At 43.5% G+C, this 72089-nt stretch overlaps 1 protein-coding gene across 7 annotated transcripts; it reads right to left on the bottom strand.

Annotated features, from left to right (window-relative positions):
* Positions 1 to 55574: 55574 nt before the first annotated feature.
* On the bottom strand, positions 55575 to 65438 carry LOC133802617 (uncharacterized). 7 transcript variants are annotated; one of them, XM_062240965.1, is made up of 19 exons: positions 64695 to 65438; positions 63884 to 64570; positions 63521 to 63598; positions 63034 to 63058; positions 62711 to 62832; positions 62465 to 62595; positions 61969 to 62041; positions 61706 to 61804; positions 60707 to 60820; positions 60013 to 60176; positions 59851 to 59932; positions 59642 to 59727; positions 58509 to 58812; positions 57954 to 58057; positions 57460 to 57501; positions 57146 to 57216; positions 56577 to 56720; positions 56161 to 56446; positions 55575 to 55847 (listed from the first exon to the last, which is right to left on the bottom strand). In XM_062240965.1, the coding sequence occupies exons 2-7, from the start codon at positions 63884 to 63886 to the stop codon at positions 62026 to 62028; spliced, it is 375 nt and encodes a 124-aa protein (XP_062096949.1). In that variant the 5' UTR covers positions 63887 to 64570; positions 64695 to 65438; the 3' UTR covers positions 55575 to 55847; positions 56161 to 56446; positions 56577 to 56720; positions 57146 to 57216; positions 57460 to 57501; positions 57954 to 58057; positions 58509 to 58812; positions 59642 to 59727; positions 59851 to 59932; positions 60013 to 60176; positions 60707 to 60820; positions 61706 to 61804; positions 61969 to 62025. The 7 variants fall into 7 exon arrangements, 1 of the variants encoding a protein (XP_062096949.1); XR_009877407.1 differs by lacking the exons at positions 61969 to 62041; positions 63034 to 63058; positions 63521 to 63598; positions 63884 to 64570; positions 64695 to 65438 and adding an exon at positions 59383 to 59524; XR_009877408.1 differs by lacking the exons at positions 61969 to 62041; positions 63034 to 63058; positions 63521 to 63598; positions 63884 to 64570; positions 64695 to 65438 and having other exon boundaries at positions 59618 to 59727.
* Positions 65439 to 72089: the final 6651 nt, after the last annotated feature.

Genomic DNA, 72089 nt, shown 5'->3' with positions numbered 1-72089 from the left:
CATCGACCATTCCCACTCCTGGATAGGACCCATCCTCCGATTTCTCACCACCGGAGAGCTCCCCACTGATAAAGCTGACGCAAGGAAGCTCCAATATCAGGCTCCCCGATACGTGGTTATGGATGGAAAACTTTACCGCAGGGGGTTGTCCATACCCTTCCTTAGGTGTGTTGCCGGAACCGAAGTCAGCACCATCATCCATGAGATTCATGGAGGCTTCTGTGGCGATCATACCTCCGGGCTGAGCCTCTCCAAAAAGATCCTTCGACAAGGATACTTCTGGCCCACCATGAAGAAGGATTGTGTGGATTATGTCAGGAAGTGTGAGAAGTGCCAGAGGTACGCCAAGGTTCCGCGAGCGCCGCCTACGGAAATTACCCTAATGACCAGCCCCTGGCCGTTCGCCGTTTGGGGCATTGACCTAGTAGGTTCCCTCCCCACTGGAAAGGGTGGAGTGAAGTACGCCATAGTCGCGGTAGACTACTTCACCAAATGGGCTGAAGCTGAACCTATGAACACGGTCACATCTAAAAAAGCACTGGATTTTGTCATCAGGAATATAGTGTGTCGTTTTGGGCTTCCACGGAAAATTGTGTCCGACAACGGAAAGCAGTTTGACAGTGAACACTTCACGAACTTCTGTGCTTCGCATGGAATTATCAAAAGCTTTTCCGCAGTCGCCAGACCCCAGGCTAATGGACAAGTGGAAGCTGTAAACAAAATATTAAAGACCACGTTGAAGAAAAAACTCCAAGCCTGCAAGGCTCACTGACCGGAAGAACTTCCGCGAGTACTTTGGGCCTATCGCACAACAGAGAGAACTTCGACGGGGCACACGCCTTATTCCATGACCTTCGGTTGCGAGGCCGTCATCCCAGTAGAAGCTATGATCCCCTCTCACAGGCAAGACACCTACGATCCTACCCGGAACCATGCCCTCCTCCAGGAGTCCTTGGACATGATCGAAGAGCTCCGGGAGCAGTCGCAGGTCCAACTAAAAATGTACCAAGGCAAGATAGCCCGACACTTTAACATGAGAGTCCAGAGCCGTGCATTCGAAGTTGGGGACCTTGTCCTACGGAGAGTATTTCCTGCTACGCAGGATCCGGGAGTAGGAGTCCTCGGACCCAACTGGGAAGGCCCCTACGAAGTCCAAGAAAAAGTGGGCCATGGGACGTATCACTTAAAGAGACTCGACGGATCTAAAGTCCCGCGCGCCTGGAACGCGGAGCACCTCCGCCGTTACTACCAGTAGGCCCCGGACCATCCAGTCGGAAGTCCTTGGTGAAAATAGCAAAAGTAAAAAATGTGGAAATAATCCTCCCTGCTGTAAAACTAACGCCTAGCAGGCTAATTTAATGAAACACGGAGAGATTCACTCCGCTTTTACTGCACTTTTTATCCCTATGTTCAAAGCTGCGCTTTAACAAGTGACCACGCGGTCCGGAGACGTCCGGACCCCACGCTCACTTGGGGGGTATACATGGCTAAGGCATAGCCATACGCCCCTTGAACAAAACGTACACAGAACACCACTTATGTGCTAGCATTGTGTTTGAAATTTTTAAATTGTTTGAAATGTTTAAGTTGTTAAGCTTAGGTTTATTTTGTTGCCATGAACATGCTTGCATTACGTGTCATATGTGCATTATGTGCTTATGTGAAAATTGCCATGGAAATGCCTGCCATTATGAGAATTATCTCCTGTGTAGCCCAGCGATGGACGGGACTGGGGGTTGAGGCACGTTCATAGAGCTACACCAAAACACCCCCAACTCCCTGACAAGTCCTTTGCAGAATTCTCCGCGATCGCTGTAGATCTTTGCTTCGCAAACTCCAGCTCCGGGTCTCGGAAGGCAAAAGATGGCTAGACCCGCGAGCGCTGTAGAGCTTAGCTTCGCAAGCTCCAGCCCCGGGTCCCGCAAGACGAAAGATGGCTAGACCCGTGATCGCTGTAAAGCTCTGCATCGCAAGCTCCAGCTCCGGGTCCAGCGAGGCAAAGGATGGCAAGATCCACGACCGTTGTAAGCCTTGCTTCGCAGGCTCCAACTCCGGATCTCACAAAATAATGCACGGCAAGCTCCATTGCCATTGCAAGTTTCAGCTCCAGAAGCAAACATACTCGATCCCCCCCACTCACAGCCGGCTTTGCCTCGCAAAGCCCCTGCTCCAGGATCACACCTGGTGGGCGTGGCGATTTCCCCGACAACAATGAGCCTTGCCTCGCAGGGCTCCGTGCCAGGTCCCTGAAGTCAGCCACCATGAGGTTCGCAACAACAGTTAGTTTTGCTTCGCAAAGATCTAACCTTAAGTCTAGCGACGCTCACCAAAAGAACTCCCGTTCCAAACAATGGAACGACTCACCTTAGCAATCCCAGCGAACAGTATAAATACAAGTCCCGGGATTGGCTATTTGCCTCAGGAAAGCTAAAGTACGGTGAAAGGAGCCTGGTCGTTGGAACCAGGAAACCTTCGTAACCTAGAAATTATATGGGAAAAAGACATCATCCATTAAAGCTTCAAGTGGGAAGTGCATAGGTTTTGGCCGTTGGAACCAAAACCCCATACGCCCCTACAACAGTTTCTACCGTATAAATGTCTACCCTAAGCGCAAAGATAAATAAAGAACTCGGCAGAAAAGAAAGGAGAATGCTATGATTATGGCAAAAATGTCCGCAATGAAAAACTCAAAATGAAAAACAATTAAAGATAAAACCCCTTCAAGCATTGGGGGTAACTACAGCGTCCACGACCGCAGCTTCGGGAGCATCGGTTTCAGCTGAGGCTGGCGGAGTCGGCTCATTGGAAGGAGGAATTTGATCATGAGAAGGTTCAGAGGTCCCCGCCTCTCCGGGATCTCCCGCCTCAGGAGCTTCAGCACGTTCGTCAATGTTGTAAGTTTGGACGTACGCCTCTGGGCCCTGATCCCACATGAGTAGCTTCTCCCTCATGGCTTCGGCATCATCTCCCAGATAGCCTAACACCTCCGGGTTCACTTTCCAGAGTTGATGCATGAGGACCACATGCGATATATTAATAGTCCTGTTCAGTATCACCTCAGCATCCTCCTTCTCCTTCAACCGCTCCGCCTCGGAGGTTGCCAGCTGTGCTGCCGCGACAGTTAGTTGGGCCCTCAATTTTTCCATTTCGGCCTTGGAGGCATCCCGCTCCCCCTTAAGAGAATCAATCGCCTTGCGCTGCTCCCTATTTTGGTTCAGCACGGATTGCTTCTCGGTCACATGCCCCCTGGCAGTGAATTGCAAAGCCCCGATCTCTTTATCCTTCTCGGCGAGCCCCAACTGAAGCATAGACACGAGATCCCTGCTCCTCTTATGGAGTTGCTCCTCCTCGTGCAGCTTACTCTGAAGAGTGGAATATTCCTCTTGCCGCTTAAGGAGGAGATCGTTCTTTGATTGCAAGCGGGCTTCCAAGGTATCTTTCTCCACCTTGGCTTGGGACAGCTCTTCCCGGAGCTTGGAGTTTTCGGCCTTAATCCCATCCGACCGCTGTCTAAACTCATTCTCTGCCTTTGTAACGACCCAAATTCGCTAATAAGGCTTGAGGGCCTTGATTAGCGTGCCAGGAGGGCACGAAGGGATTCATGTGTGATTTCATGAGTTAAATGCATGGTTATGATTTAAAGCATGTTATTTGGCTATTTGTTTAACTGAGATGCATGGCTATGTTTACTAGTATGCATGTAGGCCCGGATCGTGTTAGAAGGGCATAATTGTAAGTTTGGCCATCTTGGGCATAACTGTGTTGGTATGTGATAATTGTATTCCGTGAATTGTACCACGTGAGTGTGGTTTTATTATTGTGATGCACGTGCCGAGACGGTCCTAGAGAGCTAGTTAACTTCAGAGTCACAACGGGATTTTGTACCCGGCTCGAGAGGAGCCTAGGGGTACCTCGGGAATTTTATGATTTAAGTTGAGATTTAGCGGGTAATGGTTATTGGAGATTTAGTAACCTGGGTAACCATTAGTTACTGCTGTGAGTAACAAGTTTAGTTGGAAAATGGTAAAATTGAAATATTAGTGAAAGGACTAGAGTACCCTTGAGGACTTAGTTGGGAAAGGATCATTTGGAGGGGTAGCATGGTCATTTTGCAAGGGTAATAGGCAATTCTCAGCTGGGTTTTAGTGGGTCACGGTTTGGGTATTTAGGGGCATTTGTTGGTCTTGATAGAGTTGGAAGAGAAGAGAAAAGAGAAGGAAAAGTTAGGGCATGAAGAAGAAGAAGATGAGTGGAGGAGCTGAATTGGAGACTTAGGAGATGAAGGAAGCTTAGGGATGGATTCTCCATTTGAGGTAAGGAATTTTATACACATTTAAGGCTTGTTTCTGTTATGGTTTGATGAATTTAAGCATGGTTTAAGTTTGGTTTTGGGTTTTATATTTTCTGAAGTTGAAAATCAAAGATGTGGATTTTGGGGATTTGATTGCGTGTTTGGTTTCTTTGATTGTGTTTCTGAGTTGTTTAATGGTCTATTTGAAGTTTGGAATTGGGTTTTGGGGGTTTAGGTTTTGTTTGGGCTGTTTTGGAGATGTTTTGGATGATGAAATGCAGGGGAAAACCCCAGTTTTTCTGGGTTCGCGTTGGGGCGCCGCGGCCCTGTTCTTGGGCGCCGCGGCGCAAGGCTGAAGGCAGGAGGGGATGGGGCCTCTGACTTGATTAGCGCCGCGGCCCTGTAGGGCTGAGCCGCGGCGCTAGGCCATTTTCAGGACACCAAAATTTGCATTTTTCAGCTTTCGCTCCGGGGGTTCGGGGGATGTTTCCGATGAACTGTTTTAGGAATTTGGGAGTCCCGGGAGTGTGGGATTGGTCTCGGGAAGTGGTTTTGGGTTGGTTAGTAATGAGGGATGTTTCTTGTGTGTTGTGACTAGGTTCTTTGAGAGGCTCGTGCTAGAGGACCGTGCTCGCGGCTTTGGTGCATCAGGAGGCTCGGGATGCAGGTAAGAAAACTATAACACCCGAGGTTAGGGCATGGCCCCAGATTGTATTATGTGCAAATGTTTAACCTTAAATGAATCATGATGTGTGTGAATGATTATTTCGAATGTACTATATGTGTGATTATGATGAAATGAACGGCAAGGGCCGAGTACGGCGTAAGCCGGGGCGGCCGTGGGCCGAAAGTAACACCTAGCACATGGGATGCTATAGTCAGGGCGGGGCCCGGTGAATTCATGTGTTATGCTATATTCAGGGTGGGACCCAAGGGATACGTGAGTTATCCTCGCGGTGAGAACCGATACCCCAGGGCTTTGGTAAGGGTCCTGGGGCGGCATGGCCGTGTTTGCTTCGTCTATTGGTTGACTTGTTTATTTGTGGATTATCTGTTATGATAAACTGTATACATTGCATATGTTATGTTCTGCATGAGTTTTCTTGCTGGGCTTCGGCTCACGGGTGCTCTGTGTTGCAGGTAAGGGCAATGACTGAATCAACCAACCATGAGTACGGAGAGCGTGAAGCGGCGCGTACATGTTTGGCCTGCCCGACTGCTTTGGTTGGGGGTTTATTTGAAAATGGCTGTAATAATCTATGATTTTATGATTTATCAACTGTAAACTTATTTCAAGATATAAATAGTTTTCAAACCTTATTTTGGGATCCCAAATGTTTAATACTAGCAGTTTTAAATGAAACGATGCATTTTCTAAGATTACAGCCTTAAATCTTAATTAGTCACACTTTTGTCTCAAAACCTCGGTTAGCGAGCTCATTGCACACTGTTTTGTCTTAAAAACTCACTTAGTAACGGCTCTAAGGTAGTAGGGCGTTACAACTTGGTATCAGAGCGAGCCAAGGTTTATTGGTTCTGGAGATCGACCGAACATGTACGCTCGCTGTCAGTGACAAGCTCGACTCAGGGTTGGTTGGTATGATTGATTGATATGCTGAATATATGTTTGAATGCCCTGCTTGCCTGTTTATTTATATGGAGCATGAGGAATGAGATAACATATGCAATGAGGTACTGATAGGGCCTGGCCCTTGATTATTGCATGTTGAGATTGATGCATGCTGAATAACATAATTATGTATGTGGATGAATATTGGCATAATATTGAACTATGTGGTCGATTGTTTAAGTTGAATCTGTATGTTATATCCGTTTATTTGCTTGTGTGAAGCATGTTGAGTGTGGATATACTTAGTGATAATAGTATCTGGTAGCTAAATGTATATCATTGTGGATTTGACCTAGTATAGGCTTATGTGTGCATTATACCTGTGGATATTTGGACCTAGTTGTGGTTTGGTTCAGGGTATGAACCTCAGAGTTCAGGAGTTTGGTTCGTTTAGACAGATGAACTCGAGTTGTTGGTTCCTAGAAGGGTTTGGGGACCTGATATGGTGTTAAAAGGGGATTCTAGATATAAGTTGGAGTTGAGATCTCCAGTTATCCCTGAAGCAGCAGCAGAAAGTCACTAGTGTGTGAGTAGGCTGTGGAGTTTGTTAGTTGAGATGGGATAGAAGAACAGCAGATTTCTCTGGGGAAATATCTGATTTTGATGTTTTAACAGTAAGGTGGCCAGTGTTGGGTTACTGTGAGGAATGGACAGATAAGGGTACTATATGAAAGGCTTAAGGGGTGTTATCCTCTAGTGTCGAGGAAGGTACGAGTTGACAAGGAATTTACCAATAGATGAGCAGAGTTAATTCCACCCTTGATTAAGAGGATGAGATATCCTAATTAGAGGGTTGTGTTCAATGTTGAGGCAGGGAGATGCCTGGAAATGGTACTCGGGCTGAAGTACGGGCTTAATGGGTAGGGAAGAACCTAGATGATGAATGGTTAGAAGAGGTTTTAAAGACATGATTAGAACCGTGGAGACGGGCAAATGTTTAAGTCTGGTTTGGACTGTTAGGGGTAACGACAGCGTAGATCAATGGGTTGGTGAATTGGATAGTTCATTTCAGAAATTTATACAGATGGATGTATCTGGAATTGGTGGCGACCCATTTAAGGACATGAGATCTGGAATAGTCTAAGGCATTTGGGCTGTTTTGAGGAAAGAGTGTTTGTCTGCGTGTGGATGGCGGAGAGGGCCATATTGTTTGAGGAACTGATGGTTGATGTATAGAGCATGAGTGCTAGAGCCGCAAGGGCAGTGCTTCCTTTGACGGAGTTAGTAAAGAGAGAATTGTGATAGTCAAGTTGATAGAACCCCGGATAGTTCTGTGGCTTCTGGTTTTGCCAGAAAGGGGAAAAGGTCTGGCCGATAAGATGGTACTCGTGTTGATAGAATGCGGCGAGGTCGGATTCTCAATTTTGAGGTAGAAGGACCCCAGACAGTGCTTGGGCACCTGATTTGAGATTGGAAAGAAGCCTGATGGAAGAGGTAATTATCAAGTTGGTGACAGGAACTAGGGAGGTTATTGTGTATGCATAAGGGAAAGGATGCCACCTGGGAGGAGGTCAGGTGGGGGCGTGACTTCTGCGTAGAATGACTTGAGATGATAGGATGGATTTCCCATGGTGAGGGAAACAGAGAACTGGAATGCGTCGATACATTACAAGTTCGAGGCTGAGTCCTCAAGGATGAGTATTTAACAGAATGGTTTATGCTTTGGACATGTATCGAACTGGAAGGACTCGGTGTTGTGAGTGCTCCGAGAGGGTGATGGACATAGAGAGGTTGCCTCTAGGGTGCCATTTGAGAGGCTGAGGTCAGCAATACCTATTGAGAAGGAATTAGAAACTTTTGGCAAATGAATTGGGAAGCAGGTGATTATGAAACTCATAGTGAGAAAGTTAATCAGTTAAGGAATAACCATGGGTTGTTGAGGATATCATCTGGAGTACGTAAAGGAGACAGAGCTGACCAGTGGGAAAGCTATGTGGATATGCACAGAAAGATTTAGGTAATACTTCAAGGTCAGACTACAGATAGGATTGGTATAAGGAATGTTGTAAAAGACGGTTTTGGCCGACAGAAAGTCTAATGAAGCAATCGAAGGAATTTGGCCCTGGAGTAGCCAGAGTGTTGTACTGCGGGGACTGTTAGCATCACAGGGTTAGGACGAAAAGTACAAAGGTTGGATACAAGGTGGGACGATGTCCCTAAGAATTGATCTATGGCCTATTTATTACCAGTTGGAAACCAAGGAAACAGACATTTTAGGAATTCTGTTTTGAACTGAGTAAAATGTGAGGAGTTGGTAACAAAGATTCTAGATTTGGTTCAAGCTACGGCAGCACAGGTAAGTTCTTGAAGTAGAGGATACAAGAATGGTTCAGGCAAGTTCCCTTCAAGTTCACGAGCAGTACATATGGATTACTCCCAGACGGAAATGGTGAGTAAGTGACTATGCGAAAGACGTTTGTACCCAGAAGGCGGAGTCTCAGGTAAGGTTCTACGGATGGTTAGTTTGAGCGTCGTCAGGAATACTCAGATTAGAGCTACAAGGAGAAAGGACAGGCATGAGAAGATTTGATTTGAAGTAACAAAGAAGCTAATGAAGAACGTTTAAAGAACAGAAAGCATAGCAAGATTGGTAAGCGCGACATCTATTACACAAGCACCTCCGGAGACAACTACATCAGAGATGAGGAGAACCGTAAAACTTGAGGTTAGACGGACTGAGTGGTGTCAAATCAAAAGGAAATTCAGAAGGCAAGGTAAGAATTGATTAGTATCTAGTAATGCTGGAATGCGTGTGTGTTATGGTTAAGTAAAGAAGTGATGGCATAAGGTACTTGGGTGTCGGGTATTAATAAGAAAGATAGCGTTGAGACACAGAGGTGGTGAAACGTAGCAGACAGATGATCAGTGTTTGAAATCCTCGAGTGGGCGAGGGGAGATATAGTGGGAGGCAGAACTCCTAGCTGGGAGGCGTGTATCAGTCAAGGAATAACGCTATAGGCTGTAATGGAGTGGACAAGGCAACGACTGAGATCGACATAATGTTAGTAGGTAATGGTTAGCTGGTGGGTGTCACTGAGCTATGGAATTCAAAGTGTTGGCTTGAGTTGAACAGGGAAGGACCCTGTCAGGGTGGTACAAGTAGGACACCAGGATCGAGTGGGGGATCCAGTTAGGATTTGGCTTTGAATGAGGGTTCTGAGTGGACATCATTCCACCTCCTAGGGTACGTCGTACCAGGAGGGTCGAGCGGGTGATAGAATCTAGCGATTTCCTTTGGACCCTGAGGGCTTAAGGGATGTGGTATTGTATCATGAGAATAAACCACTGTAGACCTTGAGTGAGGTGTTTGGACATGAAAAGTTTCAACTCAGTTGATGGAGTTAATGTTGTTGGGTCAAGTGAACTGGTTTCAAGATAGAACGTCGATGATACTGAATTGAGGCCCTATAGTATTTTAAATTGTGGGAATGGATTTAGAGAACGAATAGAACAGAGTGGGAATCTGGGACTATCAGTTGATTGCAAGTGGGATGGCAGTCTGAAAGTTCATCAGATATCTTAAAGAATTAAGCGCTGAGTAGGCGAATACTTGAGGTATTAAGGGAAGTGTAATCCCTGGTAAGTTAGTCGTGGTGGCAGTTGCTGGTGTCTTGTTAATGTAACGCGGCAGAGGGCTTGGTAAGAGATGAAAGATAATGAATACTACAGTTTGGCTTTAGTTCAGAGAGAAAGCCAAGATGGTTGTTGAAACTTCTTAAGGCAGGAGTGTTTGCCTATTTGAAAGAATAAAGAGCTGGTAAATTGCTAAGTGATGAGGAAATAAAGTTTCGGGAAGAAAGAGTTGCATCTCTGCGTGGTAACAGACGAGGATCTGTAAGGTGTTCAGAGAAAGAAGGGAGAGTTCTGACTCTTAATTCAGCGTAAACTGAAGTTGTACTAAGGGTTAGGCCAGCGGGGCCTACAAGTTGATCCCACCTAGTAGAGGTGATGACTTTTGAGTATCTCTGGAATCAGGAATAAGACAATGAATGGGTCATTGTAATCTAGGCAGATCCTGGGCTTCGGCAGGGTTGCAGGGTTAACAAGGAGCTATCAAGATATGGCTATTAGACGAGATCTTGCGGGGCAAGATTGTTACTCCTGAAAGAGCGTTGATGGGAACTAAAGTAAGGCGATGGACCTTGGAGATTATGGTCAGGTTGCGGGTTGCTGACTGATGTGTTTGGGTAAATTTCGAGGACGAAATTTTTATGAGGAGGGGATAGTTGTAACGACCCAAATTCGCTAATAAGGCTTGAGGGCCTTGATTAGCGTGCCAGGAGGGCACGAAGGGATTCATGTGTGATTTCATGAGTTAAATGCATGGTTATGATTTAAAGCATGTTATTTGGCTATTTGTTTAACTGAGATGCATGGCTATGTTTACTAGTATGCATGTAGGCCCGGATCGTGTTAGAAGGGCATAATTGTAAGTTTGGCCATCTTGGGCATAACTGTGTTGGTATGTGATAATTGTATTCCGTGAATTGTACCACGTGAGTGTGGTTTTATTATTGTGATGCACGTGCCGAGACGGTCCTAGAGAGCTAGTTAACTTCAGAGTCACAACGGGATTTTGTACCCGGCTCGAGAGGAGCCTAGGGGTACCTCGGGAATTTTATGATTTAAGTTGAGATTTAGCGGGTAATGGTTATTGGAGATTTAGTAACCTGGGTAACCATTAGTTACTGCTGTGAGTAACAAGTTTAGTTGGAAAATGGTAAAATTGAAATATTAGTGAAAGGACTAGAGTACCCTTGAGGACTTAGTTGGGAAAGGATCATTTGGAGGGGTAGCATGGTCATTTTGCAAGGGTAATAGGCAATTCTCAGCTGGGTTTTAGTGGGTCACGGTTTGGGTATTTAGGGGCATTTGTTGGTCTTGATAGAGTTGGAAGAGAAGAGAAAAGAGAAGGAAAAGTTAGGGCATGAAGAAGAAGAAGATGAGTGGAGGAGCTGAATTGGAGACTTAGGAGATGAAGGAAGCTTAGGGATGGATTCTCCATTTGAGGTAAGGAATTTTATACACATTTAAGGCTTGTTTCTGTTATGGTTTGATGAATTTAAGCATGGTTTAAGTTTGGTTTTGGGTTTTATATTTTCTGAAGTTGAAAATCAAAGATGTGGATTTTGGGGATTTGATTGCGTGTTTGGTTTCTTTGATTGTGTTTCTGAGTTGTTTAATGGTCTATTTGAAGTTTGGAATTGGGTTTTGGGGGTTTAGGTTTTGTTTGGGCTGTTTTGGAGATGTTTTGGATGATGAAATGCAGGGGAAAACCCCAGTTTTTCTGGGTTCGCGTTGGGGCGCCGCGGCCCTGTTCTTGGGCGCCGCGGCGCAAGGCTGAAGGCAGGAGGGGATGGGGCCTCTGACTTGATTAGCGCCGCGGCCCTGTAGGGCTGAGCCGCGGCGCTAGGCCATTTTCAGGACACCAAAATTTGCATTTTTCAGCTTTCGCTCCGGGGGTTCGGGGGATGTTTCCGATGAACTGTTTTAGGAATTTGGGAGTCCCGGGAGTGTGGGATTGGTCTCGGGAAGTGGTTTTGGGTTGGTTAGTAATGAGGGATGTTTCTTGTGTGTTGTGACTAGGTTCTTTGAGAGGCTCGTGCTAGAGGACCGTGCTCGCGGCTTTGGTGCATCAGGAGGCTCGGGATGCAGGTAAGAAAACTATAACACCCGAGGTTAGGGCATGGCCCCAGATTGTATTATGTGCAAATGTTTAACCTTAAATGAATCATGATGTGTGTGAATGATTATTTCGAATGTACTATATGTGTGATTATGATGAAATGAACGGCAAGGGCCGAGTACGGCGTAAGCCGGGGCGGCCGTGGGCCGAAATTAACACCTAGCACATGGGATGCTATAGTCAGGGCGGGGCCCGGTGAATTCATGTGTTATGCTATATTCAGGGTGGGACCCAAGGGATACGTGAGTTATCCTCGCGGTGAGAACCGATACCCCAGGGCTTTGGTAAGGGTCCTGGGGCGGCATGGCCGTGTTTGCTTCGTCTATTGGTTGACTTGTTTATTTGTGGATTATCTGTTATGATAAACTGTATACATTGCATATGTTATGTTCTGCATGAGTTTTCTTGCTGGGCTTCGGCTCACGGGTGCTCTGTGTTGCAGGTAAGGGCAATGACTGAATCAACCAACCATGAGTACGGAGAGCGTGAAGCGGCGCGTACATGTTTGGCCTGCCCGACTGCTTTGGTTGGGGGTTTATTTGAAAATGGCTGTAATAATCTATGATTTTATGATTTATCAACTGTAAACTTATTTCAAGATATAAATAGTTTTCAAACCTTATTTTGGGATCCCAAATGTTTAATACTAGCAGTTTTAAATGAAACGATGCATTTTCTAAGATTACAGCCTTAAATCTTAATTAGTCACACTTTTGTCTCAAAACCTCGGTTAGCGAGCTCATTGCACACTGTTTTGTCTTAAAAACTCACTTAGTAACGGCTCTAAGGTAGTAGGGCGTTACAGCCTTGGCCCGGTACTCTTGATATTTGGCAAGATATTTCTTCTCCGCCTCTTCTTCAGCCGTGCGCCGGGCCTGATCAATCTTCTCCGAAGCCCCCAAGGCCTGTTGGGTCAGTTTCTGTTTCTCCGCCTCCAAGGCCTGGCGAGCCAGTTGGCTCTCCTCCAGCTGAACCAGAGCTGCACCAACCTCCCGAAACGAGCGTTCCGCGATCATAGAGGCCTGCAAGGAAAGACAACAGAATGAGCTAAAGCAGGACCAAAAGACAGGTGATCCCAAAAAATAACAACTGACGGCTTACCCCGGACAGTTGCTGCTTCACAGCGTGTGTCAGCAACAGCGGATCCTTGCTGCTGCTGATGGCCCATTTCTCAGAATTGAGCTCGCATAAGCTCAGGGCCATGTCCTCCATCATCTCAGCTCCGAACGGCGCCAATGCACGTCCGAGCCTAGGCACCAGCCTCTTCTCCAAGGCTGGACCATCCAGAACCGCTCCGGCCGGGTGAAGAGATCTCACCCCCTCGGCCAGCTCAGCTCTCTTCACGGCAGACAAGTTATCTGCCCTTCCCTGAGTAACGGCCTTCTCCGCCTCTAACCACCTCTTCAAAAAACTATCGGCCCGTCTTACACCCTCCAGGAGAGCAGCGGGAAAACTGGTTGGCTTCCGCGGAAAGTGGAACTTCAGGCCAGGCAGGGGAAGATTGGTTGTCTGAGAAGACGGAGACCCCGGAAGGGTGGACCCCCTTTGGGCTGGAGGAGGAGGCAGCCGGGGTATTAAGGCCCCGGTCTGTTGCTTTTGCTGCTGCGGCAGCAGAAGTAATTGCCCTTGTTGCTGCTGCTGGTTTGGATGTTGTTGTTGCTGCTGCTGCGGCGTTGGTGATTGTCTCTCTTGTTCCTGTTGCTGCTGTTGTTGTAGTTGTGATTGCTGTCGTTGCTGTTGTTGTTGCCTTCGACCGGGAGAAGAGTGTCTAAGGCGTTTGTTCTTAGCGCCCTCAGCATCTTCTCCGGGACGCTTGCTCACCCCAGTTGTCCTCACGGGGAACACAAGCCCTTCCCCGTCGCTACTGCTACTCGAGACCATCATAGTCTCGGAAGGCCCGTCAGCAGGGGACTTCTCTACCCTCGGAGACGCTTGCGCCTCGCCACTTGTCTTCTTGGGGGAGGCAGCCTTACCTCCCCTACCAGCCTTGGTCTTCCGTCCTTTCCCCGTGGACGGGTCTTGGCTGGTGGCAGCCTTCTTAATAAGCAAAGTAACCCTCCCCAACATCTTGGCTTCGGGATACTCTGCAAGAAACGTACAAAGCAAGGTTAACGAACCAACAAGCAATGAGAAAGAAGATAAGCGGAAGACAAGACAATCAACAACATAAAAGCACAAACAAGCCCGCCAGCAGGGAACAAGAAACAAGAAAAAGAAAAGTTTGAAAGGGACGACCATGCACGAGAAACGTGGATGGCCTTCCCCGAGCAAAACAAAACATCGCTTCCTGCTCCAGGAAGCTCCCGTACTCCTTGAAGTCCGGGAAGGACATGCTGAGAGAAGAAGGGTCAACCATGATGACACCTTCTGGCAGACTACCATCACTCAGACACCAGAGGAGCTCATCTACCCTATCGCAGTACCTGTCGAAAGGTATCCTACGCGGATCTAGCCTAAGGAAACGGGGATCAAACCCCATCTGAGAGGTCCAGGAAACCTCAGACAGGCTGGGGGTGTGGATCAATCGAAAACTAGTCTTACCTCTCCCGGAGGTACTAGCCCCCGGAGCCCCTTCGTTAGGGTAAGCTGCGGCGTGGCGAGCCTCGATCTCCTCTTCCTCCAGCTGGGGGTCGAGGAACCTCTCCGCCCAACTAGGAGATAGAGTATTTTCGTCCCGAGCTGCTTGGGTGATCACCTTAGACAGCTCCAGGGCAATCTGCTCCCGGATATCAGCTGACACCTGAGTTTGCCCCCTGCCACTCACTGGCTCGATGTTTTGGAAGGAGGCAAGTAGCCCATACTCCCTCAACGATTCGGAGGTCACAAGTCCCTCCACTTTCAACTCTTCCTCAGAAAGCCCTTCGTAGAACTTGGACCTCCTTATCATCTCCGCGCAGCGAGGTGTCCGCGGAACGACTTCTGCGAAAATCAAACACAAGCGTTAGAGATCCTCCCAAAAAGCAAATCAAGTGCAAAGGAACAAAGTAGAAAAGGAGAGGAAGGAGCGCTTACCAGGGATTTTGAAGTCCAAAGATAGGGCTGGCACCCTCTTCAGCGGGAAGCCAGTCGTCAGGAACCAGTATTCCCGGAGGTCTGGAACCCTCGCGGTATGACAAGTGGGGCACATCACGTCCGGGTGCCTTTCTAGCCTGTAAAACCCCACCTTGTCTGAATGACCCCTCATAGGCTGAGACTTCAACCCGTAAAAGTACAGCACCTCCTCCGGGGTAGGAGCTTCCAGTCTCCGGGACTTGCAAAAGATGAACCACCCTGCGAAGAGCTTGTAGCTGGGAGGAATTAACTGGAAGGGGGCAATCCCCGCCTTCACACAGAAATTGGCGAAGTAACTCCTTAGGGGCAAGTGCGCCCCACACACTATGTGTGCCCAACTCTAGGCACCAAAGCCCTCGTGACTCTGGCTAGCTGACTCGCCCAGCACCGACAGACGATGCCACATCAGGCCTGGGATGTTCTTCAGGCCTGCCTCAGAGGAATACAGCTCTAGCATGCCATAATTCCTGAAAAGGTTCGGCTTTTGGTCCATCTCCCAGATGGAGCTATTGGAGATTGGTGGGCTAGCCGCGACCACTTTCGCCTTTCCTTTCCCCTTTCCACCAGCGACAGGAGAGCCCTTCTCTTGGGCAGAATCAGCCTCCCCCGCAGCAAGAAGTTGTTCCTTCGAGATGTTCGTCACTGGACAAAAGAAAAGAAAGAAGAAAACACTCTAAGCAGTCAGCACCCTTGTCATACCCTAGTGGTATCAAAGGCGTCGGGGAGACCCTCCCCGAAAACTGCTTGGAGAGGCTCCCACCGAGCTTACCGAGGGATTGGCACCATGCCACCCGAAGGACAGCAAGGAACCAGACTCAGACCCCGAGCCTAAGCCCACCAAAAGAAGTGTTTTTCCAGAGAAAGACACCCTCAAGGCGTTCATGCTTATGCCCTAAAACAGCAAAACAAGGGACGACTTTCCAAACGCAAATCGCCAAAACATGCAGAAAAGGCTACTTATCGACTCACAATCAATCACATGCCTACCAAAGCCCTATTCACACATGCACATAAGCAATAATGGCAGAAACCTCTACTCTAACAACTACCAACAACCTAAGGTTTGGGAGGAAAGAGAAAAGTAGAAATACTTACTAATATTCGGGTAGTTGAAGGTTGAAGGAGTAACTGGATCACTGCACAGCACGATCGCGAGAAGTAAAAGCTGCAAAGATGAACGGCGATTCAAACCAGGGACTTCGGGGAATAAACCCACTGCCAAATCAAAAAGAAAAGTTTCCAGATACTTACCAAAAGAAATGGCAAGTTCGGGGGAACGTAAGCTGGGAAGCCTGAGAGTTCGAAGGTTTGGAAATCTGAAAATCCTAAAGATGGAGAATCTGAAAGCGTAAAGAGGAAGAAAGGTCCTTTCCCTCGTTTTTATAGCAGGGAAGAGGCCGTTTCGAATTCCTCAAGTGGACGGTCCCGATCTTCCCATTCCGTGTGCATCAGATCCAACGGCTGGAGAGGAAGCGACGATCCTATTTATGACTCCTCGGATGGGAATAAAGTATTTATTTCCCATCATTACACCACCTCGGGCCTGGAGTACCATTAAAAACCGTCAAATCATTAGTCAGATGACTGACGCACGCATACTCAACCAGACGCCTCACGCACACGTCTTGGTCGCAGAACCATTCCCAGAATGACACGTGGTCCTTGCCGCACTTGAGTACTTGATCTCAAACAGAAGAAATTCCCTTTCTTTTTCATACTAACACTCAGGCGGGAAAAAGGAACCCTTCCGGGAACACAGAAGGTGCCCCCTCGCCTAATCTAAGAAACCGATTGTACAAGCTCCCGGATCCCTCAAAGCTCCGTGACCTTGGGGGGTAAATGTTATCCAGATTTCTGGATAGCGTTTAGATTGATGGCCTCGGGGAAGCAGAATTATCGATGTCTTTCACGATAGGTGACCAGAGCTCGCGGATGAACAGAAAGGCTTCACCTCTCCCGCTTGGTGTCCGGATTACTCTTCCAAGCAAACACAATACGGAAACTCGTCAACTCTCCCGGACTCCCGAAGGGGTATCCTTCGGGGAAGCTCCTTCCAGGAGAAGCTTTTCGAGTGGTCTCCGCGGAAGCAGTTCCGTGCCTCGCACGGAACAAAGCCAAACGGTCGAGTCCTAGAGGAGGCATATTTGGAATGATATCCGCCTGACACAGGATCCCGCCTGACACGCCCGTCAGGTCAAAGCCGCACACATCCCAGCACGCCTAAGGGTACCTTCTCGCCTACTGTTCTGCTGACAACTTGGAAAAGACGGCTGACTTTGTGTGTTCCCCATAATTTCACGTAAATATACCCACATAGAGTCTTGTAGCCATGCTACTACAGTAATTGTATCCCTATTTATGGCTGGTGTAATTAAGACGCATGTACGTAGAGAAAAACCCTAATCCAAAACCCTAGCCATAAAGACCCCTTCATTTTACAAGAAGAGGGACGAACAAATCATATAGCAAAAACTCTACTAAATTCTCTCTAGCTTCATCTTCTTCAAGAGAACCCGAGAGAAACACTGTGAGTGTGTGAAGTTCTTGTGCACCAGCCATCTTACTGTAACCGTTTCCAAGTATAATAACATCGACTCGTGGACTAGGGCTTGTTAACGCCTGAACCACGTAAAAACGCTGTTTGTTTAGTTACATTTCAGCATTTCTACAGTTCTTATCTTTTTATTATTCCGTTAGTTATTCGTTTCCGAAAAAGTCGGTAAACAGTTGTAATGCCCCGAAATCCCTAATGCAGTTTAATGGTTGGATTAGTAGGCTGGGAGGACCATAATTGATTTATTATGTGCATGTCTATGTGAATTATATTATTATATGATGATATATGCATGCATGTGCTTTCATATTTCATCATAAGGGCATTTTGGTAATTTGGCCCATTGATGGCGTAATTGTATATTTGTATGCATGTTGGTGAACTATTGTTGAGGCCACATTATAATGTGGATTCGTTCGAGCTATTCGGCATGAGACGATCTTTGAATACAAATTATCGGTTTGGTCATAATTGGGTTGAATTCGGGGCTCGGGGTGAGTCTCGGAGTGATTTGATGATTAGAGCATTACCAGGAATTAAAGGGTAATGGGATATGATTTTATTAGTATTTGAGAATATCGGGAATTGGATGGCGTTAATTATGATTAACGAGATAGGTGGGAAAGGACGGTTTTGCCCTAGGGGGCTATTAAGAGATGAATTAAGCATGGAGGGCATTTTGGTCATTTGACCTAGGCTATATGTAAGCTGAAGGTTGTAGGAAATAGAACCAAAACAGAGACTCCTTTCTACCTTCCTCACGATCATCATTTCTCCTCTCCTTCCCATGAATTTTTGAAGCATGTTTGGGGATTCAAACTTGGAGATTGAAGCTTGAGGTCTTAGGCTAGTGTTCAGCCATTGTAGAGGATTCAACCTAAGCTTAAGGTAAGATTTTAGTTCAAGTTTATGGTTCCTTGCTCAGTTTTTGGGATGGTTTTAAGATTTGGAGTTTAGATCATGGAAATGGGAATTTGATGATGTTTTGATTGGTTTAAGGCTTAGGTTTTGATGGTTATATGGTAGATAAGTTATGGAAATAGTTGGTGGTTTTGCTTTTTGATATTGGGAGTGTTTTAATAAGGTTTTGAAATGAGTTCGGAGGGGAAAAATAGGGCTTTTGGCTAGGTTTCAGGTGGGGCCGCGACTTTGTTCTAGAGCGCCGCGGCCCAAGCTTGCTGAAGAAGAAGGGAGGAGCTGCTGGGCCGTTGGGCTGCAGCATGGTGGTGTAGGGACGAAGCCCTTAGTGGCATTTTGGCCAAAATTGAGTTTTTGGCATGGGGAATCAAATCTTAGGCCTCAGGATTGTACCTACTACCTGGTTTAGTAGGATTCGATGTCTCGGAGGCTAGGTTTTTGTCTGAGAACCTTTTGTGATTCAATTTATTGATGGAATCCCATAATTGGCTATGACCAGGTGATTGTCAAGGAACGAAAAGGTTGATCGTTCTCAAAGGTCGTTCTTTTACTAATTCTCGCTCAAACCAGAGGTAAGAAAACTGCACCCTATATGAGACATGCATGGTTATAATTGAGGCATGTTGAGTGTTTAAATGTGGACATTGATTGCATATCAAATGCTTAGCAAATCTTGCTTACTTGTGAAGGCACTGACTTACTAGTCGGAATCGCAATGGTATCAGATTCGTCTGTGAAGCGGTGACTTACTAGTCAAGTTCGACAGCGGTACTGAGCACTGGTCTTATGTTACTGACATATGTGTCAAGAGTGGCATAAGTGTCATGAACGTAGAGCCGATAGAGATTAGATCTAATTGACAACGGCATTGAATGACTCATCATGGGCATTAATGCCGGATCGACCCCAAGTTCAATGAAAACTAAAAGCGCTTGCCTAGTTCCATGACTAGTTACTCAGAGCTAGGGCCAGAAATCCCAGGTGACCGTATCGTCACATGTCTAAGGGTACGGAACCCACATTAGTGACTACATGGTCACTCAGTTGGTTTACATCGGTGACTTGCTCATCAATCACTTATCTTGTTTAAGCTAGTGACTTGATCAGTCATTTTTAAAGGGTACGGAACCCACATTAGTGACTTTTACAACTGTCACTCCTCTGTTTAAGGCTATAAGTCTTGGATGATTATCATGATCATCATTTGATATTATATACATGCAGTATTAAGTTTTCTTTCTAGGCTTTGGCTCATGGGTGCTATGTGGTGCAGGTAAAGGGAAAGAAAATCTCACCCAGCCTTGAGTGGAGAGCTCAGGTGGCGATATGTACATATGTAGCCGCTTGGACACCATGGCCAAGGAGTTTCTCAGAGGGACTAGGGGTTAACCCTACTTTTGCCGCTTAGGTTGGCGGGTTGTAAAATGTACACTGTAATGACCATTTTGTATTGTAAATAACTTGTAAACGTTTTTAAGGGCCCATGAACGGTTTTATGTTTTGAATAAAATATATCCTTTCCTTTTGATTGGTTTTCACCTTAGCCTATTAATAACACCTAGATGCACGTTTATAACCAAAGAACTAGATTAGCAAGTTAAGCACGGTTCAAAGCTCACAGTAATGGTCTTGTAGTAACCAGGGCATTACAACCACATAGGGGTGCAATTTTCATACCTTGAATTCATAGCGGAGGATACAAAATGGTCCCGAGAACGATCCTCAGTCTTGAGCCTTGGCGATATACCTAGTCATAGTGGCCAATGGGTAATCATAGACTTCTAATCCAAATAAATATTTAGGAGGCAAAAACTAGCCTCCGGGACCTCAATTTCTACTAATCCGGGTAGTAGAAATTGTCTTGAGCGCCTAGGTTCGAGCCCCCTGATCCTCACTATCCTTAAAACCAAGCTAAGGAAAAATCTTCTAGGCGGGCCGCGACCTAGCCCTAAGGGTTGCGCTTGTCCCAAAGTTAGAGGCTAAACCCCCAAGCCTCAAGGGAAGGTGGGTCGCGACTTGCCTCCTAAGGTTGCGATGCACCCTCAAAACAGAGAGCCACCCAGGGTGTTCTGGGCATGTGGGGCGTGACACACCTGAACTGGGCCGCAGCGCCCCCTGCCGCAGAATTTCTAGCGCAGAGCTGGGCCGCAGCTCCCCCAACCATATTCCCATAATTTCAATCCTAACTATCCTCCCAACCCCAAACCAAGCTTAGCTACAAGTTTAAGACTTTTAGTTACCCAATTTAAACACCAAAACCACAATAATAATATTGAAGCTAACACCCCAATTCAACAACAATTTATTACCCAGAAACCCAATCTAATTCCACCCAAATAACCAGAATTTTTTAACATAACTAGGGACAAGAACTTACCTCAATATCTTGTAGAATCCCCACAAGCTTCCTGCCTCCTACTCTTGATCTTAAACCCCCGAGTTTCCCAGCTTCAGCTCAACCTTTCCCCTTCAATTCCCTTCCAAAAATTCAAGCCTCAAGCTTATGTTCTTCTGCCCTTTTTCCTTAGCTTCAAAGTGTAAAGAGAGGGAGAGTGAGAGAGAGAGTACGTGAGAGAGATAGGTGAGGGAGAGCTAAAAGTTTCTACCACTTTCTGGCTAATCCTAAGTTTTGTTCTAATTATATCCTTTGCTTAACCAAAGAATCTTTTGCCCCTTAAGCCTATTAATCTTCAAAGGGTTCTAAAGGGTAAAATGGTCATTCCGCTCCCAGTTCCCAGTAATTCCTCAAGTGTTCCTACTATTGACCAATTAACCCCGTTTTCCAATCAATCACCAAATATTTATTCCGTATCTAATAAATCCCAAAATATCCTCGAAATTCCCCAAAATACCCCTAGGCTTCCCCCCGTGCTGGGTATTAAAAACCTTGTTGTGGCTATTTCACCAATCCACTGACTAGGACCGTCTCAAGTCGTATTGTAATGCCCCAAATTTCCTAATGAGGTTAAAGACCTTGATTAGGAGGCCGGGAGGGCCAGAATTGATTTATTGTGTTATTAAATGATAATATGCATGTTTAGGTGTATTAAATATGCATGTGAACTCATTTATGAGTAATTAGGTGATTTTCATATATTGGCCATTTCGAGCATATTTGACATATATGTGATATGTGTGTGGTGCTTTATTATTATTTGGTTATGCCAGGGTTACCAAGCACAAGACGATCCTAGGAGGTAAGCTAGTGGGAAAGTTACAATGAGATTTATTCTTGACTCGGAGTGAGTCAAGGGGTATTTAGAGCATTACTGGGTTATTGGGTAATGGGAATTAATATTTGGTGATAAATTAGGAGTTAGTAAGATCAGGGGAAATTCTGGAGGTTTTGACTATTTTTCCCCTAGGAGTGTTTTCGGGACCCCGAGCGTTAGGATTTGGTTAAGGCTACTTAAGCTTGAAGTAACCTTTTAAAAGAATCTAAGAATGTTTTGTACGTTCTCTCTCCCTCTAAGTTCCCTTTTCGTCTCCTGGTCGTACTTTCGAAGGTAACTTAAGTTCTAGGACTCGAAATCAAGCGAGGATCAAGGCATAGAGATCCTAGGAAAGATTAGAAGCTTATTAGCCGGAGGATTGAGTTGGAAACAACTGAGTTGGAGGTAATTCGAGTTTTAAGTTTTAAGTTTTTAAAGTTTTTAAGCTTGAATTGGACTTTGTGTTTTGATGATTTTTTGATTGAATTGAAGATTGGGTTTTATGGGTTTTGGATCATGGGGACATTTGGGAACTTTGATTTTTGAGTTTGGAGATGTTTGGTATATTTTTGGAAGGTTTTAAAAGGTTAGAATCGGGTTTATGGCTGGTTCTGGGTGGGGGGCCGCGGCCCTAGTTCGAAGAAGCAGGTGGAGGCACTTTGGCCTTGCTAGGCGTGGTGGCCCTGGGTATGGGGCGCGGTGGCCCTTGCTCCTGGGATGGCTGGGGGCCGCGGCTCAAGGTGTTACGGCCATGGCTCAGGCAGGGTGTTGAGCCCGTTTGAGTGTTTTGACCTCGGGAACTTAGTTTTAGGCCTCAGGATCATTCCTACTAACCGGATTTGTGGGTTTGATGTCTTGGAGGCTAGGTCTTGGTTCCGGGATTGGTTTTAGAACTTGAACTCATTGGATCACCATTTGTGGTTGTGACTAGGTAATCACTAGAGGCTTGGAAGCGGGATCGTGCTTGTGGCTCGTTTATTGGTAACCTGTGCTTGGACCAAAGGTAAGGAAATTGCACCCTGTGTATATATGACATGCCTGGTTATTCTTGATGCATGCTGGATGTTTAAATGTGACATGCATGGTTATTGTTGAGGCATGTCAAGTGATTAAATGTGATTCATGTGTTGCACGAGAAACATGTGATTAGGGCATGCTATGAATATTGAATATGAGATTGTTCAGAGCTTGAGCCTCTGTGTTTATGCATGGTCCTAATTATGCTAGTAATTTTTGGGTAAGCATGTTGAATGCCCTGTATTCAGATATTTGACATATGGTATATGTTTGGTGGCATTTCTTACTTGTGTATGGCACTGACTAGTCAGGGTTGGCACGGGTCGAGTATCACAGACCTAAGAGCCCAAAACGGCATAGCGTCATGAACACAGGGCCGATTAAAAGATTAGATCTAATCGATATTAGCGTTAAATGACCCTAGGGCATTAATGCTGGACCGGACCTAAGGTCGATGAATCTTATAAGCGCTTGACTAGTCTAAGCTAGTTACTCAGAGCCAGGGCCTAAGGCCTAGGTGACTGCTTGTCACATGGCTAGGGAACAGAGTTCCATGGTTATGACTGTGGTCATGAGGTAGGTTATGTTGGTGACTAGTCATCATGCACCTAACCTGTTTAAGCTAGTGAAAGATTCACTTATCTATTAAGCCCCGGTGACCCTGTCGTCACATGGCTATTGGGAATAAACCCACCTCAGTGACTATTACAACTATCACTCTTCTATTTTGGGCTAAAAGCCCTGGATGATTATTATGGTCATTGGTTGATCTGTTATAGTCAACAATACGTGAATTTATTTGCCTGCTTGACTAGGGCTATATCTTCTAAGCGTGCACATTATGATTTGATGACATGTTAATACTGTTCATGAGCATATTAAGTTTTCTTGCTGGGCTTCGGCTCACGGGTGCTATCTGGTGCAGGTAAAGGAAAAAGGAAGCTGGACCATCCTTGAGTTGGAGAGCTTAAGTGACGATGTGTACATATGCAGTTGCTCGACCACCACGGCCGAGGTTTGAAGAGGAACTAGGGTTTAACCCTGTTTTGCCGCTTAGATTGGCTTGTTGTAAATATTTTCTTGTAATAGACCTTTGAATTATATGTTTGGGATACCAATATATACAGTAAACGTTCTAATGAAACGTTATATTTTAACCAAAAATTTTAATCCCTAATTCGCTAATCATACTTAGTTACACGATTTTGGCCAAATGACTCGATTAGCAAGTTTAGCACTGTTTACAAGGCATATCGTAACGGTCCCTGAAGGTTAGGGCATTACATATATGCTTCAAATATATCCACATAAAGACGTGGTCTCAAAAATTTATCTCATATAATCACGTTTATTCCTTTAACGATACAAAATTACAAATATGCCCTTATAAGTTATAAAGGGCCCATATGCATATCTAATACTCATAAACATGCATATAACATATTCATATGATCATATTAATCATGCATGCCACATAGTCATGCATTTAACCATTTAAACATTCATATTCCAATTATGCCCTCCCGGCACGCTAATCAAGTCCCTTAGCCTTATTAGAAAATTTGGGTCGTTACAACTATCCCCTCCTACTGAGGATTTCGTCCTCGAAATTTACCTAAACAACTCGGGATATTGATCCTGAATTGATGACTCAAGCTCCCAGGTCGCTTCCTCGACCCTACTATTCCTCCACAATACTTTGACTAGAGTCGTCTTGTTCCGTAGAACTTTATCTTTTCTGTCTAGGACCTGAACCGGACACTCCTCATAAGACAAACCTGTCTGCAACTCCAAGTCCTCATACTCAACACATGAGTCAAATATGAGATGTATTTCCGAAGCATAGAAATGTGGAATACGTCATGAACTCCCGACAATGATGGTGGCAGTGCCAACCTGTAGGCTACTAGCCCGATCCACTCTAGGATCTCGAAAGGTCCTATAAATCTAGGGCTCAGTTTGCCCTTTTTCCCAAACCTTCTCACCCCCCACAGTGGAGAGACTCGCAAAAACACGTGGTCCCCTATTTGGAACTCCACGTCCCTATGCTTAGGATTAGTATAGCTGTTCTGTGTGCTCTGTGAAGCGAGTATTCGAGCTCGGATCTTCTCGATAGCCTCATTAGACTTCTGAACCATCTCCTATGTCAAATACTTTCTCTCACCCATCTCATCCCAATGAATGGGCGATCTACACCTCCTCCCATATAACATCTCGTATGGAGCTACTCCAATTGTTGATTTGTAACGCCCTGCTAATTAGGGTCTGTCACCAAGTGTGTTTAAAACTAATGCTGGACTTGCTAAACAAGTCACTTGGACTAAACGTGTGATTAAGCCATTAAAGGTTTAGGTATTAAAACTTTTGGTTGACTCTTAAGCATTCTTATTAAATTAAAAACATGTTATTTACACGGGATCCCGAAAACATCAGTTTAAAAACTGGTTACAACACTCAAGTTACATAATAAGCTGACATAGGTGGCAAAAGTTGGGTTTAACCCTAGTTCCCTTGAGCATCTCGGTCGTGGTGGTCGAGCGGACTGCATATGTACCTGTCACTGCTATCACCCTCTGACTCATGGCTGGTTGATTGTAACGCCCTACTTCCTTAGAGCCGTTACTAAGTGAGTTTTAAGACAAAACAGTGCAATGAACTCGCTAACCGAGGTTTTGAAACAAAAGTGTGACTAATAAAAGTTAAGGCTGTAATCTTTGAAAATGCGTTGACTTTATAAAAACTTCTAGCATTAAACAATTGGGATCCCAAAGTAAGATTCGAAAACTATTTACATCTTGAAATAAGTTTACAGTTGATCAGTTCTAAAATCATAAATTATTACAGCCATTTTAAAATAAACCCCCAACCAAAGCAGTCGGGCAGGCCAAACATGTACGCGTCGCTTCACGCTCTCCGTACTCATGGTTGGTTGACTCAGCCATTGCCCTTACCTGCAACACGGAGCACCCGTGAGCCGAAGCCCAGCAAGAAAACTCATGCAGAACATAACATATGCAATTTATACAGTTTATCATAACAGATAATCCACAGATAAACAAGTCAACCATTAGACTAAGCAAACACGGCCATGCCGCCCCAGAAGCCTTACCGAAGCCTGGGGTCTCGGTCCTCACCGTAAGGATACCACATGTATCCACTGGGCCCTGCCCTGACTATAAGCATCCCATGTGCTAAGTGTTACTTCCGGCTCCGCTGCCGTACCCGGCCTGCCCCGCACTCAGCCCTTGCCGTTCATTTCATTATAATCATATGTAGCATGAATCAAGCAACTTTCAAACAAATGCCAATTTATTTAAATCTGCACCCTAACATGTAATGCAATATAGGGCTGTGCCCGGCAATCATCTCATCATGCAACATGCAATATAGGGCCGTGCTCCGCAATCACACTATGGGCCCATGCCCTATCCTATGGGTGTTATAGTTTTCTTACCTGTATTCCGAGCCTCCTGATGCACTAAAGCCGCGAGCACGGTCCTCTAGCACGAGCCTCTCCAATAACCTAGTCACAACACACAAGAAATATCCTTCAACACTAATCAAATCAAAAACCGCTCCCCGGGACCAATCCCACACTCTCGGGACTCCCAAATTCCTAAAACAAATCATCGGAAACATCCCCCGAACCCCCGGAGCAAAAACTCAAAAATGTAAACTTTCAAGTCCTGAAAATGGCCTAGCGCTGCGGCGCTACCTAAGAGGGCCGCGGCGCCCTGCCCAATAGGGCTGCGGCGCCCAGAAAGTCAGAAGCCTCCCCCTGCCCAGAGATAGCCTCGTGCCGCGGCGCCCAAGAACAGGCCCGCGGCGCTCCTACGCGAAACCCAGATTTCTGGGTTTTTCCCTGCGTTTTCCCCGAGCTAACACCACTCCAAATCATCCCAAGCAGGTACCCAAGCCCCAAAATCAAATTAAAACATCAAATAAACCATCTAACAACCCATAAACTCTAGATTCAAGCTCAAAACACAAACATACCCATCAATCCACCCTTAGATTTCAAATTTCAGCAACTTCAAACTAAAACTTTAAAAACTTAACTCAAGCTTTAAATTCCTCAAATCAACACAGAAAACAAACTTAAGTGTGTATAAAATCCATACCTCAAGTGAAGAATCCTCCCAACAAGTTTCCTTGATCACCTCCCAAGCTCTCAATTCAGCCCTTCTACCTTTCTTCTTCATTATGCCCTAGCTTTTTCCCTCTCCTTTTTCTTCTCTTCAAATATCAAAGCATCAAATGACTAAGTCCCCAAACCGTGTACCCCTTAATACCCAGCTGCAAAATGTCAATTTCCCAGCCAAATGACCATTTTACCCCTTCATCAAAACCCTTTGCTAACTACACCTCAAGGGCACTCTAGTCCTTTCTCCTATATTGCAATTCTACCATTTCTTTCACCTAAACTTGTTACTCTCAGCAGTAACTAATGGTTACCCAGGTTACTAAATCTCCAATAACCATTAACCGCCAATTCTCTACTTAACCAAAAATTCCCGAGGTACCCCTAGGCTCCTCCCGAGCCGGGTATAGAAATCCTGTTGTGACTCTTAAGTTATCTTGCTCTCTAGGACCGTCTCGACACGTGCATCACAACAATAACACCACACTCACGTGGTACCATTCACATAATACAATTATCACATATATGCCCTTAGCGGGCTAAAATTACAATTATGCCCTTCAAACATAATCAGGGCCTACATGCATACTAATACACATAGTAATGCATCTCAGATAAATAAATAGTCAAATAACATGCTTTAAATCATAACCATGCATTTAACTCATAAAATCACACATGAATCCATCGTGCCCTCCTGGCACGCTAATCAAGGCCCTTAAGCCTTATTAGCGAATTTGGGTCGTTACAGCTTTTCCTTACCTTTACCTGCACCACAAAGCACCTGTGAGCCAAAAGACTCAGCAAGAAAACATATTAAACAGTTCGTATAGTAATACATCTGTTAAACAGTAATAGCTGAATTTGGTGAAGTTATTATACAAATCAGCAACCATAGGGTCACGCAAGTGCGTGTCGCACTTCCTTTCAATTTATTGGCATCCGAGCCAGTCAAGTGCATGTTGCACTCCCAGGGTGGCCCAGCCATGGTGGCCTGCACTCCACGTGCACAATGCCAATCGCAGCTTATAAACTGAGTCCTTTAAGTCCTTGACCTATAAGTCATGCCTCACATGCCCCCGACTTTTAAGTCGAAGGTTTAGGACCCTCGGCTTATAAGACGAGACTTTCGAAGTCTAGTATGCCCTCAACTAATAAGTCGATCCCCATTTAACATCTGAATAACCCTTTGGTTTATAAACCAAGCTTCCCTGTGACAGTCAGAATCCTGTGATCCGTAAGGGGAAAGACCGGGTAAGATGTGCAATCCCACACCGCCTGGGGAAGGTCAAGTGTAATGATTCTAAGACTGTGTAGGTATGGGACTACACAGTTGAAGATGGCTTAAATGGATTGATGGGTACTACCTATATCAGGAAGGTGCATCTTCTTTTCGGTAGCCCATCACTTGAGAACTCCATGGTTAAGCGTGCTTGGCCTGGAGTAATCTAGGGATGGGTGACCTCCTGGGAAGTTTTCCCAGGAAGTGTGCGAGTGAGGACAAAGCACGCCGGAAAGACTTGTCTTTGTTTGTAGGGCCAGTCGTCATTCCAGAAAGCAACCATAGTGATGTGGGGCGTCACATTCCCAGTCACAACAGACAATCACATATCTCATTTAGCAAACATATCAACAATTACAATGCATTATAATACATTCAAACAGGAGTCATAGGCATAATCATAATTATGCGCATTCCAGTGTACCTAATCAGATATTCACACACATAATTATAATCATGTTCATTAACAGGGCCAAAGCCTTAATCATATCTATATTCAACTTTGACTAAACTCTAATCACACATTCACATAATGGATGCAGTTTTCTTACCATCGATCCGAATGCAAGTTACTAGCGACGTCCTTTGAGTATGATCCCCGATTCGAGCCCTTAGCGTTGACCTAGTCACAACCATAATAAGGAATTCCATCAACAAAGGGAGAATAAAATCTTCCAGACCAAATCATAGCTTCCAGGTCGTTGAATTCCACTAAAACAGGAAGTAGAATCGACCTCGAGCCCAAGAGGTTAAGTTCTCGACCTAAAAACTTCATTAGAGCCAAAAATCCCCTTAAGGGTCGCGACCCTAAGGACCCATGTTGCGGCCCGCCTCTAAGTCAGAGGATCGACCTTCTTGAAAAACCAACACGCGCCGCGGTGCTCCCTTGAGGCGCCGCGGCCCGCCTCTGCCTCCGAGCCCTCTTGACTCCTTCTTGCTCCATAGGGCCGCAGCATACCAAGAACAAGGCCGCAGCCCAGTCCTCTTAACCCAGAATTTCTGGGTTTTTCCCTTAGCCGAACCCAACCAAAAACCACCCAATTCTATCCCAACCTTCCAACTCAATTCCCATAATTAACACAACTCTTTCCAACAATAAAACCTAACTAATTACCTGGTTAAAACTCATCAATAATCTCAAAACTCATCCTCACAACTATCAAACATGCAAAACACCACAGCTCTCAATAAATCAACAGAACTAACATAAGAACTTCAACTCAAAACCCTTACCTTAACTGTATGACTCAAGTGATAATTGCTCCCAATAATTCCCTGGTTTCAAGCCTTCCTTCCAGGCCAATTTCCTTCAAATTGATCCAAACCACCGAAAGCTCCAAGTGAAGAAGTATAGAATGTGAGAGAAAAAGAGAGCTGCTGAGACCCTTTTTTCTTAAGTTTCCTAGGTCATCTAAGGGGTTCCCAGCCAACCAAATCCTAAATTGAATGGAAATGACCAAATTACCCCTTGCCCCTAGCCTATTCATCAAGTGCTCACAAAGGCCATTTTTTCCTTTGTCTCAAACCCCACTATCCACAATTTACGTCCTTTGATTCCCATTACTTCCAATATTCTCACATGATTACCAATAATTTCCCATTACCCACTGATTCCCGGTAATGTACTAAATTACCCCCAAGCTCACCTCGAGTCGGGTATAAAACCCCGTTCTGACTTTTCTGCTAACTTTCTCATCAGGATCGCCTCGTGTCGAGTAACCCAAATATATCTACATAATGATGTGGTCTCAATCACACAAACACATATCTGCATTTATACCTTGAACGGGTCAAACTATTAAAATACCCTTCTTTTAAGACACGGGCCCACATACACATATTTAATTTCTAACATGCGAGAATAGTTATATTATAATATAATTCACATAATAACACAGTTATTGCCTCCCGGCTTCCTAATCCAGGCACTAAGCCACATTAGGAAATTTGGGATGTTACATGAATGATAACTGTTGTTGTATGAAAACTCAATCAACGAGAGATACTTACTCCAAGACCCCTCAAAGTCTATCACACACGCCCTGAGCATGTCTGTAACGCCCTACTACCTTAGAGCCGTTACTAAGTGAGTTTAAAACAGAAATTGTGCATTTAATTGACTGAAGTGGTTTCTAAAACCAAAAGTGTGAATAAACCAGAGTTTAAGGCTGTACTCTTTGAAAATGTTTAGTTTCATTAAAAACGTTAATTATAAAACATCTGGGATCCCAAAATAAGGTTTACAAAATATTTACAACTCAAAATAGATTTACACTTGATCAGCTATCAAAAGAATGGTTAAATACAGCCATATACAAAATGCCCCCAACCAAAGCAGTCGGGCAGGCCGAACATGTACGCGCCGCCCCCACGCTCTCCATACTCATGGCCGGTTGACTGACTCCTTGCTTTTACCTGCCACACGGAGCACCCGTGAGCCGAAGCCCAGCAAGAAAACCCAAATAACACATAACATATGCAAAGTAAATAGCTGGCAATAATTCACTGATACATAGGAAAACCACCATAATAAACAAGTACGGCCATGTCGCTCCCAAGGCCTTACCAAAGCCTGGAGTTTCAGTTCTCACCGCGAGGATAACTCATGTATCCCTTGGGTCCCACCCTGAATATAAGCATCCCATGTGCTGTGTTACTTTCGGCCCACGGCCGCCCCGGCCTATGCCGTACCCGGCCTCTGCCGCTCGTTTCATCATAATAACACATATAGTACATTCAAAATAAACATTCACACACATCATGGTTCATTTAAGGTTAAGCATTTGCACGTAATACAATCCGGGGCCACGCCCTACAATCACACAGTGGGGCCATGCCCTAAACTCGGGTGTTACGGTTTTCTTACCTGTATCCCGTGCTTTCCAAAGTACCACGGTCACGAGCACGGTCCTTTAGCACGAGCCTCTCCGAAATCCTAGTCACAACACACATAAAACACTTTTAATACTAACCAAACCCAAAACCACTTCCCGGGACCAATCCCGCACTCTCGGGACCTCTAAAACCTTAAAACAACACCCCGGAGGCATCCCACGAACCCCCGGAGCTAAGACCTAAAATTGCCAAAAAGAGCTACCCTGAAAATTGCCTTGTGCCGCGGCACCACATCCTTGTGCCGCGGCACCCATCAGACAGAAGCTCCCTTTCTGCGGCACACAAAAACCCTGCCGCGGCACGCCTTCGCAGACCCAGAATTCTGGGTTTTTCCTGCAATTTTCCCCGAGCTTTAACCTCCCCAAATCATCCCAAACCAAAACCTAAACCCCAAAACTCAAATCCAAACCTCATATGAACAATCTAACACCCCATAAACACTAGAATCAAATCCAAAACATCAATACACACAAGATCCACTCCTTTGATTTCAAATTCAACAACCCAAATCAAAACCCATGAAAATCTTAACTCAAGCATTAAATTCCTCAACCAACACAGAAAACAAACTTAAATAAGCATAAGATCCTTACCTCAAGAGTAGAATCCACCCTAAAAGGTCCCTTGATCTCCTTCTAAGCTTCCCACTTCAGCCCCTTTCTACACCTCTTCTTCTTTCTTCTTCTTTGCCCTAGCCTTTCTCTCCTCTTCTTTTCCTTCTCTTCTAATTTATCAAAGCCACAAGTGACCCAAATGCCCAAACCGTACCCCCCTAAATCCCAGCTGCATAATGTCTATTTGCCTTGCCAAAAGACCAAATTACCCCTCCTTACTAATCCTTCTAAGCTAAACCTTCAAGGGTACTTAAGTCTTAACACTTTCATTTCAATTCTACCACTTCCTATCTTAAAACTTGTCACTCACAGCAGTTACAAATGGTTACCAAATTACCAATACTAATCACTCTTTCTAAACTCAACTTACAAGATTCCCGAAGTACCCCGGGCTCCTCCCGAGCCGGGTACAACAACCCGTTGTGACTTTTAGACTAACTGGCTCTCTAGGACCGTCCCGATGCGTGCATCCTGGTAAAACATCCCACTCACATGGCACAATTCACATAGTATAATTATCACAGTTATGCCCTAACATGGCCAAGTTACAATCATGCTCATTTTAAGACAATCAGTTCTACATGCATACTGATTCACATAGTCATGCATCTCAAATAATCCAATAGCCATATAACGTGCAATAAATCATAATGATGCATTAAACTTAATAAAGTCACACACAAAATCCCATCATGCCCTCCAGGCACACTACTCCAGGCCCTTAAGCCTCAACACTGAATTTGGGTCGTTACAATGTCCTCCAATACCTATATTTTCCCTTTAGACTGTCCATCAATCTAAGGATGAAAGGTCGTACTGAACTTTAGCTGAGTCACCATAACCTTCGGCATACTACCCCAAAACATGGAGGTAAATATAGGATCCCGATTCGACACTATAGACTTGGGAACCCCATGAAGACGTACAATCTCCCTCACGTACAACTCCGCATACTGATCCATAGTATAGGTCGTGTTCACTGGCAGAAAGTGAGCTTACTTCATGTATCTGTCTACTATCACCCACACTGAGTCATGTAATTCCACTGTCCTGGGTAAACCTCCCAAAAAATCTATGGTAATGTCCTCCCATTTCCACTCGGGAGTACCCAAAGGTTGTAGCAACCTCGCTGGTCGTTGATTCTCAGCCTTCACCTGCTGATAGGTCAAACACTTGGACACGTACTCTATTACATCCTTCTTCATCCCAGGTCATCAATATAACGTCCGTAGATCCTGATACATCTTTGTGGTGCCTGGATGGAGTGAGCATGGTGTAGTATGGGATTCATCTAATATCTCTCGTCTAATACCCATATCTGTAGGGATACAAACCTGACCCTTATACCGTAGTAACCCTGTCTCTGAAATAGAATAATCCTTATCTATCCCAGCTAGGACATTCCCTCTAGCCACCTTCAACTGCGCATCATCCATCTAACCCTCTCTTATCCTCTTCAGGAGGGTAGATTGCAAAGTAATATTGGCCATTTGGCCCACAACCAACTATATCCTCGCTCTAGTCATCTCCTCTGCCAACTCTCACGATATCTTTGCTGAGCTGAAAAACTATCTCGGGCCCCTCCGGCCCAACACGTCCACCACTACATTGGCTTTCCCTGGGTGGTAAAGGTTATTGAAATCATAGTCCTTTACCAACTCTAGCCAACACCAATAGCTCATATTCAGCTCCTTCTGGGTGAATAAGTGCTTCAAAGTCTTATGATTGGTGTATATCTCGCACTTTTCCCCATACAGGTAGTGTCGCCAAACTTTCAGTGTGAATACCACTGCTACCAACTCTAGGTCATGAGTAGGATATTGTTGCTCATACTCCTTCAGCTGCCATGATGCATAAGTGATAACCTTCCCATTCTGCATCAACAAGCATCCCAAGCCCAACCTCGACGCATGACAGTATACCACAAACTTCCCTCCCTCCGAAGGAAGACTCAACACCAGAGCAGTAATCATCCGTCGCTTCAATTCCTGGAAGCTATTCTCACACTTATCTGACCAGATGAACTTCAAATTATTCGGTGTCAATTTTATCATCAGTGCAACAATCTTCGAGAACCCTTCCATAAACCGTCTGTAATAACCTGCTAATCCAAGGAAGCTCCTAACCTCTGAGGCATTCCTTGGCCTCGACCAATCTCTCACTGTCTCTACCTTAGTTGGATCTACCTTAATCCCATCTTCACAAACAATATGTCCAAGGAATGTCACTTCTGGTAGCCAAAACTCACACTTCTTAAACTTGGCATACAACTGATGTTCTCTCAATATTTGTAAAACCTGTCGAAGATGTTGTTCATGCTCTGCCTCTGAACTGGAGTAAACCAAGATGTCATCAATGAAGACAATCACAAACTGATCCAAGAAGTCCTTGAACACCCTGTTCATCAAATCCATAAATGCTGCTGGGGCATTGGTCAAACCAAATGACATGACCTAGAACTCAAAGTGCACATACCTCATTCGGAAGGTTGTCTTTGGTATATCCTCATCCTTGATCCTCAGCTGGTGATAACCAGATCGAAGATCAATCTTTGAGAGTACTGTCTTTCCCTGCAGCTGATCGAACAAGTCATTGATAACTTCATTTTAGGGTCATTTTAGAAAGTGTTTTTGTGTCAATCTTGAGTGTTTATGTGTGTTTTGTGCAAGATTACACTTTTGTTTGTATTTGTGGTAGGGTGGCGTGATTAATCATGAGAAAAATTAAAAAAGAAGCTAAATGGTGGAAAAACGAGGCTTTTGGCTGTTATTGGACTAAAATTGAAACCAAGGATGCTTAGAGGATGGGTTTTGATGAAGAGATGAGTTGAAAGATCAAATCTAAGAAAAAAATGTAATTAAAGTCGCGACTTGGACTTATAAGTCGTGACTTGAGGTGAAGTCAGAGGCGCATATGTTTGCTAGAAAGAGCTAGTGTCGCGACTTAGGCTTATAAGTCGCGACTCAAGAGGGAAATAGAGGCTTAATTTAAGGGGATAGTTAAACACAGGCCGCGACTTGAAAATGTAAAGTCGCGGCGCCTGGCGCTAGTATACGAGAGGAAAAGGCCCCAAAATAGACACAAGCCGCGACTCAGAGAAGGCCAAGTCGCAGCTCGCACAAGGAAAAACTCAGAAGCTTTTATTTTTTTTTACTATAAATTCGTGTTTAGAGTTTAATTAAGTCATTAAGTCAGTTTTTAAATACGTTTTTAGAGACTAATTGTGGTTCTTAGGTTAAAAATTATGCAATTTCATATTTTTATTTCTTCTTCAAGTTTATGAATCTTATGTTTAGGAATAATTATTTTGTTGATTTAGTCAAGTCAGATATGAACTAAACAATTTTTATCTAGGGTTTAATGTAGTCACTTGGATTTCTATCTAATTGAATTATGATATTCTTTTGATTTTTCTTCTCTATTCTAATCTATATAATGTGTGTTTAATGGTAGTAAATACTTGATCACTATTTGCTTGATTTAATGATTTTGATTCAAAATTCGAAAGATGAGAATTGAATATGCTATCATTATAGAGACATAGGTTTCATATTATAGTAATTAGGTTTCCATGCTTAATGCCTTCTATATGTTTAAGTTTATAACAGAGATGTAGAAAACCTGCATATAGGCTGAGATCTTATATCATGAAAAAGAATAGGAATCGATTTATGTTAACCTACTATTAGAATAGAAATAAAGAAATCTAGAATTGATTAATACAATTAGTAAAATGAAAAGTTGATGAAATTAACACCCTAGGTCTTTTCATAGTGATTTAAATCTTTTATTTAGTTGTTTTTGTTTAAAGTATTTTCATATTTAAAATTAAATTCAAAAATCAAATTCTTAGTTGCCAAATAGAAATTTAAAGAATAATTTGTGGTACTTGGAAGATAGTCTTCGAGGGAACAATACTTTACTTATCATATATTACTTGAATTAATTGCGTGCACTTGCGCATATATATATTTTTCACGATCAGTCATCGATCCTTCGTAAGGGGTATTTGTTCTTGATGGTCAACTTGTTCAATTCCCTGTAGACTATACACATCCTTAGAGTCCCATCATTCTTCTTCACAAACAAAACCGGAGCACCCCATGGCAAAAAGCTAGGCCTAATAAATGCCAAATAAAGAAGCTCTTGTAGTTGTATCTTCAATTCTTTCAGTTCCGACGGAGCCATCCTATATGGTGCTTTTGACACTGGCTCTGTTCCCAGTGCTAACTCAATGACAAATTGAATCTCCCTGTGCGGCAACAACCCTGGTAAATCCTCGGGAAACACATCCAAAACCTCATGTACTAATCTGGTCTCTCCCGGCCCTGCTGGCATAGCCCTGGTGGTATCCACCACACTAGCTAGAAAACCTATACAACCTCCCTGCAATAAGACCCTAGCCCTTAATGCTGATATCATGGGTATGCGGGGTCCATGCACAACAACCATAAAATCAAAGGGATCCTCTCCCTTAGGCTCAAAAGTCACCATATTCTTCCTACAGTCTATAGTAGCCCCATATCTGACCAGCCAATCCATCCCAAGATCATATCAAAATCATTCATACCCAACTCCATCAAATCTACTGATAGTTCCCTACTATCTACCATCACTGGTAGTGCTCTAATCCATCTCCTAGAAACTACAGTTCCCCTGCAGGCAGTATAGTCCCAAACCCCGCAGTATAATACTCACTAGGTCTACACAATCAATCATTCACTTTACTAGAAACAAACGACTGTGTAGCACTAGAGTCAATCTATACAGTATAAGAGGAGCCAGCACTAGAAAGCTGACCTGTCACTACTGAGGAACTAGCCTCAGCCTCCACCTGCGTCAAGGTGAACACTCGAGCTGGAGTCAAGTTGTCCACCTTCCCTATTTCCTCCTTCGTTGTTGGGCAGTCTTTCTTGAGGTGTCCCACCCCGCACAAATAGCAAGCCTTTGCCCAACATTCACCCAAATGGTGCTTTCTGCACCTCGTGCATTCTGGATAACTCCTCCATGTCTCACCGCCTCCTTGGTGGCCAACCTGAGCACCCTGACCCCTCATATCAAGATCAGCAGTGGTCGAAGTGTCCGGGGTCTTCCTCTTCAGATCACTGGGGCCTCCACCCCTGCCAAATCCTATGGATGGAGGCATTGCCCTACAAACATCCCCTCTCGCAACGTTCTCCCTCCATATTTTCCTCTTCAGTGGTAAAAACCTTCTCAAGAGTCTGGGCATAAGTTTTCTGCCCAGGTACTGTCGTAATCCTCACATCCTGGGCTATCATAGCATTGAGCCCTCGAACAAACTTGTCCTGTCTGGCCGCATATGTAGGTACCAAGTCTGATGCAAACTTTGCCAATCTATCAAACTTTAGGGCATATTCTGTAACTATCATGCTGCCCTGAACCAGCCCTGTGAATTCATTTACCTTTGGGGCCCTGATGGCAACATTGTAATACTTCTGGTTGAACAGATGTCTAAACCCATCCCAACTCAAAGTAGAAATTTCTCTGGTCTGTGATGCCACCTCCCACCAACTACTGCCATCCTCATAAAATCTAGGATAGAAGTGATCATACTCGTCCACTGTTCAGCCTTCAATGCATATGGTCCTCCCTTAAAGGTTGCAGGATGTTATCTCCTGAACTGCTCATACAGTGGTTTCCACCTGCTCCCAACCTCAGGTGTCTATACTACTGGTGCCATAACAGATGGCATAATAGGTGCAGCACTCCCTGATGGAGCCTGCTGTCTAAAGTAGGAAAATATGCTCTTCCTGACTCTATAACCGGGCTTGCATGTCTGCAAGTATCTGCTGCCAGTTTTCAGGGACTGGTGGAGGTTTTTGGCCCTGATCATCATTTCTACCCTCAGACCCTGTGCCAGCTAGTCGTATAGATCACCTTGGACGCATAGCTATGCAAGTTTATTTGCAATCAATGACGCGACGATCAGGCAATGATGACAGGTTAACAATCCTTCCGTAGTTCACCATAGAAACTCAACCAACCTCAAGCAATCAAGATGCAAACAATCATTCAAATATTCATTCACATGCAGCAACAATGTTAATAAGCACGCCTCGTTATAATCACACAACAATCAAGGGCCAGGCCCTATTAGTATCTTTTGCTCCTTATTAATCACACAGATTAAAACATTTATATTTCATTAAGGAATTTAAACATATAATCACTTATATACAGTTACCAAACCCTGAGTCGAGCTTGTCTTTAGTGGCGAGTGTACATGCCCAGCCAGTCTTCTAGAACCCTTAAACCTAGATCGCTCTGATACCATGTTGTAATGCCCTGGATAACCAAGACCATTACACTGTGTATTTGAAATAGTGCAGGACTTGCTAATCGAGTCATTTGGAAAAAAATGAGATCCTAAAGTCAATAATCAGGTTAGGGTTAAAAGATTTTGTTCGTAAATGGTTAGTTTTTATTAAAATAGGTGTTTGGTACATGGGATAAGAGAAAATTTACAATTTTTTAAAGTTATATACAATCAGTGGCCACTCTAATGGAAAAATACAAGTTTCAGGCTTCTGTCCCTGTACTTTTCCTCGACAGTGGCAGTCGAGCAGCTGGCTATGTACACTCTACCCCCAGAGCTGTCCAACTCATGGTTGGTCTAATTTCCCTTTGCCTTTACCTGCACCACGTAGCACCCGTGAGCCAAGGCCCAACAAGATAACCAAGAACAGCAAACACATATAGTAATAAGAATATTCAATCGAGCTTATCTCATTTAAACACAAGACAAAGTACGAATATTCAATTAATCAATAATAAACACATAATCACAAGTTTATAAATAATCAAGGTTGGCACACTTAGGCCGAGCCCTTGTTAATTCAGCTGGCCCCGGCTCACTCAGGCCGAACCGCACTCAGTACGCTTACCGTTAGCCCCGGCTCCCTTAGGCCAGTCATTCTTGTATATCATATTAATCTTACAAACTCATAGTACAAGAAATCAATAATTGGGGATCTCAGTCCTATTCACTACCACACAGGGGTGCTGTTTTTTTACCTTGAATTATGAGTGGAAGATACAAAATGTTCCCGAGCACGATCCTTAATCCTGAGCCTTGGCGATAAACCTAGTCACAGTGGCCAATCGGTAATCATCAACTAATAATCCAAATAAATACTTAGGAGGAAAAAATTAGCCTCTGGGACCTCAATTTCTACTAATCCGGGTAGTAGAAATTGTCCCGAGCGCCTAGGTTCCAACCCCCCAAGCCTCACTATCCTTAAAACTAAGCTAAGGAAAAATCCTCTAGGCGGGTCGTGACCTGGCCCTAAGGGTCGCGGCTTTCCCCCAAGTCAGAGGCTAAAACCCCTAGCCTCAAGGGGAGGCGGGCCGTGACTTGCCTCCTAAGGTCACCAAGGGCGTTCTAGGCACGCGGGCTGCGCCCTCCCCCCCCCCAAGAATTTCTGGGTTTCCACTTCTCTCTTCCCAGAATTTCAATCCTAACAATCCTTCCAATCCAAACCAAGCTTAGCTACAAGTTTAAGACTTTTAATTACCCAATTTAAACACCAAAACCACAACAATAATACTGAAGCTAACACCCCAATTCAACAACAATTTATTACCCAGAAACCTAGTCTAATTCAACCCAAATAACCATAATTTTTTAACATGACTAGGGACAAGAACTTACCTCAATTGCTTGTAGAATCCCCACAAGCTTCCTGCCTCCTACTCTTGAGCTTAAACCCCCAAGTTTCCCAGCTTCAGCTCAGCCTCTCCCCTTCAATTCCCTTCCAAAAATTCCAGCCTCAAGCTTAAGTTCTTCTGCCCTTTTTCCTTAGCTTCAAAGTGTAAAGAGAGGGAGAGTGAGAGAGAGAGAGAGAGAGAGGTGAGGGAGAGCTAAAAGTTTCTACCACTTTCTGGCTAATCGTAAGTGTTTTTCTGAGTATATCCTTTGCTTAACAAAATACTATTTTGCCCCTTAAGCCTATTAATCTTCTAAGGGTACTAAAGGGTAAAATGGTCATTCTGCTCCTAGTTCCCACTAATTCCTCAAGTGTTCCTACTATTAACCAATTAAACCCGTCATGTCCAATCAATCACCAAATATTTATTCCATATCTAATAAATCCCAAAATATCCTCTAAATTCCCAAAAAAACCCCTAAGCTTCCCCCCGAGCTGGGTATTAAAAACCCTGCTGTGACTATTTCGCTAATCCACACACTAGGACCATATCAAGCCATATGCTGCAAATATATCCACATAATAATGTGGTCTCAAAAATTTATCACATATAATCACGTTTATGCCCTTAACGGGCCAAAATTACCAATATGCCCTTATAAGGGCCTACATGCATATCTAATACTCATAAACATGCATATAACATATTCATATAATCATATTAATCATGCATGCCACACAGTCACGCATTTAACCATGTAAACATTAATATTCCAACTATGCCCTCCCGACACTCTAATCAAGGCCCTAAGCCTTATTAGCAATTTTGGGTCGTTACAATTACTTAACAGCTGGGAGGTGTTTTTACAGGACCTACGCAAGAGATATAGGTCATCGATATATGAAGATCCATTGGGAAGGATTGCAAAGCTAACACAGATTGGGAAAATTGAACAATATCGGACTGAGTTTGAAGAGCTTATGACTCAAATTTCAAGGGTACCCGATACCATGTTCCTGAATTTCTTTGTGTGGGGATTAAAGTTGTCGATACGTAGGGAGCTACTCTTGGCGGCACCGAAAAATTTAGCTGGTACCATGGCAAAGGCTCAATTATTTGAAGATCAAAATGAGTATCTACTAGGCAAGCATTACTACGAATACTACACGTCATGCGCTGGAATTCGGAAGGTCACACAGGGCGAGACAACCGGGGGTAACAAGCAAGGAATTCTAGCCAACGCAGGACTCATGAGGGTAAGTTCTAAACTAGTTAAAACATCTAGTACATTGCAACTTCCCATTAAACGTCTCACTCCAGGGGAATTTAAGGAAAGGAGAGACAAGGGCCTATGCTTTACATGTGACGAAAAATTCAATCATGGCCATAAGTGTAAGAATTGAGTACTACTTTTGTGTGGACAAGAAGGAGATGAAGAGGAGGATGAGGATGCTAGTGACACAAAGGAAGCCAAGATGGGTGAAGAAGTAAGTCTGAATGCATTATCCAACTCAGCAAGTCCCAGGATATTTCGACTTCTGGCTAAACACGGGTTTGAACCATTGGAGGTCCTCATTGACATGGGGAGTAACAAAAATTTTATCCAAGAGGCATTGGCAGAGAAACTGCATCTCTCATGGGAATCCACTAAGGCTTTTAAGGTTTACATGGGCAATGGGCAATCACTAATGTGTGATAAATGGTGTAAGGAAGTGGAGTTGGTGTTACAAGGCAATAAATTCGTGGTGGACCTGTTTGTTTTACCTATTTGGGGCCTGGATATGGTGCTTGGAATGCAGTGGTTGCAAACACTAGGACCATGCATTCACAATCACAAGGCATTAACTATGGAATTCCAATGGGAAGGGAAGACAGTGTGGTTGGATGGTAATACCACATGGAAGGCAAAGCATATTTCATACTCCAAGCTCACTCACTTGTACCTGATGGGGAAGTCATATGTTTGTGGAAGTTGCACCCAGAAACAAAGGAACTAGCAGAGAAGGTCACAGAACTTGAGCAACTTAAAGAGAAATTGCCTTTCGCTGCCTAGAAATTGATTATTGAATTTGAGACTATTTTTGCTATGGCAACTACTCTTCCACCCATTCGAAATGTGGACCATCAGATTTATCTACAACTAGGCTCTACTCCAGTGAGCGTTCGACCCTACAGATACCCTTACTTTCAAAAGGATATTATGGAAAAGATGATTGGTGATTTGATGGAAGCAGGGTTCATTCGACATAGTACCAACCCATATTCCTCTCTAGTCTTATTAGCTAAAAAGAAGGATGGAACATCGAGATTTTGTGTTGATTATCGAGCATTGAATGGCATTACCAATGTGGACAGATTTTCCATTCCTACCATTGATGAGTTGTTAGATGAATTGGGAGGAGCAGTGATATTTTCAAAATTTTATTTGAGAGCGAGATACAATCATAATCAAATAGATAGCCGAGATGTGCATAAAACAACCTTCCGCACACACAAAGGGCACTATGAATTCCAAGTGACACAATTCGGCCTCACCAATGCCCGGTGACCTTCCAAGCAGCCATGAATCAAGTTTTCAAGCCTTACATGTGCCAATTCGTTATTGTGTTCTTTGACAACATATTGGTGTATAGTAAGTGTGAGTCCGAGCATATCCATCACTTGAGATTGGTTTTCAAGTTACTCAGGAGCATCAATTTTTTGCCAAAGGCAGAAAATGTTCTTTTTTTTTCATTATACTATTGAGTATTTGGGGCAAGTGGTTTCTTCTCAAGGGGTAGAAGCAGACCCGTCCAAGATTGAAGCCATGCTTGGTTAGCCACAACCACAAAATATTAAGCAACTTCGAGGATTCTTGGGTCTCATAGGATATTATCAGAGGTATATGGCTCATTACGCATTCATTGCAGCACCTCTTATTGACATGTTAAAGGAGGTAAAGTTTTCTTGGAGTGAAGCCGCTGCTTTTGCTTTTACCCAACTCAAAATGGCAATGACGACTACGCCAGTAATACACTTGCCAAATTTTTCTAAAACTTTCATAGTGGAAATAGATGCTTCAAACGTGGAGTTTGGAGGGGTTCTAATGCAGGAGGGTCACCCCTTAGCCTATTTTAGCAAGAAATATTTGGTCCTATATTACTGGGTGCTTCGACATATGATAGGGAGTTAAGGGCTGTGGTGGAAGTTGTCAACTGTTGGCGTCAATATTTGCTTGGACATCCGTTCATTATCTAGACTGTTCATAAGAGCTTAAAGGAGATACTCACGTAGGTTATTCAAACGCTCGATTAACAATATTGTCTTTGGAAGTTGCTAGGCTTTCATTTTACAATTGAATACAAAGCTGGCCGGGAGAACTCAGCAGCAGATGTCTTATCGCGTAAGGAAAAAGTAACTGAAGTACAACTTGCTGCAGCTATTTCAGGTTGTACATCCTAAAATTCAGCACGAGTCTTTTATTTATCTCGTGTACAGGTGGCAAATAAAGAACTGTAACAGATGATCTATAAGTCTGTATTTTCTCTACGAAGATAGCATTGGTCCCCAGAACAATAACATGAGCTGGGAAATGCAAAGCGACAAGCACGAGCTTGTAATGTTTATAAGGCATAGCACGCGTGACGCGAGCTCACAATATATTCAGCTCGGGGTACGCTAGAGACTTGACATATCCTTGGATCTTTCGAAACCCGGATACATTATATAGATGTGCATGGTCAGACATAGCATGTCCGCAGATCCCTGAAAACCTGGACACGTAATATAATTGTGCATAGTCAGGCATGACATGTCCGATTATCTCTGAGGATCCATGATCAGTTTTACCTAATGTTTAGACCATACCTAAGGATAAATTGTAATATTTATAATTAGTGTGATACAGATAACACTGAGGGTTAAGTCACGTGATGACCCCTAGGCCTCTCCAGGGATTTTCTGTATAAATACTAAGATCTTGGATAGGGAAAAAAAAAGGTAGTGTTCTGTAATACAAAAACTCTGTCAAAATTTAGAGAGAGAAACAGTAAAAATATATACTCGTGGACTAGGTGGATTTTAACCACTGAACCACGTAAAAAAGATGAGTGTTCTTGAGAGTTCTTTTATGGTGCTCTTGAGTATTATTTTTCTTATGATGGTTTATCATTAAGCACTAATTCATTCCAACTATTTTTATAATTCACAGTTGGAAAAAAACCGCGTCAATAGTTTGGTGCTTTCATTGAGAGCTGCAGATTAGTGCTTTTATGAAGATCCCAATCAAAGTTCATCGTGGTGGTCACTCGATCGAGGCACGACAATGAAATGGAACAGCTTGGTGGGTAGGAGGTTCACCATACTGTTGTTTTCGATGAGCATAGCCCTGAAGTTCAACAACGTTCGGGAAAACAACTGATGGGCCACGGCGACACTGGGAGTTCGGCATCATTGGCACCAAATCTGAACCCAGATTACTTGACTGGGGTAGAGATGGAAAACTTGCAATTAAGAAGCCATTTGGCAAAAGCAAACAAGCAAATCGAAGAGGTTTTGGCTCGGCTACCCCCTCTTGCAATCGACGTTAACGTCAAAAAGAGATAAGGTGGGACTCATAAGTCCCTCCAGGATGGCCGACCCAGACCAAGTCAATCGGTTAGGACCTCAACCCCAAGTTTTGTGCCCATGGCACAAGATCACCAAGATATTCAGCCTGATGGCCCACCCAAGGGTCATCAGCAAGTCAGCCGGTCGGTTAGGACCTCGACCCCAAGTTCAGTAACACCGTGATATGCACCTGGAAACGCCCATGGAAACCCACGGGGAAGATCTGGAGCAAACTCACAAAGACAGCATGTCCCAGCCAACCCCCCTGCGTCATGATCAGATTGCCAGGCGCAGAGAGTTAGAAATGGTGGAGCAGAACGACTGCGAGCTAATTTGGTCCGTTCTAACGGGATGAGAATCGCCTCACCAGTTAGGCATATCCCATCGCCCATAAGACATCCAACACCACCTTGTTCTACGCGAAATGTTCCTGCTTATGGGGACAACGGAGAAATCCTCCTCCCGTTGCCCACACTCGTGCCCCGCGGACACACAGTAGTATCCCAGATCCTCAGCCTCAACCGCGAGCACTGAGCTTTGCCAATGTGAGTTATTGGACTGAGAGCCGTTGAAGTGGCAAGTCCGATAAAGATTTGAGAAATCACCTGAGTTCGACTCAAAGCCTTCAAGTCGATCCCCAGACCGATCTTCGAGATCACCTAAATTCACAGAGGAGAAATTCAGTTCAAAATGGAGTCAGTTACACTCATCAAGAGGGAGGCCCTTCCAAAGTACGTGATAATGGGAATGTCCCACCAAACCAAGCTCGAACATGGAGGGAAAACAACCCGCCAAACGCGTACAGTAGGATGGGAGCTGTTGAACAGCCCCAGAATAACCAAGGAAAGTAGAGACCAAACCCTCGAAAGGTTAGCCCAGATGGAGGAGCTGATGAAAAGACTCCTATCAGAAAACAAAAAAGATGAATATGATTCAGGGGATGAGCTCGAGCTTTTCGCCCCGAACATTGCGACAACCACATACCCACCGGGCTTCAGGATGCCCCATTTATCAAAATTTGATGGAGATAGTGATCCATCCAACCATTTAGGAATGTTTAACACCCTGTTGATGGCCCACAACATTGGACCCGAGCTATGGTGCTTAATATTCCCCTCGACTCTGATCGGGCCGACTAGGCAATAGTTCAAATAGTACAAAAAGCACTCTATCAGCTTGTGGAAGAATTTCTCTGCAGATTTCAAGAGAGCTTTCAGGGCTTCTCAAACTGCTTGGGTTAAGGCCAACTCCCTGGAAAATGTTAAGCAGCTGGTTGGGGAACCTTTGAAAGCATACCTAAGTAGGTTTGCCAATGTAGCCGCCCAAGCTAGAGACGCCGATGAGAGTTCTAAACTCATGACAATGAGGACGGGGATCCTCGTGGGAGGCGACCTATGGCAGGAGCTATAGAGAAAGGGAGTTAACACTATGGACGAGTTCCTAAACCGAGCCCAGAGGTGGATTAATCTAGAAGAGGCGCGAGCTTCTATTGCAGGAACCAGCCAAGCCCTTGTTCAGCCCATTGGAGTGGAAACCACTGTGGCCGGTGCTACATCTCAAACCATTGCCCAGAATAACCAAGGGGGTTGTAAGAGAAAGGGAAATGGTGAAGGCAGCCAGAGTGGGTTACAGAAAAACTAGTCTGTGGAGAAGTTTAAGCCGACCCATGAAACTTATTATGATCTCACGGATACTAGAGAGCGCATCTTCTTGGCGAATTCTGCCCGCTTTCCGTGGAAAAAGCTGGAACCATTAAAGAATCAAAGGGTGATGAGAGATCCCTCAAAATTTTGTTGATTCCACAATGATATCGGTCATAATATTGATGACTGCAGACAATGAAAGGACAAAATCGAGACTCTCATCAGGGCAGGACTTTTGGCTCAGTATGCCCGGAAACGAGGAACTCCCAAACAACCCTCCTCCAATAATAGGAGGAGATATAGCAGCCATTTCTAGAAGTCCTCACCTAGTAGGCATGAGCAGAGGTGCCCAGAAGAGATATATCAACGAGCTAAAATCCCACAATGGAGTGGAATTCGTCTCGGAGCAACGAATATCATAGAACCAGCGGTTAGAAAATCAATCGATCATTTTTACGGAAGAAGACACTAGCCATGTCCAATTCCCACACAACGAACCTTTAGTCATAACGGTTCAGCTCGCCAACCGAAGAGTTAGGAGGATACTAGTAGATAATGGAAGTTATGTGAATCTACTATTTAGGTCCACCTTAGAAAAAATGGGGTTGTCTGTAACCGACCTAAAGGCAAGTTCCATGATCCTATATGGATTTTCTAGTGAGGGATCAACAGCCATCAGAACGATCGAGCTAGTGGTGACATTGGGAGAAGGTCCGTGAACTGTCTCCAAACTCCTTGAGTTTGTGGTGGTCGACTGTCCAGCGGCCTATAGTGCAATCTTGGGCCGACCTGCGTTGATGACATTTGAAGCCACAACCTCTATCTGCCACCTGGCAATCAAATTTCCCTCCTTTGCGGGAATATGCACTGTCAAAGGCGATTAGCTTGCTGCCAGGGAATGCTATAGAATTTCCATGAAGGGAAAATCCTAACTCGTGACGGAGGCGAAGAGCCCCAAGAAGTTGAAGTTTCTCCTGGGATGAAAGAACCTCTGAAGGCCAGGTATAGAGGCATCGCCCCAAGTGATGGTATCGATCCGTGAATGGGGGAGGATAGATCAGAACTCCAAGCCATCGAAGAGCTTGAAGAGGTAAATATAGGTCCCAAGGATGCGTCGAGAATCGTTAAGATCGGGAAAAATCTTGACGGAGAGAGAAATATGGAGCTGATACAATTTTTGCAAGGGAATATAGATGTCTTTGCATGGTCGCATGAAGACATGGTGGGAATAAGCTCGGGTGTGATCATGCATACCCTAAACGTGGATAAGAGCGTACCTGTGAAATCCCAAAAAGAGAGATGTTTAGGAACAACCCGAGCTCGGGCGTTGGAGGAAGAAGTAGCTCGGTTATTAAAGTGCTGGTTCATTCGTGAAGAAAAATATCCAATCTAGGTCGTGAATCCTGTCCTGGTCCCGAAGCCTAATGGAAAGTGGTGGACCTGCATCGATTTCTCCAACCTGAACAAAGCTTGTCCCAAGGATTGCTTTCCATTGCCGAGAATTGATCAGTTGGTAAATGCCATTGTGGGGCACGAGCTCATGTCCTTCATGGATGCCTATTCTGGGTATATCCAGATTGTGATGAATTCTGCAGGCCAGGAGCATACTAGCTTTATGACACCAACAAACGTATACTGTTATAAATTCATGCCCTTCAGATTAAAGAATGTCGGGGCTACCTACCAACAGTTAGTTAACAAAATTTTCATTGGTCAGATCGGAACAAACATGGAAGTGTATGTCGACGATATGCTAGTCAAATCCAAGACTGCCAACAACCATGTATCTGACCAAATGAATGTTTTTAGATCCTGAGGAAATATAATGTGAGGTTGAATCCCCAGAAATGTACTTTCGGAGTGGCGTCGAAAAAGTTTCTGGGATTCATAGTCCATGCAAGGGGGATAGAGGTAAATCCAGATAAAATCAAGTCATTATTGGAGATGTCTTCGCTCAGCTCACGTAAAGAAGTCCAGAGTCTGACTGGAAGAGTAACCGCCTAGTTCATTTCAAAATCCACGGACAAATGCTTGCCATTCTATAACTTGCTTTGGGGGAATAAGAAATTCGAATGGACTGAGGAGTGAAAACAGGAATTTCTCAGCCTAAAGGCACATTTAGCCGAACCCCCAATATTGTCTAAACCAGTGGTAGAGGAGCCCCTATTCCTTTATTTGGCTGTGAGAGAAAATGCAGCCAGTGCCGTATTGGTTTGAGAAGAAAACCGGGTTCAAAAACCAATATATTATATAAGCAAAAGACTTCTCAGAGCTGAGTCGTGGTATCTCCTAATGGAAAAGATGGCATTCTACCTGATATTAGCCTCCAGGAAGCTTAGGCCATACTTCCAGTCCAATTCAATCAATGTCATGACCGTCCAACCTCTAAGGCAGGTATTACAAAAACCTGAAGCATCGAGACGTTTCTTAAAATGGGCAATCGATCTCAGCCAGTTCGAAATACTGTACGTACCACGGACTACGATCAAAAGCCAAGTCCTTGCTGACTTCATGGATGAAGGCATTGGATTTCAAGAAGAGCTTTTGAAAGAAACAATACAGATGTTGTGGAGAATATTCATGGACGGCTCCTCTAATGAGAACGGGTCCAGAGCTGGGATCATATTGATTTCTCCGGAAGGGCATCGTTTCCATACCGCACTAAGATTTAGGTTCGAGGCATCGAACAACAAAGCCGAGTACGAGGCTTTTTTAGCTGTGCTTAGAGTGGCAAAGGAATTGAAGGCCAGGGTTGTCAAGTGTTATAGCGATTCCCAGCTCGTGGTCAATCAAGTGTTAGGGGAATACCAAGCGCGAGGTACCATGATGGTGGCTTACCTAGCCAAGGTGAAGAAAGAGCTATCAGAATTTTAGTATGGCACCGTTGAACAGATCCCTCGTGAGCAGAACGCTAATGAAGACGCTTTGGCGAAGCTCGCCACCTCCAAGGAAGATGAGAATTTGAATGTAGTACCGGTGGAATTCTTGAAAGTCCAAGCGTGGCAGGAAGCGTGATGGAGGTCGATATGATTGATGCTAGGCTGATCTGGATGACCCCCATGATAGAACATCTTACAACAGGAAAACTACCCGAAGAAAGAAAAGACGGGAGAAGGATACTCTATCAAGCTCCAAGATATGTGGTAGTGGATGGGACATTGTACCGACGATGCCATTCCTTGCCTCTGCTACAGTGTGTTCTGCCAGATGAGGCTAAAACTATCCTTCAGGAAGTGCATTAAGGCTTCTGTGGAGACCATGATGGGAGGCAAAACATGGCCTTAAAAATATCAAGGCAGGGTTATTCTTGGCCCACTTTGACAAAAAATTCCATCTCCCATGTTCGAAACTGCGACAAATGCCAATGATTCGCCACAGTTGCACGAGCTTCGTCGGTCGAGCTAACAATGATCTCATCCCCATGGCCATTTGCAGTATGGGGAATTGATTTAATATGAGCTTTATTGATAGGAAAGGGAGGAGTTCGTTATGCGGTGGTGGCCATTGATTACTTCACGAAGTGGGTAGAAGCGGAGCTGTTCTCAACCATCACCTCAAAAAGAGGCCTTGACTTTGTGGTTAAGAGCATTGTGTCCCGGTTTGGGCTACCGAAGAAGATCGTGTCATTTAATGGAACTCAGTTCGACAGTGATCTCTTCACCGAGTTTTGTGAAAAGCACGGTATAGTTAAAAGTTTCTCCTCGGTTGCATACTCGTAGGCCAATGGGCAAGTCGAGGCCGTGAATAAGACCCTCAAGGTGAATCTTAAGAAGAGGTTAGATGAAGCCAAGGGATTCTGGCCTGAGCAGCTTCCGTAGGTACTATGGGCATACCAGACCTCCCACCGAACTTCCACAGGACATACCCCTTTCTCCCTGACTTTTGAAAGCGAGGCCGTCCTTCCTGTCGAAACATAAGTAACGATGCACAGGCTCCATACATGCAGCCAGGAGCAGAATGATGAGTTGCTCAAGGCGTCTCTCGACCTAATTGATGACAAACGAGAGGATTCACAACTACTGCTCGCCCATTACCAACAAAAAATCACTCGTTATTTTAATTCAAAGGTTAAAAGGCGTAATTTTGGTTTGGGCGACCTAGTCCTCCGAAGGGTATTTTTGGCAAACAAGGACCCCAAAGACAGTGCTTTAGGTCTGAACTGGGAAGGGCCTTATCAAATAGTGGAGGTCGTGCGTGAAGGAACTTTCAAATTAGCTCGACTAAGTGGAGAAACAGTCCCACGGATCTAGAATGCCACACACCTGAAGAAGTATTATCAATGATGATACCATCCATCTATGTAAGGCTTAGTTATAAAAGCCATTTGATTAAGAAATGAAGGGATCACTGTGTATTTCTTGTCTTTCATATAGTTCATTTATGTATTAGTTCATGTGAAAACATTTGTCCAAGCAACCGAGAAAGTTCACTTTCTGGTTACTTGAGGGGCATATAACCCGAGATGGATCAGAACATTTGAAACACTTAAAATCCTGGACATAACTAGGTACAAAACTATCATGGATACAACTAGGTCCTAAACTTAAAAGTTAGTAAAATTTATTAATCGATGTTTTTTTAAAGAAAACATGAGGCGTCAATAAACCTAGCACGAACTAAGTTTTAAAACATTTAAAATCCTGGATACAACCAGGTCCTAAACTTAGAAGTTAGTAAAATTGATTAACCGATGTTTTTTTTAAGAAAACACGAGGTGTCAATAAACCTAGAACAATCTAAGTTTTAAATCATACAAAACTATCCTGGAGTCAACTAGGACAAAAGCTTAGAAGTTAGCAAAATTGTAAATTCGATGGCCTCCCTAGAAGCTCGAGATAACAGTAAACCTAACATGGACTGGGTTTGAAATATTTAAAATCCCGGATATAATTAGGTCCAAGGCCTGATGCTTGATAGGTATGATACAAATCAACACATTAATTTTGGATATAATCAAGTTCAAAATCTCTATCCCGATCTAAAAGTCGATTCCTAAGATTTTGAGTGTGCAAGTCTAGAAAAGCATTAACATGAGAAACAATCAAGGAAAAGGAAAATAGATAAAAAGTTAGATATATGAATTAAAAACAAATTGTCTCAAGGAAAATAACCTCAAACTAAGCCAAATGGCAAATGTTTACAAAAACAAAGAAAAAGAAAATCAAGCCCCTCCAGGGCGCTCTGAGGATGTAACCTCTTTAGCCTCCTGCTCGTCCGCAGTAGAAGCATCCCCGGTCTCAGGCTGCTCTTGTAGGATCCAAGCTTTGAACTTCTCAAGGTATGGATCCCACACTTCAAGAGCCAGGAAGGAGAACTTACCATCCTGGTTGAAGGCCCAGCAATGGTACAGCATGCTCTCCATGGAGGTCAGCGAGGCCGCTTTCTCCTCTTTAACAGCAACCTCGGCCTCCAGCTGTTTGGCTTTGGCCTCCGCGACCTCAACATGAAGAGCGGCCAAGGAAACCTTTGTATCCTGCTCGCTTTCTTCGGACGATGCAAGGGCAGCCTTGGCATCGAGGTCGCCTTTTTGAGCAGCTGCAAGGGCAGTTTTGGTAGCCCGCTCATTTTCCTGAGCAGCAGTCAGGGCGGACTGGGTAACATGGAGCTCAGCTTGAAGCTCCTTATTCTTAGCCCTGGCCTGACTATGGTGCAGTGCTGAGCCAGGACCAACTGCAAAAATAAAAATAAGGAAAGTTAGGCGCATACTGAGGTAAAATAAAAGGAAAAAAATAATATATGCATGTTTAACTGAGGACAACTATCTTACAATGAGGGTCATCCCTAAGGAGGACTCCAGGACGTTCTCTGGGCTCCTCTCTTCAATTACCCTCAGGTCCTTTTGGCCTTGTATATGTGCTTCACCACATGGTTCACCATCTCATAAAGAGTCCCCCAAAAAGTATTGGGGATCTTCTCCAAGTCCTGAGGGTTGACGGGGATATGCATGGTGGTGGCAGGAACAATCAGAGCTTGGGGGTCGGCTTGTATTGTCTGGTCCCGAGCAGGAGTTGATGGAAATCAAGGAGGTGGAGGAGAACCCTTTTTCTCTGTCACGGCAGCAGTCGTAGCAGACGAGCTCGTGCCTTTCCCATTAGCCGGGGATTTGGAGGTAGTCCCTGTCGTAGAAGGCGTCCTCTTTGCTTTGAATCGGGGCTTCTTTATAGCAGGCCCTGAGCTAGTTTTTCCCTCCCGGAAAATCGTGCGGAGGTCAGGAGCTCCTATTTGTGCCATTTCTTCGCTTGTGAAGAAGGAAAAGGATGTTAGTATACATGTGAAGTCATCGGTTTACATAAAATGTGTATACATATACAATATAAGAAAAGATCCTACCGTCCGGGCTAGGGGAGGAGTCTATTATCACGACCTCCGGCCTTGGAACTACTGGAGGAGAGGGGGAGTCTAAGTCTACAATTTCTTGGATTAGGGGAGGTTCAGGCTTAGGTTCTATCTTGGGGTTCGACTCGTCTACGTATTGCCTGAGTCCAGGGGCAAGGGTACCCTGGAGCAGAGAGGGCCACGACCTAAGATTGGTCCCATACTCTTCAAAAAAGGTCGACCTAAAGGATAGGGTATTGTCTACGACAAAGATGCCCTTAGAGTAGCCCATGTCATGGCGTAACACTAAGTGGTCCACGCACTGGAGCAGGGTTATATTACGGTCTGGGTCACTAGGGTGGCGATGGACAAGCTGGTTTGGATTAAACCTAACTAACCTAAGGTCACCAACAACCCTATCTAAATTCCTATAGGGGTATGGGTTACCTTGGCCGAAGGGGCTGGCTGCTGCCCCCAAAGACGCTCGCTCTAACTTAGGGTTTCGAGTACCCTTGGGAGCCCGCCTCTTCCATACGAGGGGCAATTTGTCTTCTTCTTGCTCCTTGGCATCCCCTTCATGGGTAGGCTAGAGCTCATGAACCACTGGGAGGATAGCCCGTGTTCTTCTCAAAGCCAAAGTCTGGCCTTCAGCAATTAACTTACACGAGCTGGCGGTAGTCCTTCTCGCTAGGTGGAAGCCTAGATAGCGTATCCTATTGACTCTCGAGGGTTGCAGACTTGTCTGTCCTTGCGAATATGGCTGCACAAAAATACTACTCAATTAGTATATACACGAGAAGTTGATCCAGATACAAAGAGAATGATTTCACGAGCTAGGAAAGGAAAGAAGACTTATGAGGACAGTTGAAGTATCGGTGTTCGCAGTTGTGGAACCCATTCGACATAAAGATTTGATCTTTATAGTCATTGGGATGGTTGGGGAGCTCAATGACCGAGGGAGAGTTCGGGAATCGGGACAAGTAATAGAACCCGTCACCTCACCCTCGTTGTTTCGGGCTGGCCTTGAGGCAGAAAAAGTAAAGGATGCCCGCTGGATTGGGGACCTCCCATTCATTCTTCAGGAAGAGATACTTCAACCCCGCCAATAGTCGGTATAAGTTCGGGGGAAGCTGAAACGGCGCTAACTTCACATAGTTGAGGAAGTCGGCGAAGTATTGGTCCAAAGGAAGGAAGGCCTCCACCTTCAAATGCTCGTCGCTCCAGGCCGCGAAGTCATCCTGGAGAGGTGTGCAGCTCCTTTCCCCTTCATACGGAGGTCAGGCTATGAGGACACTGGTCCCGACCTCAATGTTATGGGACATCATTATCTTGTTGACCCTTCCTTGGGTTGTGATCTTGGAGACAATTGTCTCTGCCTCAAAGAAGGTGTTAAGACCAACCACGACCTCCTTCTCCACCACTGGGCCGAACTGAGGAATAGGAGATCTGGAGGCAATATCCTTTCCCTTATTGACTTGTCGAGACGAGGAGCCAGCCGCACTCTTCTTGGGTGCCATCAGATCGCCTAGCGAACAAGAACGACGAGTCACTTAGTAGGCGACCTAACATTTTTATAAAGGAAACGACAAGAAAACACAAAAGGAAGTAATGCTTTTGAAGCCCGAGCTGAGCTAATCTCAGCTCGTTGTGTGGTGCCACACGCTGCCTATAGTACGCGCCTAGGTCTCCTAATAGACCCCTGGCATTCAGGGATCCGTGTGTCAGAAAATACGGCCACTACTATCCTTGGGGGCGGTTTAAAAAAAGAAAACCACCCCAGAAAGCGTGTTCCCTAAGAAATCTAATGTTTGAACATCCTTTCATCTTTTATTGACCAAATGGGTATTTTTTAAGGTTACCCAAATCTACCCAGAAAACATCCTATACCGTAAGTGTCATAATTTCAGGAAAGGTTCCAAACCTTTTGTATAAACCTAAAGTTGAAAACCATGTGCCAAAAAATCAAGACACCCTAATATCGACTATGGTGAAGCATGAAGAAGCATGGTAAATAAAATGTAGAAAGCAATAAAAATAAATAAATCATAATAGAGCCCATGTGAAGTGATAGGACTTACAATATGATTGTCAATAGAAGAGGTGTATCTCGTAAGGTCTGAAGGACTCACTCCTGAGCAACTGAACAGCTGGGTCTCCGAAAGACTTTGGAACAAAGGGTTTTGGGGTTCTTTCTTTTCTCTGAGAAGAAAGGAGGTTCAAAAACGTAGAAGGTAGAAGATGGAGAAATTTTCTGAATGAAAGATAGTGATTTTTAAGAATTGTCTATCTCTTTTATACGTAAATTTCATAGATCAGTGTGAGCCGCCTGATTTGGTCAGAACCAGATCCAAGGGCTATGTTTCGAAGGGAGAAACGGCGGCAAAAAGTTGGCCAAAACATTAATGTGGTCCTTGAAACCCGAACAGATGCCAGTCGTCAGGTTCCACATGTCCAGTTGTCAAGTAGTGGGAAAGCCTGGATAATTGTGATAGAAGTTTAAAACGTCCCCACCGTGTAAGTCAGAAGATGACCTCATAGAACACGAGCAGGGACTTGGGGGGAAAATGTACGTCCAAAAATTCAGCACGAGTCTTTTATTTAGCTCATGTACAGCTGGTGAATAAAGAACTGTAACAGATGATCTATAAGTCTGTATTTTCTCCGCAAAGATATCATGGGTCCCCAGAACAATAACACGAGCTGGGGAATGCAAAGCGACAAGCACGAGCTTGTAATGTTTATAAGGCATAGCACCCGTGATGTGAGCTCACGATATATTCAGCTCAGGGTACGCTAGAGACTTGACGTATCCTTGGATCTTTAGAAACCCGGATACGTTATATAGATGTGTATGGTCAGACATAGCATGTCCGTGGATCCCTAAAAACCCGGACACGTAAGATAATCATGCATAGTCAGGCATGACATGTCTGATTATCTCTGAGGATCCATGATCCATTTTACCTAATGTTCAGACCATACCTAAGAATAAATTGTAATATTTATAATTAGTGTGATACAGATAACACTAAGGATTAAGTCACATGATGACCCCTAGGCCTCTCTAGAGATTTTCTCTATAAATACTAAGATCTTGGATAGGGAAAAAAAAGGTAGTGTTTCTGTAATACAAAAACTCTGTCAAAATTTAGAGAGAGAAACAGTAATAATATAGACTCGTGGACTAGGTGGATGTTAACCACTGAACCACGTAAAAAAGACGAGTGTTCATGAGAGTTCTTTTTTGGTGCTCTTAAGTATTATTTTTCTTATGACGGTTTATCATTAAGCACTAATTCATTCCAGCTATTTTCATAATTCACTGCTGGCGAAAAACTACGTCAACACAGGTGGAAAGTTTGAAATCTTTACTGAAATAAAGCAAGAAAATGCAACCTGTTCAAACTTGGTTTAATTACATGAGAAATTAAAACAGGGGACTCTTAAGGATCCAACTTATACAGTGAAGGATGGGTACCTTTTGTACAAAAACAAATTTGTTGTTAGTGTCACTACAAGACAAAAATGTTTTTAATAACACCAAAAATGTGTTATCAAAACATACCATAACACTTTCTGATGTGTTAAGACCGACTATGTTATCGGTCAGGGTACTTTACATAACACTTTATCATTGTTATACATATGTGTTATTATACTATCAACGATAACACACTTTCTTTGTTATTTTAATAAATGGATAAGTGTTTAATTATATTATTTATAGTCGATTATATAACACATTTCAATACTTATAAATTTGTGTTATACTACACTTTAGCATAACAAATTTTTTGTATTATATTACACTTTAGTATAACACATTTTGTGTTATATAATGAAGTTTGCATAACAAAATTCTTTACTTATAAAAAGTGTTATTGTAATAGATATTGTACACATTTTTTGTATTATTTTAATATTTAGATAAGTTTAAATTCTCATTATATATTCATTTATATAACACTAATTTATTCTATTATATTTTTATTTTTTATTTATATAATTAAAATTATCTTTCTAATATATACTAGCATCATCAAATGAACTTGATTTCAAATAACAAAAAGTAAAAAGCATTCAACATTGTATTAACAATCCACAAATTAATTTAAAACATTCAACACTGTCATCAAATTATATTATAGCTCTCAGGAGACAAAGACCCAAAAACTTAAACCAATAAATATTAAATCACATGGTAAAAAACATTATCACATTATCGCATATAAAGTGCATCCTAATGACCAAATATCAGCTCTCTCATCGATATCTGCATTACTTGGACAATCCCACAACTCAGGAGCTCAAAAAGGTGCTGAACAATGCTCAGTTGCCCATTCCTACATAGCAAGCAATGAGTCCACCATCAATACAATTATGAAATATTTAATGAAAGATGAAATCTATGTCCATTCGTCCATTACTTTGGCATATTCTAACAATAGGAACTTTTAAATTGTACAAATAAAAATTCAAACATTTTGTAATTTGATAAGTTTTTTAAATGAGGCTATCCAAACAGTAACTAAAAATGCAAAAACTTGATAGAAAACCTCAAAACATGAACACATGTCAAGTCTTCACAAATATGCCATTAATTAAAAAAATTCAATATTTTTTATCTCTTAAGACTATGCAAAAATAAACTCGGACCTCATACAAATACCAAAGCATTGGATGAATGTCATTCATAGTAGGGTAACAAATGCATTGCATGTGTGTGTGTGTTCTACTGGGGGAACAAAAAAAACACTTGCAATTCTAGTGCCTCAGAACAAGATTGAATATGCTTCCTTGCAGGTCGAGCCCTGCCAAAATCCATCAATATGGCTAGTGGTGGTTGTCCTTTCCCATGAGTTATGAGGACATTACCAGGCTTGACATCATTATGAGCATATGGTGGATCTAAATTGTGCATGTGCTCGAGTCCTGGACAAAACTGTTAAACAGAATTTCAGGTTCAGCTATTTTACTATAAGTACACATCATTGTATCATATAGACGAGGAACTGAAACACAGGTGATAACATAACTCAATTTAAAAAGTCTAAAGAAACATATCTATGTACCTGTCGAAATATATGAAGAACATCGGTGGTTGAGAATAACTCCTTTTTAGCTTTCATAGTGTTAGCATTGTCCAACAATGTTCCATCCAAATGAACTGGAAACAAAAAATATGCTTCATGCTTCCAAGATCCCTCTTGTGTAGTCTGCCAACAGAAATATCTTAATGAATTATTCTGGATCAATTTCATAATTTCTTTTTGCAGTTCCAATATTGTTTAAAATACCTTTTTTAATCAAACATTCTGAAGTTAAAAATTGATATTGCTACTATAACCCACCAAATAATTGTTGCTAAAAAAAATTAGCATCTAATTCATTACATACAGAAAGAAATATCAAGTATGCAGCCAGAAAAAACTGGTGCATACAGGGTTGCATGCTTTACTAGACTATATGCAATAGAGACAAGAAATCTAGGACCCAGATAAGCAAAGAAGTTTTTCCAGCTCGTCCTCTACATTAACCAATATGTAAATCAAAATGACCAGCATAAACTACCATTAAACAATCAAAACTCCAAACAACAATTTCTTTATTAATGGAACTAAATAACAAAGAACACACTTACATTGATGGAATTCGTTTGAATAACCTGAGGTCCCAGACATCTTGGGGTACAACCAACATATTTATAAGATCCTGGAAAAAGAAATTTCATAAGAACATTAGTCAACAATAGACACATTCATGTTCACATAGATGAACCCCTAGAGGCGTGCTGACAAGGTGAAAACTGATGGAGCATTTATGTGTATTTATATGTATGTTTACAAGAAACAAAACCTTATTGAATATATAAGGAAATAATAAAAAAAATAAATTTAAAAGGTGATAAGGTATCCTTCTCGAAATCCAGATAAGAGAATAAATTTTCATACTCACCCTTGAAATCATTTTACCAAGGAGTATAAGAGCAACATCAACCTACATGATTGCATACATAATGAATTAAAACCTAAAAGTATTCTTGCAAATGCTAAGATAATTTGAGAGATAAAAAGCATTGGTGTCTGCATATTGATAGGAATTAGAGCCACAAAACAGGTAACATGGTGTGAAAATCCTCGGTGAGTGTTATTGATGAACTGAAAATTGAATACAGGTTTTCCAAGCATTCAAGAGGCTGGGACTCTCCACAAGAGTAAAGCTCAATACACAAGAATTTGTTACAGCTCATCTAAAACCGGTAGCCAAGGTGGTTATTTATATATTTAGTTTCCCTTAATATATTTTACAATGTTCACATCACACAACTCATAAACTATTAGACTCCTAAATTAAGGAAGGGGAGAATTGTTGCATTTTCTTTATAAAAAGTAATAACAATTACAAAAAAGGAAACTTGATATTGCCAAATCAATCAGTTTCTGATTTACCATAGCCACTTTCCTTTTTTGAGCTCTTCTCTTAAACGTGCATCAACATGCTCTCTCTTCACCCACTTCTCAGATGATGATGGCTTATCTCTGTTAACACAAGCCTAAGAAGCAAAATCACATTAGATACCTCTTACCTGAATCTTTGTCTCAGGAAATCTGACATAAATCACAAGTTTTATAACATGAATAGAAATAACTATCCGATAGAATAAAGCAGCTGCAAGGTCAACAAGACCATACTGTGACCTACTTAAAGCTCCAAATCTATCATCTTTAGTTGCCTCAGCCCTGAATAAGTATAGATTAATACTATTTTTCTATTGATAAAGCAAGTTGTATAGATAAAAAGATGACAGTCATCATCTGTATTACAACCTAGGCTGTAGCAAAAATGCTCCTTCTAACAAATAGCAAGCAAGACCACTAAAAGCTTATTTAACGTATGGCCTGTTCATAACAGTTCATTTAATAAGTAATTATGCAAATATAACAAGAAACATGTATTCCAACAAATAAGATTGTCCTGGCATATAATTGGCAGAAAAAATATACCTCCTCCATTCATATCAAGCCATGACGACGATCAGGCCAATCCAAAAGGAGTCGATGCCAAAGGACCGGGCCAATCCAGAAGTAGCAAGAGGGCTGCTAGTGCAGACCCTTCCATCTCGAACAAGAGACAAGCTGTCAGTGCCAACTCTCGATATTGGACCAATCTAAGATGGAACAACACTACTTGGACTTCTTCTATGAGCCAAAGAAGGCAGGGAACTCAAAGGAGACCCAGTATGCTTCCAATATACTGCAGCAATTGACTTGAGATGATTGTTGTGACCAAAGGAAAATCTCCCTAGAGCTGCCAGGATGGAAAAGAAATCAAACTTCATTAGCTCAGTTAACAAATTACAATACTGCCCCGGGAGGAGCAGGTTTGTTTGAGCAGCCTCAAGAGTATGAACAAGCTGCCAATATGCTTGTGGTACACAAATTTCAAATCATGGTAATGAGATGTATAGTAGCCAGAACCTGCATATGTATGGATTCAGTAGTTTATAACAGATAGAAAATCTACAATTATATCCAAATATATATGTATGAATTGCAGTAGCTTATAACATAAGGTCTAAAACTATGTATATATATCTATGTATGGAAACGACTAAAAAATAATCTGGCAGCCATGGATATGGACCATAACAGTAGAAAATTACAACAAGTGACTTGTGGTTGTAATGAAATGTCAGTGTCAGTGTCAGCAGTCACAGATAAAATCATGGTGTGGCAGTGGACAGCTCCATTGGCACACTACCATCCACACAAAAAATTGAAAACAAGACAATGTCCGCTCTGCTGTCTAGAGGGTAAAACAAGGACATTTCATAGCATTAATTATCCAAACTATATAATTTTTTAACTATGGAAGAACCTTGACCCCGTCTGTGACCATCCACAATTACAGCCAAAATAAATGCAACCATTGCATGTTGTTCTGGATATGCTTCCTAGCTATCAAGAAACCTGATGAAATATGTATGTCCCTCATCCTTCACTAGATCAACCTGGCATGACTATCAATCCTTGTAAAGATGCACAGCATAAAAGGGCACACCAGGAAAACAGTAATATAAAATACAATGAGAAAATTATACTTAATTAAATACCCTGGCTGTATAGATGAAACTAACCCAGTTGAAGTGAGCATCTGCATCAGCTTTTTCTGGTTGGTGCGGCACCTATTAACAAGCTCAACTATCACTTCATATTTTACAGCCTGAACAGAATGGCAAAAGAACCACATTAAGTTTCAGAGATAAGTAGCTCATAGAGATTAAAAAAAGGGGACAAGTAGCTCATATCATAGATCATAGAGATGAAAAAAAATCATTGCTCATACCGCAGAATAACCAGGATTTACTGCCTATAGCATGTCACTTAGGAGTTCCAGGACATTCTGCATAGCCTCCATGCTTGACAAGCTTTATGAAAAAAAAAAATCTGAAGACAAAAAATTTTCAAAACCTAATATCTAGATCATGAACTGCATTAAAATTGTCACCTCAAACTCTCAATTTCTGTAGCCATAGTTTCATCAAGCCTTCTTGAAGCATTGCTAGGCATTCCATATCCAGGTTGAGGACGACCCATGGTCTGATGTGAAGCAGGGGGTGTAAAAATAGGGACGGCGTCTAATGAACGCTTGGGAAATTCTACTCCAGAACGCTGTCATTCATTCAATTAACTTTTATTGGATAACAATTCATCTGATTTGAGAGAGAGAGAGAGACCTTTTTCACAAATTTTAATATAATGGGATGTTAACAAATTTATATCAGTAATGAAACAGTGGGATACTAAGAACAGTGATCATTATCATTTCCAACTAGTAATTCCCTAACACAGTCAAGAAAAGTATACAAATAACTATGACTAGCTCTTCAAGTAATTTCCTTTTTTCTAAAAACAAATAAATTTAAGGGTCAGAATATTGAAATGGTAGCTACAACATGTTTAACCACTTGATACTGTGTTCTAGAAAGAAAAAAAAAACATAGGATCCATCAGCCCTGTAAAGGCTGTGATGAATTTTTATTTGAAAAGGTGATTGATGCAAATCAAACCTCATAATACCAAATTTCTATATCAATCCTAAAATGGTGAGACCAATTGAAAAGGAAAAAAGAACTCTTCTAGATTTAGTGCCACAGGGAGGAAGAGCACATAACATCTAAAAGATGGAGCTAAATGCATACCCTTAATTCATCATATGCCCAATAATATTGAGAATGCTTTCCTCCAGGCCAACCAAAAGCTTCTTGCCCAAAGTCAAGCAAGACCAAGATTTTCTCCCTCACTTGCATATCTGCCTGAATGTTACAGTCCACGTGTTTCAAAAGTTAGAATCCATACAAATTCTTAATCAGAGAAAATAATTTAGATGCATAGAGAACTAGAAGAGAACACAATTCCACCAATAAAAGTTTGGAAAACAGTTACTAAACAAAAAGACGTGGAAATAAACGCCTATCCAACTTTGTTTGGCAAAAATAATATCCTTAACAATTCGGACAACTTAGCATGTAGAAAAAAAAAGTTAGTATCCTAATACTAAATTATAATTTTTTGTAATAAGATTCCACATGAACATAGAGCAATGCGAACAATGCTCTTTTTCTCACTATCTTCTACAATTTACACTCCTCTCATTACCTAACAAGAGCAATAAAAAGTTAATGTCTTAATATTAATTTTCATCTTATGGTAATAAGATTTCACATGTCAAGCAATAAGAAGGAATATAAAAGAGGGTGAGAATAGAGTGCTGCTGGTACTTCATTACACACAAACAAAGCACACTCATAAATGAAACTTGAGCCTATGCTTCAATAAATTACCAATTTCTTTGAACGACCAAACTCAGTGAGGAATGGCCAAATGGAACATCAAAAAGTCTTCCAAATATCCATTTTATCAGTATTGCATTTTAAATAAAGGCACCTTTAACAAACATAATAATTATGCAATTTAAACCTAATTGAAAATTTACTTCTATAAAATAATAATATTGTCTCAATAATCAGATGTTACTGTGTATCTCACCAATGGCGGTAGAGCACTACCTATGTGGTACGCCATCAGCATTGCCACATAGTAAAATTTGATACTAAGTGGAACCCACAACATCAATTGAGCACTGTTACATAGCGCTAATCTCATTACGAAATGGTGTATTTAAACATTTTAAAACTTACCTTCTTCTTCACAATTTGGATCATCTCCCCTAATACATTCCTCTCGGCAATTTGGAAGTGAACGTAATCCCCACAGTTCTTTACCATTGTTTCTAATAGCTATAGAACTCGAATTAATTCAACAAACCAGTTAGAAAAGATTGACCACAAAAAAAGGGGTTTCTGGTAGAATATACATATATAAATATATATACATATAAAAATACCAGATTTTCAATAGCAAAATGAAAATTAAAGAATTTAGAAGTTCAAGCTAAGTTTACCGTCAAAGAGAGTAGTTGAACTTTTGAGTTCTTATTGTAACCTTCTTTCCAAATCTTTTACAACATCTTTTGCCTGCTTGCACATTCAAATTGATAGTTTTATGGACTTCTAAATTCCTTAATTTTCATTTTGCTATTGAAAAATCTGGTATTTTTATATGTATGGCAGATTAGTCCCACTAGCATGGCAGATTATAGCAAGTGGTAGTTCATTTTCATTATGACCAAAAAAAGAATCCCTGATAAGTTACAATCACACATCTACAAATAAGAACATAAAATCCATGGTCAAATTTAATTCAAAGAAGAAAGAACTCAAAATATATATAAATTGATACAACTCCCTGATTATGAATGCGCACATGATACAGATAAACGTGCAAGGAAATGCCATGAAATTTTGAATAAAATGGGAAAGTGAAATTTTAAATAGGTTAGTTGAGAAACACTAAAACAACCACAACAAACTTAAATTACATAAAGATCAGTGACTCACATAGCTTTTGGGTTTGAAATGTCCAAAAATTCCTTAGTATGGGGTTGCAATTTAACATATGTCCCCTTCGGAAGAGTCACATTCTTCACACGCACAAAGTCTCCCTCTTGTAAGAGCATATTTTCCATCATCTAATTTGGACAGAAAATTCTAATAAGAAAAAATCATCAACGTACGAGGGCTAGACAAAATGGACCAGATAAATTTATACAGGCCAATACAACACAGAAATAATCAATCCCCTACCCAATAAGGCATATAGATTGTGCCTTCCTCTACTACAAACTCTAACAGCCCATAGTGAGAGACCCTCTCTGCAGGGTCATTCCGAAGCTCAAACAACATCGGATGATCTATATGTAGAGATGCTGCAGAATTGTTTTAATGTTAACAACTTGAATTTGATTCAAATGGTAGCTTTAAAAAAAATTGAACGATCTAAAAACACTAACTAAGACGGTCAAGGGCCGAGGGAGGCATTATAACTGAACAATGGAACAGAAACCATATATCCGGAAGGCACAATAACAAAAGCATATAACCATAAAGTGGTAACATAGAACACTTAATTTTATCCCCACTCTCAAGTTGTAGCTACAAAATATATTAGAAGAATTTGAATCAGAAAAAAGGATGAACTAGTCTTTATTATAGAAACAAACACAAATACCCAAATTACAAACTGACTAACATAACTTGTCAAGGATTGCACCAAGAATGCACAAGATTTAGAGACGGGTAAATTAAATCAAAATACTTAATTGTCATTTTTCTTTAATGGAAAACAAGTATACTATCCTCTCTTTTTTCAGCAAATTACACGCTAATCATCTATAACTTTCACAGAACTTAGAAGGTAATGTTCTAGATTCTTTGTATCCACAACACCTTACTTTAATGAAGGTTTTGGTAGGCTATTCTAAACACCACATAAATCACAGCTACAATAGACTCTAAACACTGAATAATGCAGGAGGTTGTTGAAATATAAAAATAGAACATCTAACAGTGAAACATTCTAGAAGAAGTCTGAACCGAGTGAGGAGCAAAACTAACCTTATCAATAATGGATGAAGGGTAACATCGATATGTCTGCTCAAATGAGGTTCCATGATACCCATATCCATCGAAATACTGCAAAGTCAATGAAGCAAGTTACATATTAACATCATATACAGGTGCCCTCCCTAAAGTCCAACCCTAATGCACTGCCCCAGAAATCGGATAACATGGTAGTTTGAAACCAATTGTTGGTAGAGAATTGTAAAATATAATAGGACAGAAATAATACATTAGTAATAGATATTATTATATATTCTCATCTTCCTATGCTGAAATATGGTGACTAAATCAACCATCATATTCAATAGAAAAGTTAGGATAACCACCTCATGATTATGTAGTAAAGATTTAGCTTACCATCTTAATACTGTGTCTAAGGTTTTTGCTGGCTCTCTGCTATGGATAGTTCATCTTACAAAGCTCCCTATATATAGAAAATTTACAGTTACAGAGCACAAGTATTAAAAATAAAGGTCGAAAATTTTAATGAAAGCCCAAGAGCCTAATTAGTCTCACTAGGAGTCCTAATCCTGATGCTAACTAATTAGACTCCTTAACTACATATAAAACTATCTTGAGTGGTCTTATGAAGTAATGCATTGACTATGCAGTCAGTAGACACAATTTAACCATGTAAGAGAATTTACTAAAAACTATCAGAAACAATATGAATAAAAGCAGTATAAACTCAAGCTAAAAAATTGATTTTTATCAGATTAAATTATGAAAATTCATTAACAAGATATGAATCAAAATGTTGCATTAGTAAATGGAAATTCACATAAATATAAGTTCAGTGGCAGTAAAATTAACTTCAATTACATAAGAGATCAATAACCCAGAAAAAAAAACCATATTAAGCAATTATGGTGACTAAAATTGAAATTATACTGATACCCAGATGAAACGTTTGCAAGAAAAATTCAAAATCGAAACTTTGAATCAAATTATTGCTTTTCGCTCACACAACTAACTACTGTGGCGAATTCCTGTCAAAATTAGTTGAGATACCGACATTATGCACCCGTAGACGGTATGTTTTTCCTGTTCAAGACAAAGTTACAATGAGATTGACAGCCTACCTTCATAAATCAATTTAACAATCATAACTAAACCTTACATAGCCAAAAAGAAAAATGAAAAAAGAGGCATATTATTTACTTTTTACCTGGTTCAACATTTACTAGAAGGAAAGGATTTCCTGCTGGAACAAGTGCCTCATCATATCACCAGCCAAACCAACACTTAATGAACCCAGAAGGAGAATCAAGTAGAACAAGAAGAAGCAAGGACAGGGCAGAGCTGAGGGCATTAAACCCCCAAAGTCTCAGTCACCGCTTCCCTTTTAGCCTTACCCTTGTGGGTTTTCTTTATCTTTGGCTAGAAAGAGAGTTCAAGCTTCAGATAACTCTATCAAAGCTCAAAAAAGAGTGACAGAGAGAGAGAAAAATGGGTTACTTAGCTTTGTTTGCTGCAACGAGTGTAGTGTTGCATACATTTTGGGTAGAACTTGAAAATGTCAAAAACCCACTTGAAAAACAAAGCCTGCGCAGAGAAGAACTGAAAATGTCGAACTTGAAAATGGGTATTCATACACATTTACACGAAGAGAGGAAAACGCTGGGCAAGCTTAATCGTCCTCCTCCTGGGCAGATTGGTTGAGAAACGAAGAGAGAGAGAGGGGGGGTAAACACAAAGAAACAAGAGAGAGAGAGGGGAATCGGGGACCGATTGGGACCATGTGAAAATGGGATTTTTTCTTTTTTTTTTGGTCAATTGGGACCGTGTGAAAAATTTTGGGGGCTGGGGAAAATTAGGCGCCAAATTGCAATAACTCCCGCCTATATACATATACACTTATATATATTATAATATTTTTTTAAAAGTGTTAAATTTTTGTGTTATGGAAATGGGTTTTTGTTGTAGTGGTGCTGTCGACGGTGAGAACTCGTCAACTAAGTTGAGTTGGAAAAAATTATCAAGTAAGGATCGTCAATAAAAAAGCTATAGAAATCAAAGTAATAACTCAAGAACAATGACAGAATAACAATGGAGAAATCAATCTTTCATTCACTCTCAAGTCTTTGCTACAGTCAATTTTCCAACCCCTTTTCAGGTGGAGTTAGAATTCATTTTATAGTAGGCTCTAATGGCCCTGGGTACATGGTGGTCCGGGAGACCAAGGGGGTACATAAATATTCTGTCAAGAGAGTGGCTTCAGAGGTTGTGGTCGTACATCCAGTACAGGGGCAGGTGTCAGGAGGATGCCTCCACTACTTGTCCGTACCCATGTCTGATGAGTGGTGACAGGCATAGTGGCGCAGGTGGTAATGGTGCCGACTTTAACTCCTGGCCGTAGACGTACGGGCCATCACTCTTATCCATGCATTCCCACTCCTCTGTTGGTATGGGTGTCCGTATTTGGACGTACAAGGTCTTGAGGGTCGTACCCAGCATGGGAACGTACAAGTACGTTCCATTCAACTCATACCCGGGCCCCTAAGCGTTGGGGTCCATCTGATGGCGTGGGTCCTATGCGGCTCTCGAGCCCCCTTCGCGAGGCCTCCCTTGCATGGACACCTGATGGTGTGGCTCCCCAGGGTACACCCCCCGCACGGCATGGAGCGTTCGGGGCGCGAGGCCGAATGCATGCCCCAACGCGAGGCCATGGGGCCGTGCCTGCTTCAGACGCGACGCGAGGCCACAAGGCTGTGCCTGCTTGCTCCAGACGCGACGCGAGGCCATAAGGCCATGCCTGCTTGCTCCGGACGCGACGCGAGGCCACGGGGCCGTGCCTGCTCCGGACGCGACGCGAGGCCACTCGGGGCCGTGCCTGCTCCGGACGCGACGCGAGGCCACACGGGGCCGTGCCTGCTTCGGACACGACACGAGGCCACAAGGTCGTGCCTGCTTGCTCCGGACGCAACGCGAGGCCACGGGGCCGTGCCTGCTCCGGACGAGACGCGAGGCCACGGGTCGGTGCCTGCTTCAGACGCGACGTGAGGCTGCGACGCGAGGCCACGGGGCCGTGCCTGCTTTGGACGCGACGCGAGGCCACGGGGCCGTGCCTGCTTCAGACGCGTCGCGAGGCCACAGGGTCGTGCCTGCGCGCACGAGACGAGGGGCCTCGCCTGGTGTTGGGAGCGCGCGGGACGAGGGGGCCTCGCCTGGTGCTGGTGCGTGCGAGGCCATCTGGGTTGCCGCGCGAGTGGCAACAGTGGCTCGGGGTCATTCCAACCCAGCCATATTTTTGGGGCGTTTATGGGGCCTAGCATACATATTGAGTCTTTTAAGGGCGAGGAATATTGAGCGTTCACACTTGCCCCCCAGTCTAAGAAAGTACCTTTAGGTGCTCTTGTAGACTATTCACCTTGATTCTTATAAATAGGCCTCCATGCATGGCCTAATATTTTCACCTCACTCCCTTGGCTTATTGGTTTGGAGAGCCCTTCCTTTTTCAAGAGGTAAGGGGTTCAATCCCTCACAACCTCATTTCTGCCATAGCTTCTTTTATTTTATTTTTTCAATCATTTTCATCACTTTTTATTTATTTATTTATTTATTTTTTTACATATGGGCTAATTTTTTGGAGTATCTATTTGGTGGCTAACACATCTTTCTGGTCCGTTCTTGCAGACGCGTATTTTTGACCCTTTGGTGCTTTTCGCCCCTCAACCTCTTTTCGAGCCCAGCTTCGCTCTTTTAACCGCTTGAGGTATATTGTCTCTCCCTCTCCCCTTCTTTTTTTTTATCGGGTCCAAACTAGCATTACTCAGGATGGGGTACCTTAGCCTGAGCTTGTAGTGAGTTTGACCATATACATGCTCCTCTTTTTTATACCCTGTAGTGGGCCATTTAGGACACTTGCATCTAGAGATATTAAGCCTATTCCTCTGTGTTTTGTAGCCATCCCCTCATTTATACGCGAACCCCTTTTCGCTTTCGGGACGAGGTCTCATGGCCAGTGACGGCCCGTCCGACATACCTCCGGGGGCTGAATTTATTGACCTGTCCTCAGACTCAGAGTCCCCTGAGGGCAATCCTCACCAAGACTATGACTCCTTAAGGCAGGCCCACATCCACCACCTAGAGTACATTGCTGAACTTAGGCGCAAAATTTGGGTAGTGGAGAGCGAAATTGACTCGTCGTCGAGAGGAGACGGAGGACTTTCACCCCCAGACCTTAGTGACCATATAGCGCGCCTTAGGATGACCCTTTTTGAATTGCGGTGGGAGTTAGAGTTTATGGAGGGACACCTTCCGCCAGAACCTCCCAACCCTTACTCGCCTGATGACGGTCATGGGGCTGCTACCACTTCTCCTCAGCCCTTAGTCTCAGTTTTTCCTAGCTTAGCACTTCCGCCATTGCTCCCTCGATGGAAAACTCTTGCTAGGAAGAAAAAATGGAGGGTCAAGTGTTCTGTCTCATCCTCACATTTTTCTTTTGACTTTGCAGATATGCCGAAGGCACGCCGATAGGTATCTATCCAGGAAGAGGACGACGCCCCTTTACTGGCGTCCAGTCTGGTGTCGCATGTGTCCGCAAACAAATTGAAGGAAATAGTGAAGCATTATTGTGTTCCCCTGGAATACGCCTTATATGCTCCTCAGGAGGCATGCCGGGCCGACCGCCCTAGGAAGGGTATTGTGGCTTTGAGCGAACATATTTTGAAGGCGGGTGGTACCATTCCCTTGCACCCATTTTTCGTAGAGGTTCTCAACTATTTCGACCTGGCGCCCATTCAGCTGTCACCCAACAGTTGGTTGACCCTAAGTTTCCTTTTTGTTTTGTTCAAGGAGCAGGCTGAATGCGCCCCGACGGCGCAAGAGGTGCACTTCCTGTACAACCTCATGGGATCCCCCAAGTCCAAAGGCTTCTACTACCTGCAGAAGGCCAATAACGAGCTCCCCTTGATAGAGGGTTCAGTATCTAATACAGGGTCTTGGAAGCAAGACTTTTTCTTCGTAGAGGGCCCTCTCTCCATCCGTGAACACTTTCGCGCCACCTCCAGTAAGTACCCTGGTCCTTCTTTTCTTCTTATTAGAACTTACTGTTTTGTACTCATGCTTGTACTAACACTGGCATGGATCACGCAGAGCAATTTGCTGTTCCTTCGGTCATTGGGTCGGAGGCGAAGGCTGTGAATGATCTCATTAACGCTGACTCCGCCATGAAGAGGGCGGCGTTCTTATTTACTATGGCAAATCTCAACCGCCACCAGCTGTCCCCGGTCTCTGACCCCAAGCTCCTGTGGTCAATTACTGGGTCTAAGAAGACTATGGCTACGCCGGCCGAGCCGTTCCTAGACGGTGGTGAGGCCGAGGAGGAGATGGAGGAAGCCCCCCTCGAATGTGGGGGATCTCACCAGCGCCCCCTATCCCCCGGGGGATGCCCTCCTCATGGCTCCTATGACCAGGACATGGATTTCCAACCTCAGGACCAACATGTCGCACCGGGATGTTATGCTTCCCCTGGTCCTGATGGCTGTGACGCCTTTCCTCAGGTTCCTCTTAACATTGGATCATCGGGGGCTGATTACGTTGACCTTGCGGAGCCCCCCTCTAATCTACCAGGATCTCAGTTTTTCCCTTTCACTGCGCCCCCTCCCGCTTCAGCGAGCGGGTCGTCTTTCCTCCTCCAACCAAGTGCCCCCAGTACGGAGGGGGAGACTTAGGTGACTCGGATGGCAACATCTTACGGACAGCGATATACTCAAATTTCCTCGAGCCTCCCTGTATCCGACTGGAATGGTCTTGGGAACGTGACTCAGTCGGACCTTGGGGACACCCTAAGGCACGCAACGGCCTGGGTGAGTTCCTGCACCTTGCGTCGGTCATTATTATGTATAAATGTACATGTGTTTTTCTTTTTTTTACTTATTGTTGATGTCGTTAACTTTCTTGTGCAGGCCTACACCGTGTCTCTACGGTATGCTGACTCGTCCAACAACCTCTCCGCGTCTACTGCTGAGAGGGACTGCCTTGCAGCCCGGGTCCAGGAGCTCGAGGGAGAGCTTAATGAAACTATGGCTAAGTTGTCAAAGGTCCAGACCAAATTTTCCGACTTGATACTAAAGAGGAAGGAAGTAAAGGCCAAGACCAAGGGGCTGAAGGACAAGGTTAAACGCGTGAGGCGTGAACTCCAGGAGGCCAAGGCCATTGCGGCCGCGTCGTAGCAGAGAGTTACCCAGTTGGAGGCCGAAGTCGAGGCCCTCAAGACCGAACTACAGTCGGCGCAGGAGAGGAATACTTCCTTGGAGGCGGAGAGGGCTACCACCGAGCGCAGGACCATAAACCGTGCCCTTTACAATGTGTGGAGGCAGGATCCTAATTTCGACTTCTCTTCTTTTGGTGAACATGCCGTTGCTCGAGCGGCCCTGTGGAGTGCCCACATTAGGAGGCCCTGAAGTAGTTACTTCGTAGCATTTGCTGGCTAGCCCTCCATGGGTGTATGCTTTCTTCCTTTTTTTTTTTTTTTTTTGTACTTCGGGCCTTTGTAATATGACTGTCACTACTATTTTCCTTTGGTAACTCTTGTACTATCTCCAAGACCTTTTTTTTTCAGTGTATATATTTGTGTGTTGCTATTTATCTCTTATTCGACTGCATTTGAGGCCCTTTTAAGCGTGTATGATGGGGTTTGGTTGGTTCCCCTCTTTTATTTACCAGGCTAGAGGTCCTTTGGAGCCCATGTGAAAGGGTTCACTGAGACCTCTTTTGGTGCCTCTTGGTTGCTTTTATAAGGATATTTTGACCCCTTGGGTCCTAGCAATCCTTTTATATATTCTTGCGCGCGCTTATTATTTCTTTGCGAGAAGCGTCCTTCTCGTCGTTATTCATAATACTATTTTTGCAAGGGTCTCTTTTGGGACCCTTTTTGGCTAGGCGACTTGGTGGCCGCTCTAGACTTATTATTGTCGTTACCATATATTTTTTGTAAGTCCCTATGGCCTCCCTTGGTGTTCACAAGGGTAGCTAATCCTTGTGATCCCAAGGGATGCCTTGTAAGGACTTCGTTTAAGGCCCTGGTATAGGGGGTCCCTCCGGGATCCCCCATCAAAGGGTCCTCTTTTTTTTTTTGTCACTTCCTCCTGATGGAGGGCCCTTTTTAGGATCCTCTTGGTAGAGGATCCCTTTTAGGGGCCTCCTTTTTAGGAGGGCAAGGGGTCCATTTTAGGATCCTTCGTTAGAGGGCCCTTTTTAGGTTCCCCTTGCTAGCCGCATGCTGTTGCCTCCTATCCTGCCCCCCAAGTGTCTGGTGGAATTTATTTCGGCAGGCACTTTGGCTGATGCCCACACAGCGAAGGAAAATAACACATGAAGTTGCAAACAGTTTCACCCATAACATGCAGTTTCATTCATCACATTCATAACAAACTGTTTCATGCAAACAGTTGCAACGGTACATATGAGATTTTCATAGAAAATAAAATAAAAAGACTCACACTTACTCAGGAGGTTATCTAAGTAACCTCTTTGATTCCTCTCTATCATACTAAGATAGCATGCAACACTTGTCCTTTTATCATCGGACGTGGGCGCCTTACTGGTAGTACTTCCTTAGGTGCTCCGCGTTCCATGCTCGGGGTATGATGGTGTTGTCCATGCGCGCCAGCTTATAAGTGTTCGGGGGTATGCACTGAGCAACCTGGTAGGGCCCCTCCCAGTTCGCCCCTAGCACTCCTGCTCCTGGGTCTTGTGTGTTAGGGAGTACCTTCCTCAGCACCAAGTCACCAACTCTTAAAGTTCTCTCTCGCACCCTCGAATTGTAGTACCTTGCAGCGCGCTGTTGGTATACTGCCACCCTCATTTGTGCTTTTTCTCTCTTCTCTTCAAGCATGTCCAAGCTTTCGGCCAGAGCTATGCGTTTGGCCTCGTATCCATATGCCTTTACCCTGTGGGACTCAACTGGGAGTACGGCCTCGCATCCGTAGGCCAAGGAGAATGGGGACTCCCCAGTAGTCGTGCGTGGGGTGGTTCTATAAGCCCACAGCACATTTGGTAGCTCATCTACCCAGGCTCCCTTCATCTTTTCTAGCTTTGTCTTCAAGTTCTTCTTAAGGACCCTGTTTATGGCCTCCACCTGTCCATTGGCCTGAGGGTGCACGACCGCGGAGAAACTCCTCCTTATGCCCCTTTCCCTACAATATTCCTCGAAAGCTCCTCCCTCGAATTGGGTACCATTGTCAGAAATATTTTTGTAGGGTACTCCATATCTACAAACAATGAATTTGTTGACAAAAGAGGTGATGTGTTTGGCGGTTATCTTCACAAGGGGTTCTGCTTCTACCCACTTAGTGAAGTAGTCCACTGCCACCACCGCGTATTTCGCTCCACCCCTGCCTGTAGGAAGAGCGCCGATCAAGTCTATCCCCCAGATAGCGAAGGGCCAGGGGCTGGTCAGTTCACTTGGGGGTTTCCGAGGGTAGTTGGCGTGCCTCTGGCATTTGTCGCATTTCGTGGAAAAGTCATGCGCATCTCTCTCCATGGAGGGCTAGTAGTATCCTTGTCGCATGGCCTTCCTAGCTGTGGAGGGTCCACTCTCGTGGTTGCCACACTCTCC

The sequence above is a fragment of the Humulus lupulus genome, chromosome 9 (assembly GCF_963169125.1).
Source record: "Humulus lupulus chromosome 9, drHumLupu1.1, whole genome shotgun sequence".
In the NCBI taxonomy this organism is placed as follows: domain Eukaryota; kingdom Viridiplantae; phylum Streptophyta; class Magnoliopsida; order Rosales; family Cannabaceae; genus Humulus; species Humulus lupulus.
Note: the sequence above shows the minus strand (reverse complement) of the source record. Positions and strands in the feature narration are given on the sequence as shown.

Coding starts and splice junctions, on each gene's coding strand:
- LOC133802617 (XM_062240965.1), bottom strand. Junction 63,059..63,520: donor CTTCATCCATTATTGATAAG/GTTAGTTTTGCT, acceptor TATATTTTGTAG/CTACAACTTGAGAGTGGGGA. Junction 62,833..63,033: donor ACTTGAGAGTGGGGATAAAA/TTAAGTGTTCTA, acceptor ACAATTCTGCAG/CATCTCTACATATAGATCAT.